The sequence below is a fragment of the Polychytrium aggregatum genome, assembly GCF_025602895.1.
Source record: "Polychytrium aggregatum strain JEL109 chromosome Unknown BJ171scaffold_146, whole genome shotgun sequence".
NCBI lineage: Eukaryota > Fungi > Chytridiomycota > Chytridiomycetes > Polychytriales > Polychytrium > Polychytrium aggregatum.
Window position 1 is genome coordinate 25,575 of NW_026516348.1, and position 66,498 is coordinate 92,072.

Genomic DNA, 66,498 nt, shown 5'->3' on the forward strand with positions numbered 1-66,498 from the left:
AACCTCGCACCACCAACAAACGGATGGACAGTCCGAGCGGACGATCCGCACCCTCGAGCAATACCTGAGGACATACGCCTCGACCAGCCAAGACGACTGGGACATACAGCTGAGTCATGCAGAGTTTGCATACAACACCGCCAAGTCGAGCACAACTGGCTTGAGCCCCTTTGAGGCGCTCTACGGATTCCAGCCTGATGTTCTGTTAGAGTCCAAAGGGGACTCAACGGCAAAAGAAGAAGTGAGCTCGAAGTGAGCTCAGGGAAAGCAAGGGTAGAGTCCGAAGTGGACTCGGAGAGGGAGCGAGGGAAGCAAAGATCCGTTCAAGATAAGACTTGTCTCGAAATGAGACGTGAGGAACACTCAGAGAATAAAGTAGAAGGCACTTTATTTAGTCCTATTTTGAACGCTAAGGTTCGACTACACATCGCGGGGGTCAGGCTATTTATAGACAAGTCCGGACTTGGCAGCGAAGGGCGGCCAAGGGAGGGAAAAGTGGGCGATCGAGCAGGGCGAAGGGGGCGATGCACGAACGAGGGCCGAGAAGGACCACCGAGACAGGCAGAGAACCAAAGCGAGAGAGGCGCAAGCAAAAGCGAAGCACCTGGCAGGAGAAACGTGCAAAGGCGAAGCAATGTGACTCAACGTCCAAGAAGCGGATTGGTCAAGTATAAGGTTGGGGCAAATGCATGCGAGATGAACAAGAGATCGGGGCGGTCAGGCAGGTCATGAGTCACCGGTGGGGGGACACATGACCGGCAGCCGAATTGCAACCAATCGCAGCAAGGCGCGTGCACAAACAAACCGGCGCGTGCGAAGAAGACAAAGGAAGCGGAGCAGCGCGGGAAAACGGAAGTGCGGAAGGAGCGGAAAAGGACAGGCAAAAGGCGGAAAATCGGAGGGGAACTGCAAGGCTACACACAAACAAACAGAAAGGCAAAAGAATAGCCAAGTGTGCAGTCAAAGTGGAGAACAAGCAGGAGCTATCCCTAACATCATCCCCTTCCTTAGCGACGAACTCCGGACGTCGCCTTCGGCTTTGAGGGATAGCGAAGGTGGAAGTCAGCAACAAGATCAGTGGCGTGGGAAACATTGGCAGCGGGCTCCCAAGACCGGTCAGTCTCGGAATAGCCCTTCCACTGAACCAAGTACTGTAAGCGACCACGGAAGAGCCGAGAATCGAGAACAGTCTCGACCTCAAACTCTTCCTGGGAGTTAACAAGAATGGGAGGTGGTTCTGGTTGGGTGAACTCGGGAACAATGTCCTTCGTTCGGGGTTCAAGGAGGGATACATGGAAAACGGGGTGAACTTTAAGTGTGGAAGGGAGTTTAAGCTCAAAGGCAACGGGGTTGATGCGGCGAAGAACTTTAAAGGGGCCAAGCTTTTTCTGGTCAAGCTTGTTGGAGGGACGAAGGGTGCGAATGTGGCGACGATCCAGAAAAACGAGGTCGCCAACGGAGATGTCGGGAGTGGGGAGACGGGATTTGTTGGCCTGCACAGTGTAGGACTCTTGGGCAACCCGGAGGTTGGCCTTGAGATCCTCGAGAACGGTCTGAAGTCGGTCGACACGTTCTTCGGCAGAGGGCACAACAGAGGGATCACGAATGATAGAGGGATCGAAAATGGGGTGATGGCCATGGACTGCAAAGAAGGGAGTCATGCCAGTGGAGGTGTTTTCCGAGTTGTTGTAAGTGAACTCGGCAAGGGGAAGGTGAAGGGTCCAGTCGTCTTGCAGGTAATTGCAATGGATACGCAAATACTGCTCGATGACCTGGTTGAGAACCTCGGTCGAACCGTCGGTCTCGGGGTGGAAGGCAGAAGAAAGGGAAATCTTCGTCTTCAGAAGCTCATTGAAGCGCCTCCAGAAGGCCGAAGTAAACTGAGTTCCTCGGTCCGAAACAATAGACCGGGGACAACCATGCAAGCGGAAGATGTGGGAGAGGAAGAGTTCGGCGGTTTGCTCGCCTGTAACCGTCTTCGTGGTGGGCACAAAGTGTGCTTGTTTGGACAGGCGGTCCTTAACCACGAAGATCGAGTCAAAACCGTTCGAAGGTGGGAGATCCGTGATGAAGTCCATCGACAGGTCCCACCAACGTTCGGAAGGAACGGGGAGAGGATGAAGTAAACCATAAGGGGAGTGACGGGACGGCTTGGCTCGCTGGCACGCTTCACAATTAGCAATGAAGCGACGCACAGACTTACGAAGCCGGGGCCAGTGAAAGTCCCGGGAGACGAGCTCAACGGTCTTGGCAAGACCAAAGTGACCAGCGGCAGCGGAGCAGTGACGTTGCTCAAACACTTTGAGCTGGAGCTCGGGGGAAGGGACAACGATCAGGTCTTTAAAGTAAAGGAGACCGTCACGGAAGGAGTAATCGCCATCAAGACGTTTGGCGTTAAAGTCAGAAAGGAGGGAACAAGAAAGGGTGGCAGCTCGAATCTCGGAAAGAAAGTCGGGATTCGAGCCGATAACAGTGATGCTGTCGAGAGAAATAGACTCGAACAGCTGAAGGAAGTTGGTGGAGTGGAGGGAGTCACCAGGCTTTATCTCAAAGTCAGAACGGCGACTGAGAGCATCGGCTTTGGTGTTGAGACGACCAGGGCGGTGGTAAATGCGAAAAGCAAAGTCAGAAAGGAATTGGGCCCACCGGAACTGGCGGCGAGAAAGTTGAGAAGCGGCAGTGAACCGGGTAAGGTTCTGATGATCAGAGAAAACAAGAGTGGGAATATCAGGGTCGGCAGCCATCAAGTAATGACGCCAGGCGGTAAAGGAATCGACAATGGCGAGGAGCTCTTTGTCGTGAGTGTCATAATTCACCTCGGCGGGACGGAATTGCCGAGAGTGAAAAGCAACGGGGTGAAGAGCGCCGTCAGGGTCAAACTGAGAAAGGACGGCACCCAAAGCAAAGTCAGAAGCATCGGGCTCGATGACAGCGGGTTTAGAGAAATCAAAGTATCGAAGAATAGGTGCGGAAGTGAAGGAAAGTTTAAGAGAATCAAAAGCCTCTTGGGCCTCGGGAGACCAAGAGAAGGTGGAGGATTTGGTAGTGAGGGAAGTCAAAGGACGAGCAAGTGCGGAAAAGTCCTTGACGAAGCGGCGGTAAAAGTTTGCGAAACCAATAAAGACTTGGATATCGCGAGCAGAAGAGGGAACAGGCCAAAGGGAAACGGCCTCGACCTTGGCAGGGTCCATTTTGATGCCATCGGCAGAAATGATCATGCCGAGAAAGTCAACTTCAGAAAGGTCAAAAGAACACTTGGCCGGATTGACCTTAAGGGAGTGTTCACGAAGGCGAGAGAGAACAAGCTTAACATGCTCCTCATGCTCCTGGGGATCTTTTGAGAAGATCAGGATGTCGTCAAGATAAATGACAACACAGACACCAAGGAGGTCCGAGAAGATGTCGTTCATAAAAAACTGAAAAGCAGCGGGGGCATTCGAAAGACCAAAGGGGATAACATTGTACTCAAATGAGCCAGATTTGCAAACAAAAGCAGTCTTCCACTCATCGCCCTTCTTGACACGAACCAAGTGGTAAGCATCAGGAAGGTCGAGGTGTGAGAAGACGCGGGCAGAAGAAAGTTTATCCAGAAGATCCTGGAAGAGGGGAAGTGGGTAACGGTTCTTCTTCGTGATGGCATTGAGGCCTCGGTAGTCGACGCAAAGGCGAAGACCACCATTGGGCTTCTTCACGAAGAAGCAGGGAGCACCAACGGGAGAAGAGGATTTGGAGATCCAACCACGTGCGAGGGCGTTGGTCAGATACTCCGAAAGAGCAGATTCCTCGGCCGGGGACAAAGGATAGACTTTCCCCGGCTTTGGCAAACGAGGTTCCTTTCCATCCTCGGTCCGTACAAACTCAATGGACAAGTCATACGGACGATGAGGAGGCAAGGAAGAAGGAGGGTCAGACTTGAGGCTGAAAACGTCGCCAAACTCATTGTATTTGAGTGGGACGCCTCGAGAGTCAACAGGGGTGCCAGACTCGGCATACACCTTCGTCGTGAGCACGGACCTTATCGACACCGTAGGATACGTCTCCGGCGAAGGAGGACGGATATCCATTTGGGCAGCGAAAATGTCGAGCTTGTCTTCCCGTGCAAGACGGAGAAGACTCGCCGCATTAACGAGCTCAATGTCGGGTGAAGATAAAGCCGTTGGCTCTTCAGAAAGCGAAGCAGAGTCAAGGCGGGAAGAAAGGGAAGGCGAAGTGCCAAAGGAGGGAACCGGTGTAAGGGAAGGACCGGAGGGAGGAGGAGTCAAAGGCGAAGTGCCCGAAGGGGGAGGCGAGGAGCCGGAAGCGGACGGAGTGTCCAAGGAAGAAGCAGAGACATCCGCGAGGATGTGTCCATCAGCAAGGCAAGAGGGATCGGAGAATGAAAGGGAGAGGGACTTCCAATTAACAACTGGATTATGCAAGCGCATCCAGGGAAGACCAAGAGTGATGGGAGTGGTGGAGAGTCGAGTCACAAGAAAAGAAATCGACTCGGTGTGGGAACCAATGGTCAGAGTCAAAGGCGCGGTTTGGAAACGAATGAAACCGGCCGAAGAACCATCAGCAAGGGAAACGGAGTAAGGAGTAGAAAGAGGGATAAGAGAGAGTTTATGGAGATCGGCAAAGGCAGGATCAATGAGGGCAAGAGCGGAACATCCATCATCAATAAAAACAGAAAGGGAGATGGAGACCGGGCCAGAAAGACTCATGACGATAAGAGTGGCCGGAAGAAGAAGCTTATCGTCCGATAGTGACGAGTCAGAGGGGGAAGATGTTCGTATCGCCGAACAGACCACCTCGCTTACTTGCGAGGTGCTGCTCGGCTGTGAGCATTTCCCGAGTTCCGTTTGACCAGAACCGGGCACTGCTGAACATCGCGACTGCCGGGACAAGACTTTTCCCCGCAGTACAAGCAGAGACCCTGCTCACGACGTCGCTTTTTCTCGACGTCGGAGAGCTTAGCAGGGCGGACCGAGACAGAGTCAAGGTCCATGGGAGTGGGTGCAGAAGAGGAGGAAGAAGAAACATGCGCGGGAGAATGGTGGTGATGGGGAGCAGAGCGAGAAGAAGGAGGAGGAGGTTGGGAACGGGAGGAGACCTTGAGACGATGGAGGGCATCGTCGTACTCGACCGCTGCCTTGATCAACTCGGGCAAGGAAGCGGGAGCGGGGCGGAGACCGATGAGGTGGAACTTGACCTCAGACTTCAAACCCTCCTTGAAGAAGTGCATCTTGGTGGGTTCGTCAGTCTGGACGCGGGCGGCGAGCTGGACGAAGCGGGTGGCGAAGGCTTGGCAGGACTTGAGCTGGACCAAGCGTTTGAGGTCGTTCAAGGCCTTATCTTGCGAGGAGGCCGTGTCCTCACCGAAGGTCGACTTGAGGGCAACTTCAAAATCCGCGAAGGAAGCCGGGAAGCGGTTGGCCATATAAAAGGCGGCCTCGTACCATTTGAAAGCTTCGCCGCGGAGGAAGGAGGTGGCATAAAGGACCTTCTGGCGCTCGGGCGCAAAGAAGGCAGGATCGGCGAGGAAGACGAGGTGGCACTGGGCGAGGAAGGCCGTCGTCTCGTCGCGGGAACCTAGGAACTCCTTGGGCTTGTTCACCTGGTAGACCTGGCGGGGAGCGGCGGCGGGAGCTTGCAGATCTTGGATCTGACGATGGAGAGCAGCGTTCTGGGTCATGAGGGCGTTCATACGCTCCTCCATGCGCGCCAGGTACGCATTGAGATCTGCCGGGGGTGCAGCAGGCTCAGCCATCGGATCGACGAGGGAAAGAGAGGCGAAAGAAGAAGAAAGGCCGGGAAGCCAAGAGGGAGCGTTCAAAATGATGTTAGAGTCCAAAGGGGACTCAACGGCAAAAGAAGAAGTGAGCTCGAAGTGAGCTCAGGGAAAGCAAGGGTAGAGTCCGAAGTGGACTCGGAGAGGGAGCGAGGGAAGCAAAGATCCGTTCAAGATAAGACTTGTCTCGAAATGAGACGTGAGGAACACTCAGAGAATAAAGTAGAAGGCACTTTATTTAGTCCTATTTTGAACGCTAAGGTTCGACTACACATCGCGGGGGTCAGGCTATTTATAGACAAGTCCGGACTTGGCAGCGAAGGGCGGCCAAGGGAGGGAAAAGTGGGCGATCGAGCAGGGCGAAGGGGGCGATGCACGAACGAGGGCCGAGAAGGACCACCGAGACAGGCAGAGAACCAAAGCGAGAGAGGCGCAAGCAAAAGCGAAGCACCTGGCAGGAGAAACGTGCAAAGGCGAAGCAATGTGACTCAACGTCCAAGAAGCGGATTGGTCAAGTATAAGGTTGGGGCAAATGCATGCGAGATGAACAAGAGATCGGGGCGGTCAGGCAGGTCATGAGTCACCGGTGGGGGGACACATGACCGGCAGCCGAATTGCAACCAATCGCAGCAAGGCGCGTGCACAAACAAACCGGCGCGTGCGAAGAAGACAAAGGAAGCGGAGCAGCGCGGGAAAACGGAAGTGCGGAAGGAGCGGAAAAGACAGGCAAAAGGCGGAAAATCGGAGGGGAACTGCAAGGCTACACACAAACAAACAGAAAGGCAAAAGAATAGCCAAGTGTGCAGTCAAAGTGGAGAACAAGCAGGAGCTATCCCTAACATGTTCCCACCTCCTTGACACTGACCGAGTCCACGGCTGGATTGCCTCCCAAACCAAGTGCCTTTGTCAAAGATCATCAAGTCCGACACAAGATGATCGCCGACGCGCTCACGGATGCGCAACAAGTGATGGCGAAGTACTACGACCGCCGACACCAGGATGTCTCCTTTGAAGTTGGAGACCTTGTCTACCTGGACGCCGACAACATCAAGGTCCCCGAAGCCCAGTCAAAGAAGTTGTTGCCCAAGTACCGAGGACCGTTCAAGATAGCGGCCCGACCCAGTCCCCTCAACTACCTGTTGGACTTGCCACCTGGAAGCAAGCTCCATCCTGTCCTCCATGTGTCCAAGCTGCGTCGCCACACGACCCGCAGTCCAGCACAGTTCCCCGACGCCGACGAAGGTGTCCCGGACGACGCACCACTGGAAGACGACCTCGGACAATACTATACTCAAGAATATGAAGTCGAAAGGATCGTGAGGCACAAGAAAGTGGCTGATGGGTCACTTCGGTTTTATGTCAAGTGGGTTGGTTACCCACACTCGGGCAACACATGGCAAACACTGGAGGACTTGTCCCATGCACCCGAGGAGCTGAGTAAATACGGTAAACACCTCGAGGAGCCCCAAATAAAGAGCACACGCAGGGCTCCTCGCAGGAAGCCTTCTTAAGTGTGGGAGTGTAGGAGATGGTATCTCCGACGCTGTGCTGCGCGTACTGCGCGTACTGCGCGGCGCAGTGGGTCGTGACCTGTGCTGCGCTTTGCGTTTTCACGCACCGCAGGCAGGCCACCGCAGGGTATACCTGCGGGTTGCCCCCGTTCCCCCCCGTTTGTCTGGAGTTCGGTTTTATCGTGAATAAACGTAAGTGCTCCCCGAGCTCACCCGTCCGCTAGAGTAGCCTAGCACCGCCCTGTTCTGCCCCGTCCTGTCTTGTCTTGTACCCCCTCCCTCCCCGTCTTGCCCCAACGTCCCAGTAGTGGACGTTACACGGGCTGCCCACGCATCATCCACCGAAACACGGGTATCTGGAGAAGGTGCTCGAGCGTATCGAGTCCGCAAAACCCAAAGATGTTCAACCATATCTCTAGTGGTAAAACCAGTACGGTACCAGGATCATTTTGCAACCGCTGCGCGCACATGAGTCAATGATGTCCTCAATTCAGGTGAGACCACAATTTATTGGTGGTTTTTTGTTCATACTCTTGTCAGAGCAAGACATTGGCGCCCAATGCGGTTGCTACGAAAGTCCTCGATCAACTCAATGCAGTGGTAGCTGGAGGAGTACACCTGGCTAGTGCAGATGTACACCGGCTCGCTTTGCTGGTGGTCGAGATACCGCTGCTGGAGCCATTTCAGGGCCATCGAGAGCAAGCGCGGATCCTCGAATCCCAGTGCGTCGATGATGAAGTCGCGGATGAACGCATCCCCGATCCATTCCCGAAGGAAGACGGTCCAGTTGTGGAGGTTCTTGTCACCCTCGTAAGTCCGAAACACCTCTCGGCATGTTTTTGGAAGAACCAGCATTGTGGCGGGATTGGCTGGTATGCCAGCAACGACAGAGTACAGGTCTCGCCAAACCTGCCGTTTGACGACACCGCGACCCGCTTGTGCATTCTTGCTACAGGTGACCATCCAGAGTTCCTTGTGGATCGGATCAAGTGCCCCCGTTGCTCGAAAGATCGGATCGACCGCCTTGAAGAGATCCCAGTGGCATCGAGTCGCGCACATATACGCAAATCCAGGTGAGTCGACAGCCGCCGGGAAGTGCTTTTGCAGCACGCGCATGTAGTCGGCCGATGGTGGGGGGTGCTCCTGCATGAGCTCGATGATATCGGTTTCTTGAAACTTGGCGTATGGCACCAGGCGTTCGTAAGCCTGGATGACTCGGCCGCAGATCGGGACTCGTAGCGCAAAGTGCAGTGACTGGGTCACTTGCTTGGTCGGCTGCGAAGCGAGATGCTCGGCGTAGGCTCTGATCATGCTGTGTCTCGGCTTGTCGTAGGCGATGCAGGACCAGATGATATAGGGTATGTCGATCATACCCTCGAGGCTGGTGCACGACCAGATGAATCCCAGGTCCGACTGGATCAACAGCATCGGCGAAACGGGGCGGTTCTTGATATTGCGCAGAAAGTACGTGCGCAATATCGCTTTCGATCGCTTGCTGGTTTGGGCGAGTGCTTCGATCGATTCGAGATCCATGGCGTCGATCAGCGCGGATCCCACAGGTAAGTAGCGGACGAGCAGATCAAGGAGGTCGACGACAATGGCGGTAGTCATGATGGACGACGGATGGTGTGGGCAGCAGAGATGGGGATGATCGACTCGCTTTATATATTGACGGGTTCAGGCGAATGGGTCAAACGACGACAACTCAACAGGGTTCTCCGCATACTCGTACGTGATCCCCGCCTTCCCTTTGAAGAACCACACAGACTTGATCCGGAGCGAGCACGAGATCGTGGACCCTAGCGAGGCCGACGGTGGGAGACCGAAACCGCCTGATCGCGGCGCACCGGGCTTGACCTTCAGATAACCGTTGTAGATGCTCGGACGGAACACCTTCGGGACGTCTTCCGGCAGGATGATGAGCTTGTGGAAGAACCCGCCAAAGACAACTTCGGGATCTTGCAACGCAGAGAGAACGGCTCGGTCGATCGCTTCAAAGACGTCATGGTGGCTTTGAAGGTAGAGCTGCTCGGTGCCGTGCAAGACGGCCTTCACGTCATTCAACAATATGGTGGGTGGCTCGATGCACCACATGGTGCTGCTGTCGGGTTTGCGCACGACGCGGATGGCTTGGATGTTGTCGCTCATGATGTGCTTCTCATGGAATCGGTATCCTTACTTTGGTTTTTCGATCTAGTCAAACAGCGCGATGCGGACCTGGTCTTCCGGTTTCTTCCGCGGCGCACGGGGGCGACGCACCCCATTCGTTCCCTTGGACCGCACGCTATCGGCGACGCTGTGGTTGTCATCATCGTCGCGGGAACTGGATGTACTCACGACACCGGGAGCCTGAGTGGGTGGCGCTGGTGGCGGTGACACAACGGGCACTGCCGCTGGTGCAGGAGGCACGGCATTCGGCATGGTAATGTTCACCACGGGAATCGAGGGTGGTAGCTCGGTGATATTGGGCTGTTGGTACTGCTGCTGCCGCATTCTCTCGAGCTGCAGTCGGATCTGGTCGTCAACCTGTCTCCGCAGCGCCTCCTCCTTCTCGCGCTGGATGCGTTGCATGCGCTCAATGATTTCCTTCTCACGCTGCTTGTTCAACAGGGCAAAGCCAAAGGACGTACCAAGGCCGAGTGCAAGCGAGATCTCCGGGGACATCTTCATGCGGTCCTTGTACTTTTCAATCAGCTCCTGCAAGACCTGGTCGTACTCGCCCTTGTCTTCGACATCATACTGGATCTTGCGAGCCCAGTCGGTCATGTCAACGCCGGTGAGTTCGAGCGTGTTGTTGAGGTAGACCACACCATCCGCAGCAAACAGGAGCATTTTGCGCCAGAACGCCATCGACGAGCTGAATGTGCGGCGGCTCATGTTCAACGCGCGTGCATTGTGGATGTCTTCGATATCGTCGTCCATGGTGAACTTGCGCGCACCCGGGTCACTCTTACTCTCCTGCTCCCACAGCGAGATCAACCTGGCCTTTTCGGACCGTTTATCTTCCTCGGACGGCTGCTTGGTATGTGGCTGAGATTGCACTGGAGGTGGCGGGGGTGGTGCAGTGAATCGAGGAGAGTCGTTGAAGGTGTCGGCATCAGAGCGGAAGATTGGAGAGCCTGGCTTGGGCGATGGTGGGGCGAGGATGATTGGACTTGGAGGTCGTGGGGGCGGCGAAGGAGGCAGAGCGACTTTGCTTGCATTTGAGATCTCGATACTGGGTCCGTTGGGCCCTGGTGTTTGATGGATCTTGTCCATGTTGGCCATGAGTGAGTCGAGGTGATCGTCCATCGGTTCGGAATCTTATCTGTGGACATATACATTTTCCCTCATTAGTGCAGCGCATCGCCAGTGAGAAAAAAGATCCCCGGGCTGGAAAGAAGACGACGCAATGAACTTTCAGAATTCGCTCGTATACTACCACCAACCCCAAATCCCCTCAGCCAACCCGATCGGCGCAGAGCGGCTAGAATTCCTCATCTCCCAGGTACCCACGCTGAACAACAAGTACAACGAGTCGCTCCAGCGAACATACTTGCACGCACGCTTCTTCTCCAAAGCCAACATCGACACCATCCAATCCATGATCGCCGACAAAATCCTTCTCCTCACCAAGAAGCACATTGGCCGCCAGTCCGACACGAATCTCATGATCCTGATGGAGTCGGTCTATGTCGGTTGGGCTCACAATGTGGATGAGGCATCGCTCTCTGAGGCAGAGCTGGAGCAGCACATCCAGGGTGAGCTGTCGCTGCTGAATGCCAGGGCCACCAACGTAGCCGTCCCAAAGATCCTGTCGCAAATGGAGCAGCTGGTGTGTTTCATCCGCGACACCACACAGCACACAAAGACACTGACCCAGCTCCCTCAGTTCGTTGAAATCACAGGCACCAAGACATACGAGCTGTTCAAGTGAATCGTTTCACGCTTTATTGACCAACACTGTGATGACCAGCATCACAACGGACCAATGAGATTGTCCCGCATGCTCTCGCCCTCCGCACCAATCATGAGTCCCCACGTGTTTGTTTGCCCCCATGCATGAGCACGCGCCGTTGCCACCCGCGTCTACTGGTTTCCTGCCTCCCCCACCGCTCGGCACATGTCCCCGGGCTGTGCCAAGCCTCTCTCGCTTGCACACCAGCCACTCTCGCACCCCCTTCTCGCTTCTCTGTGATGCTCCACCCTTCTCGCCCACTTTTGCCCCTCGACCTTCTCCCGGTCTATAAATAGCCCTGCATGTCTGAGCCTATGTTGAACACCAGTTCGAACAAAACTTGTTCTTTGGTGTTCGGGGCTAAAAGCTAATAAAGCTCATACCAAGCACTTGGTCTTCGTCCTTGCGCTTGTTCACTCCTTACACTTTGTTCGAACTCTCTTCTACTGATACCACCTGCTTGGTATCTTCCGCTCCTAGCCCCGCCCCTTTCCTAGTCCTGTCCGAACCTCAAGCACACTTGTGTCTGAGCCCTCTTCGCTCTCCTGTTCTTGAACCTCCTCGCTTTTTTTTTTTTTCCCAGTCCCAGTCCCAGTCCCGCCATGGATCCTGCCCTCGTGGACCGCCTCCGTGCCTTGGAGGCCGAGCTCGCCGAGCTCCGGACAGCTCGCGATGCTCCTGCCGCTGGGTACAGCGTGCAGATGCCGGACCGTTACGACGGTAACCGGCAAGGGTTCCGGGCATTCGTAAATCAGTGCAAACTGTATATACGAATGCAGCCCCACCGGTTCCCTGCTGACCCGATTAAGGTCGGATTCGTCATTAGTCTGCTCACTGGACCGGCTCTCCAGTGGGCGACTCCGATGCTTGAGATGGGTGATCCCCGACTCAACTCTTTTGGCGATTTCCTAGAACGCTTTTCCAAAGTGTTTGACGACCCTGATCGGGCCAGGACTGCCGAGTCAGTGATCACCACACTGTCTCAGGGCAACCGCCCGTGCGCAGTCTATGCATCCGAGTTCCTTCGTATTGCCGCCGATACGACTTGGAACGACGGTGCAAAGATCTCGTTCTTCCGACTTGGCTTGTCGGATGATGTCAGAGACGAACTTTCGCGAGTTCGCCCTCTGCCACGAGATCTGGAGGAGTACATCGAGCTTTGTAACGAGCTCGATGCACGAATCCGCGAGCGCCGTCAAGAGCGCCGAAGCACGCCTGCCCGCTACCGGTCTTCCCAGTTCGCCTTTGGTTCCGCCTCCGCTGCCGTTCCCGCCATCGCTCCCGCGCCCGTCCTCGCTCCGCCGCACCCCTCCTACATTGTTTCCGAGCCCATGCAAGTGGACTCTGCCGTCTCTGGACCCCTGACCGCCGAGGAGAAACAACGCCGCCGCCGCTTTGGACTCTGCCTGTACTGTGGCAAGAAGGGCCACTTGGTACGAAACTGCCCCGTCAAGTTTGGATCTACCAGAGCTACCGGACCGCCCCCTGGACCTCCCGGCCCGAGGATCATCCGCACCATCGTTTACGAAGATGGAGAAGTGCAAGACTTCAGTTCGGGAAACGACCAGGCCCGGTTCTAAGTGAAGGCCTTGAACCGGAGCCGTGCCCACCGCCTTCCGAAAGTGAAGACATTGGTAAGGTGCCTTTGGTAAGTACTGGGGAAGCAGTGATGTGCGGACAGCTTCGCCTTGCCTCTGGACCGGCGGACACTCTCAGCTCTGGCATAGTACCCGTGGCACCTCTGGTGTCACTGGGAACTGCACCTCATCCACAGGTGCAAATACCTGAGCTGTCCTGCCAACCCTCGGCAAAGTTAACTGTCTGTGCTAGCCGCAACCCTGGTGCCGAAGCTGGTACCGAACCAAAGTCTTGTGTTTCGTCTGTTCGTCGTTGCTCGTTGGTTGTTCCCGTCGCTGTTCGTCTTCCTTCTGGTGATTCTCTGTCGTGCGAAGGACTTGTCGATTCTGGTGCCTCTGGCAACTTTATCGACGAGGACTTTGTTGCTCGACACTCTGTCCCCACCTGCTCCAAGGCTTCGCCCTTGGCAGTGGAAGGCGTGGATGGTAAGCCGCTGTCGTCTGGCCCCATCCTCCGCGAGACTGCTCCACTCGAGGTGATTCTCGGGGACGTCTCGCAACGCCTTCGGTTCGATGTGATCAGGTCTCCACATCAACCACTTATCCTTGGCTTTCCTTGGTTGCGCACCGCCGAGCCCAAGATTGTCTGGTCTCGCGGTCTTCTTTGTCTCCCTCCTTCTGTTGATTCCGACCCCTCTCCATGCACTACTTCTCTTTCGTCTTGCTCCACTTCCTCCAATGTCACTCCCCTTCTTGATGATTCCACTCCTTTGATTGATCTAAGCTCCTCTCCTACGCTCCCACCTTCGTCTTCCCCTTCTTGTCTTGTTCCTCCCGAACCCCTTCGCTCTTCCCAAACCCCTTCTTCTGTTGTCAGTTCTCTTTCCCTCCTTGATGTACCTCCTCCTGTTGTTTGTTCTTCGGACATTGTTCAGAATAAAGTAACCGTCGAACATTATTCTGACCTTGTCCACGCCCCTCCTCTCAGCTCGGACGCTCCTCTCCGCGTCTGCAGCATTGATTACCGCTCGATGCGCGAGTCTTTGGATGCATGCAGGCATGGAACGCAACCCCTGACCATCTTTCAGGTCCATGTCCTGCCCACTGACGAGCCGAGCACTGCGACTGTCGAAGTGCCTGCGGAGTACAAGGACTTCCTGTCTGTTTTCTCTAAACAGGAAGCTGACTCCTTGCCTCCGCATCGCCCTTATGACTGCCCCATTGACTTGGAGCCGGGCAAGTCGCCAAAGTTCGGGCCTCTGTACTCACTGTCCGAGCCCGAACTTCACGCTCTGCGTGACTATCTCATCGATTGGAAAGGCTACCCGGTCACCGATCGAAGTTGGGAGCCCGCCGACATTGTCTTTGCCCCAACGGTGGCCGCGGAGTACCACCGACGCTACCCAGACAAGCCTGGCCCCAGGAGAACTCAAGATGGAACACGCCGTAGTTTAAGGAGGAGATAGTGTGATGACCAGCATCACAACGGACCAATGAGATTGTCCCGCATGCTCTCGCCCTCCGCACCAATCATGAGTCCCCACGTGTTTGTTTGCCCCCATGCATGAGCACGCGCCGTTGCCACCCGCGTCTACTGGTTTCCTGCCTCCCCCACCGCTCGGCACATGTCCCCGGGCTGTGCCAAGCCTCTCTCGCTTGCACACCAGCCACTCTCGCACCCCCTTCTCGCTTCTCTGTGATGCTCCACCCTTCTCGCCCACTTTTGCCCCTCGACCTTCTCCCGGTCTATAAATAGCCCTGCATGTCTGAGCCTATGTTGAACACCAGTTCGAACAAAACTTGTTCTTTGGTGTTCGGGGCTAAAAGCTAATAAAGCTCATACCAAGCACTTGGTCTTCGTCCTTGCGCTTGTTCACTCCTTACAAACACCGATCCAAAGGTATTGTACACGGTCTGCTCCTGGTTCGAGTTGGCGACGGATGGGATCGGGTTGCTCGTCGTGGAGAGCGGAATCTCGTCGATGCTCTGTGCTTTGATGTCAATGTATGGATGGTGCTTGACCCGCACGATAGTGTTGGAGTTGTCAAAGTGACTTCTGAATTGCTCGATGCTCATCGTGCCGCCGAAACAGGTCAGTGCTTCCCGGGGCGGTGCCTTCTTCAGCGACAGAGGTGAGTTGCCCGTGATGGCCCGGTACATGCTGCCGAGGAGCGGGATCGACTGCTTGCATGGCTTGTCGCGCACGTATGCCATGGCACATTCAAAGCTGCAAAAGTACCCGCGGCACTCGTATTTTTCCCCACGCATCTTGGTCGGGTAGCCGACGGGGTTTCCCTCGATGTGGTGGGCGCACCACCAACACAAGAGGTGGTCTTGCTTCGATTCGGTGGATAGCGGCGCTGCGGGCTCCATATCTGTGTCGGTGTAGATATGGTCCATGTAGGAGCAGACCATCGATTTCGGCTGGAAGGCGGGGTTACCGCGATCCACAAGAGACAGCGGTGCCAGGGACAATTCGGATGGACACGGAGCCGGCTGCGGATCCGAGATCGACGGCTGATAACGCAGGAAGCGATCTTCGCCCACGATACCATCACGCTTGAAGGTAACGTCGTGTGGGTTGATGCTGAGATTGATGAAGGTCTCGCCGAATCTGGCGCTGCCGGTGTTCATGCTTGCGTGCGATGGTGAGGGGGGTTATGCTATGTACTGAATGGAAAGGTTTACTGCGGTTTCGTTTTTGCGCAGGCGGCGGAGACCATGTCGATCATGCGCTCGTCGGCCATCAACTGAGCATCGGTTTCACTGATCACCAGAAGTGGGAGCCCACGCTCACGAGCCTCATGTTGAATGACGGCAAGTATGACGGCCCTGGGTTCATGGGTCGATAGCATGTCTGTCTCGATACTGAGTTCGAGAATTTGGTCTTGAACGAGCTTCCTGAAGACACGCTGCTCCTTTTTCCAGTTTTGAGTAATCGTGTAAAGGATGGCCATTGGATTGACTTGTGTCTGGTTTTCAGGGATGACGTTTCCCTCGAGCAACGATAGAATGCGACGCTCCTCGCTGGAGATTTGGCTCCATATCGATTTGTAAAATGCATGTCGCTCCTTGCTGGTACTGATACTTCCCAATGACCAGTTGGATTTCTTTGCATCGCCCCCAGCCAACAGCGACCTGGCCGCCTGAGCGGTGGTGATGATGCGGGTTGTGTCGAGATATTCATAGTCAAGCTCGATCTTGAGTATGAGACAAACTATGGCGATGCACAAGACCGTGTTGTCTTTGCAGGGAAGGTGGTCGCTGTAGTTGATCAGAAGCCGCTGATATAGACCGATGGCACCGGCGGCGATAAAGTCATCAACGGCCAACGAACGGCAGACACGCAGGATGAAGCGCTTGTCGTCAGCGACGGTAGGCATTGGTGTTGACATGGCGATACCCGTTTCTTGCTCAGTCGGCGTGTCAGCAGTGAAACCGTATTTCATTTTCCCTCAACCCAGCACACCAAAATTTCAATGACCATCGCTGCGCACTCATTCATCTTCCTGGTCGTGCAGGAGTCGGCTATGGGCACTCTTCTCAAGGACAAAGTTGAGATCATTGAAGCCAGAAAGGTCGGTGATGACCACCTCGAGCGAGTCCTTTGTGAACTCGACAGGGCTGTTGTTGGTGAACATGAAGTGGTGTCGCTGGCCTCTACCAGGGTTGGGCACATTGCTCTTGTTTGGGGTGGCCTTCTCCAGGTTCTTGTGCAGTGTCGAGACAAAGCTCATGAGAGGGAACTGGACATTGGAAGGGAACAGGAAGTCGTCTCGCTTTGCGTATTGATACGGTGACATGACATCCACGAACGATTCGGTAAGTGCTACCTTATTCAAGGCATCTTTATAAGCGTCCAATCGGGCCCTGAAATCGTTCCCTGGTCTCACGCCGTTAAGAGTCGTCACGGCATCGTTCAGATTGTTCTGAGCTATAAGGAGAGCAGTATATGCCTGGTTGAAGGCACGAACTCGTTTGATACCGACCACTTCCAAGTTCAAACGTCCCTGCTCTACTTGTAATCTGTCATCTGGGGCCCCCCAATTGGTAACTGTATCGACAGGTGGTTGCCCTCTATTCAGCGCTGTACCAATTCGTGGAAAGTTGTAATATTGCTTTGGGACAATGCCACGAGCTATCTTGTAATGCTTGCTTTCGGTGGGCTCCTCGATGTTGAAGAACTGAGTGTCGATGAAGAACGGGACCATGATCAACTCGTCGATATAACTCCAACCCACAAGATATCGACATGTAAGTTTCGTGTCTTGTTTCCATCGGTTTGTACGGTCGGCAGTGTCGTTATATATTGCAGGTGGATTATCAGCGGGTACGGGATGGATTCCACGGCGAATCAAATTATTTTGGAACTGATTGGCATCTGGATATTCCGGCCCAGCAGCTGGAGTCACTGGAACGATTTTATTGGTCGGGACCATTGAAATGATATGTGTGGTGGCATACTTTGTACCGGCGTTGTCTCCGGGATAGATCTTTGTGAAGGCTACATCACCTTCCATGATCGATTTGATCATATCAACGACACGACGGTGGTGATTCTGCGGATAGAGGATGTGCCACAGCTGATCAGGTTGGTCACCCGTCATGATCGTGGAAATGACATATCCCTGGATGGTCTGCTTGTTGATGTAGTCGTTCTGCGTGGCAGGAGTGAACTCCAACTTGACATAACCAAGGATATCCTCGGGCGACACGCTGAAGTCTCGGTTGAACTCCGGATCTTCCTTTCTGTACTGATACTTTTCCATCCATGTGAGGATGGCCAGGACACTGAAGAACTCCACAAATATGAGCTGTAGGATACCGGAGAGGACATCGGTATTGGAGGCTTTGAAGGCGATCTGGAAGAGATCCATCAGATATGCAGGCAGGCCGATGGTGTAGACATTGTCGAACCAGTCGAACGGATCCAGGTTTGACGGAGGCTTGATGACTCGGTTGATGACATAGGATGTGAAAGCGTTACGGAGACCGCAGAACTGGATGCGAGCTGCGGTAAAGTCGAGTGGCTTGCTGGGGTCGATGGATTTGTGGCCGGCGTTTGAATGTGCCTTCATGTACAGGACCTGCATCGGGTCAAGCAGGTATCGCTTGAACACCAACAGAACCTGTATCTCTCGGCGGTTGATGAAGGCAACATCGAAGGGTATAAGCGATTTGTAATATTTGACTTCAGGGAAATTGGCGTTATCTAATCGTGTTCCATCCTGGTCTTTGGCCCGTGTATTGAACGGAATGTACGTCAGAAGCCCCACGGTAAGTTGTTTCCAGACTTCGTTCGAGTATCGCTTCAGATCGAGCTTCTTTTCGATGATGTTCTTGTATTTGGTCACGACAACACACACGGCAAGCACCCGCAAACCCAAGGCGCGCTGCGACGGAAGATTGACTGCAATCTGGGTGTAGAGGTCTTCGATAAAGCCCGAGGTGATCTTGTCTTCGAGATCCCTCAGAAAGTCATCAAAGGTGTTGTACACCCCCTGCATCGTGTCGTACACAAGCATGGTCATGGGCATGCTGAAGATGGAGGCGCTCTGGAAGGTCTTCATGATGGCGTAACGCGAGTTCCAGGTCGGGGCAGTGTCATTACCGCTGTTCTTCTTGGCCACCTGCTTGATGATCTTGAGAACGATGGTCTTGATGCGCTTGAATACATCGCGGAAGGTCATCTTCTCGGCAACCAGCTGACGGGTGAGCTCGGGAGAGAACCCAACACCAGCAAAATAGTGGCGCGGCTCAAAGGAACGCTGGTCGTGGTTGGTATCGGTGAGGACATGCCGGTAATTGTTGCTCAAGGCAGCACTGGGGTTGTCCAGATAGAACTCCACAATGGCTTTCGATTCATCGCTTTCGAGACCGCCACGATGCGTGTCATTCAGGTTGAAAATATCTAGCCTCTGAGCCATGGACTGCAGTCAATAAACTAGTTTGATAACAGTACATATAATTTTTTTCTGGCATCTCAGTAGCAACACTCTGTGATCCACACCCATGTCTTCTCTGTTCCAAAACATCCAATCGTCCACACAGAATGTGAACTCGGTGCTGACTCACGAGCTCGACAACCCCGTCTTCAACTCGCTGTTGACCATCGCCCTGGTTCTCTATGGCGGTCTGGCCGCTCCCGCGCTGCCTCAGTCGATCCAAAACCTCTTCAACAAGGTCTGGTTCAAGCTCCTCATCATGTTCCTCATCGTCTGGACCGCCTCGCACGACAAGGTACTCGCTCTCGCGCTGGCCATCGCCTTCTATGCCTCGCTCAACGTCATCATGAACAAGCAGCCCTTTGAGCTGTTCGAACCTTCGTCCACCCTCGTGGCTTAGGGTGTGTGGGGTGGATAGCTCGCGAAACGCCGCCGTGCAGATGATGGCCTCTGCGGCCAACGGGACCCCCTGCCTCGCCATTTAAGCCGCCCCTCTGCGACCTCCCCCTTTCACCTGCACCAGCGCATGTTCCCTTCAGAGCAACCACCATGTCTTCCAAGCATTCCAACGCCGACGCTCTCGTGGATGCCCTGACTGAGAGGGCCTTTGTCTTCATCGACGAACTGGGCCATGACGACAAGCAGCATTGTTCGTGCCCCAAGGTACGACACCACGCCTCGCACCATACACCCTTCCAGGCGCCCACCTTGCCCCTGACGCTTTGTTTCTTTCTCCCCAGACCGAGAGCCCCGACGCACCCGGCGTCGTTCCCCAGATGTTCGTGGTCTGTCGCTGGGACAACATCACCGATCCTTGGGGTGATCTTCGCGATCACCTCAACAATGGCAATATCATCGTGGATTTGCGTTTCTGCGAGTGCTTCGAAGACACCACCGACATGGGGGATCTGCCTGTCCTCCCCCATGTCGAGAGCTTGAGCACTCCACCCAATCTGACGACCCTCGCACATCTGCCTGCCAAGTGTCCCAACCTGACCCACCTCGATATCTCCGCCACCAAGGCCGTCGGTCCCTCGTTCCTGCAGGATCTCTATCGCTTTGATCGCCTCTGCCAGGTGGCCATTCACGCCAGGCACTTCCTGATGCGCGATCTGATCTTTGCCATCAACCACAGAGTGTATGGAGTGGTGGTGAGCAATTGCGAGGTGATCTTCCGTTGCCAGTACAAAGCTCATCCCATCAACTTGAACAAAATCGCAGTGTATCTTGTTGTTTTGATGGTCCTGTTCAAACTCCACATGCGGCTTGTTCGCATGACAGTGGAGTATGCCATCGCCAATAAAAAGTAGTCTCCCTCCGCCAACTCTGTCTCCGCCTCCGACTCCGATTCCTCACATAAATAGCAGGCCGGGTGTGGGCCGTGAGATGGTCGCTACCTTCCCTCGCCACCATGCCCTTTGACGATTCCAACGCATCTGCCATCATCCTCATCCTCCTGATCGACGGGGGATACCTTGGTATCCGCGACTTTGTGGTCCTCTCGCGTGTCAACCAAGCAACCCACCACTACTTGAACCCGTCCAACCAGGTATGGTGGCCCGAGGTCTACCGCAGCGTCGTCAAGCTCCCCAAGTACACCATCGCAGACGGGGATCACTACTCTGTCCTGCGTGCGATCGGATCGTTCATCCACCGTCGCAGCGACATTCCTGCTCCATTCGAGGCCCGCCTGTGGGAGTACGCCTTGTACCCGATGTCGCCGCTCCTCGATGCCGTTCGAGCCATGGTCGATCGCCCCACTCTGAAGGCAATGATGGAGCGCACCCATCGTCTGCTGGTCATCAACCGAATCGTCAGCAGAGCGGCTCCAGAGGATCAAGACATCGATATCAGTGCCCGCAATACCAGTGCTGGCAGCGCATGCCTTCACTTCTTCAACCGCGGCGTATACAAAATCAACATGCTCGAGTTCACCCCTGAATCGATCGATGTCGCTTTCTTCATATCGAAGGAGCTGATCTGGACCGAGTTCTTGGTGTACCATCAGCGCGACACCACCGAATTCGCCGCATCCCCGGTCTACCTCGCGATGGTCGTTTCCATGGTGAAGAGCCTCGCACCGCGTGCCCACATCAGACTCCCTGCAGATATTGCGACTAGAATCCCAGGCGCAGTTTGCTTTGAAGGCGCCAGTCAAATCGAGTACTATGGCTCCATGAGTCGCTTCGAGCCCACCAAGCTCCCCACGACACCCAATGTCGAGGTGCTCACTCTGAGCAACTTTGTGTTCATGATGAGCACACAGTATGCTTTCGTTGGTACCTCCCTTCGACACATCTCGATTGGCCAGTCCTCGACCATCTTAACCTTCGGTGTGTTTCAAACAGTCGCCGCGACGCTGGATTCGCTTTCATTCAGCGACTGCAACATCCCCTATGGGTTTCACGACTTTCCCATTCACTGGCCGGCGCTGACATCCCTCACCATCAATTGGTGCGATGTTCCTGACCTACAGGGTCTGCCAAAGTCACTCCCTGCCATTCAGTGCTTCATGTTCACGAGTGTACGTGAGATCAAGTCATTCCGCGGAATGCCCCAGGAGATGCCTCGCTTGGAAACGCTTGTCGTATCCCCACGTTGTGCCAATTCACCAGCGTCTCTCAGGCACTTCCCCCCTCGCCTCCCCATGCTCCGGGAACTCAAACTCGACGGCTTCAACAACTTGATCAGTCTGCGTGGCTTCCCCCATGCCCACCAACTAGAGTTTCTCTCGATGTCTGGCACGAGCATCGTATCCTTTGATGGGCTCAGCATGGTGTAACGTCCACTACTGGGACGTTGGGGCAAGACGGGGAGGGAGGGGGTACAAGACAAGACAGGACGGGGCAGAACAGGGCGGTGCTAGGCTACTCTAGCGGACGGGTGAGCTCGGGGAGCACTTACGTTTATTCACGATAAAACCGAACTCCAGACAAACGGGGGGAACGGGGGCAACCCGCAGGTATACCCTGCGGTGGCCTGCCTGCGGTGCGTGAAAACGCAAAGCGCAGCACAGGTCACGACCCACTGCGCCGCGCAGTACGCGCAGTACGCGCAGCACAGCGTCGGAGATACCATCTCCTACACTCCCACACTTAAGAAGGCTTCCTGCGAGGAGCCCTGCGTGTGCTCTTTATTTGGGGCTCCTCGAGGTGTTTACCGTATTTACTCAGCTCCTCGGGTGCATGGGACAAGTCCTCCAGTGTTTGCCATGTGTTGCCCGAGTGTGGGTAACCAACCCACTTGACATAAAACCGAAGTGACCCATCAGCCACTTTCTTGTGCCTCACGATCCTTTCGACTTCATATTCTTGAGTATAGTATTGTCCGAGGTCGTCTTCCAGTGGTGCGTCGTCCGGGACACCTTCGTCGGCGTCGGGGAACTGTGCTGGACTGCGGGTCGTGTGGCGACGCAGCTTGGACACATGGAAGACAGGATGGAGCTTGCTTCCAGGTGGCAAGTCCAACAGGTAGTTGAGGGGACTGGGTCGGGCCGCTATCTTGAACGGTCCTCGGTACTTGGGCAACAACTTCTTTGACTGGGCTTCGGGGACCTTGATGTTGTCGGCGTCCAGGTAGACAAGGTCTCCAACTTCAAAGGAGACATCCTGGTGTCGGCGGTCGTAGTACTTCGCCATCACTTGTTGCGCATCCGTGAGCGCGTCGGCGATCATCTTGTGTCGGACTTGATGATCTTTGACAAAGGCACTTGGTTTGGGAGGCAATCCAGCCGTGGACTCGGTCAGTGTCAAGGAGGTGGGAACATCAGGCTGGAATCCGTAGAGCGCCTCAAAGGGGCTCAAGCCAGTTGTGCTCGACTTGGCGGTGTTGTATGCAAACTCTGCATGACTCAGCTGTATGTCCCAGTCGTCTTGGCTGGTCGAGGCGTATGTCCTCAGGTATTGCTCGAGGGTGCGGATCGTCCGCTCGGACTGTCCATCCGTTTGTTGGTGGTGCGAGGTTGACATGTTCAGCTTGGTGCCGAGATGGTCGAACAGACTTGTCCAAAACAAGGAGGTGAATCGGGGGTCTCGATCACTGACGATGGACTTTGGGAGGCCGTGGTGCTTGAACACATGCTTGAAGAACAGCAGTGCAAGGTCAGGCGCGGAGCATGTCGTCTGGCACGGCACAAAGTGTGCCATCTTGCTGAACCTGTCGACAAAGACAGCGATTGCATCGTGGTCCAACTTGGTCGTCGGTAGATGCGTGATGAGATCCATGGACATGCTGGTCCAGGGGCGGTCGGGAACAGGCAGGGGTTGCAGCAATCCTTGCTCTCGGGTCGTGCGTGACTTGACCATCTTGCAGGTATGGCAGGACTCGATGTACTTCTCGACGGTGCGCTTCATTCCAGGCCAGTATGCGACTTTGGCCAGTCGGTCGTATGTCTTCTCGACTCCAAAGTGTCCAGCGAGGGGCGAGTCGTGGACCTCTTGGAGCAACTTGGTCTTCAACGACGGAATGTCCGGCACACAGACACGGCTGTCCTTCTTCAGGAGGAGCAGGCCATCACGCACTGTGTACTCGGATGATTCGTCGTCCTTGGGGAGCTTAGACACCTTTCGGAACAGTTCTCCGAACTGTTTGTCGTTGGCGATGTTGTCTCGGACAACATCCAGCATCGTGTTGTCGACACTGACAGTCGACTCGTACAGTGACGCCAATTGGTAGTCGGGGCGTCGGGACAGTGCGTCAGGCACCACATTGAGTTTGCCTTTCTGGTATACAACCTCGTAGTTGTACTCGGCGAGGAACTCCATCCATCGCGCTTGGCGTCGGCTCAGGTTCTTCTTGGTGTCGAGGTAACGCAGTGACTGGTGGTCCGTCACAATCTTGAAGGGCTTGGCGGTACCGTGGAGGTACACTCGGAACTTCTGCAGCGCGTAGATGATCGCAAGCTGCTCCTTCTCGTGCACGGGATAGTTGATCTCGTGTTGGGACAGTTTGCGCGACTCGAAGGCAACGGGCCTTCCCTCCTGCATCAAAACAGCTCCCACCGCAAAGTCGGAGGCGTCGGTGTGCACGGAGACATCCGTGTTCGGGTCGAACACAGCGAGGACAGGAGCGTTCGTCAAGGCGTGCTTGAGGGTCTCGAACGCTTGGCGTTGTGGGTGGTCCCACACGAAGGGGCACTCTTTGCGGAGTAGGTCTGTGAGTGGACCGGCAGTGCGCGCCAGATCGGGGATGAATCGGCGGTAGTAGTTGACGAGACCGAGAAACGACTGCACGTCAGAGACGCATGCGAGCGGCGGCCACTCGACCACAGACTTGACCTTGGCGGGGTCGACTTCGATTCCTCTTCCTGAGACAACGTGTCCCAGGAACGGGACTTGATTCTTGAAGAACTCACACTTGGACAGTTTGGCATACAACTTGTGCTCGCGTAGCTTGGCCAGCACGCGGGCGACATGACCTTCATGGGTCGCTTCATCCTTGCTGTACACAAGGATATCATCCAGGTACACGATGACAGAGTTGTCGAGCTCTTGGCGGAACACATCGTTCATCAGCTGCATGAACGTGGCAGGTGCGTTCGTCAATCCGAACGGCAGCACTAGGAACTCGTACAGTCCGTAGCGAGTCCTGAAGGCGGTCTTGTGGACATCATCCTCGTGGATGCGGATCTGATGGTAGCCTGAGCGGAGGTCTATCTTGCTAAAGACCTTTGCTCCACTCAGACGATCCATCAACTCGTCGATCCTGGGCAACGGGTAGGTGTTCTTGATGGTCTGTTTGTTTAGTGCGCGATAGTCGACGCACATCCTGAGATCACCTTCTTTCTTCTTGACAAAGAGCACTGGTGCACCATACGGTGACTGGCTCGGGCGGATGAACCCATGGGCGAGGAGGTCATCCAACTGGCGCTTGAGTTCGTCCATCTCCGTCAGCGACAGTTGGTACGTCGGTCTTGACGGAGGCGACGAGCCTGGTTCGATGTCGATGCGATGATCGACGGTGCGTTGGGGTGGCAGGCATTGTGGCAACTGGTCGGGGAATACGTCCTTGTACTCGTCGAGCAGCTTGGTCACCACAGGCGGGGGACCGGGACCGGCTTGGTCGGTGTCGTCGACCTCACGCACGACACAGAGGAACGACGTGTCCTTCTTGATCAGCCTCTTGAATTGCATGGCTGAGAGGAGAGGTGGCATGTTGGGTGAGGCCATGCCCTGCAGGACAATGTCAGGGCCAACACGGACAGTGCGGCCTTTCCAGTCGACGACTGGAGTCGGCTCGGCACGAGCAAGCCAGCTCATGCCGAGGATGGCATCGAACTTGGTGTCGATCACTTGGAACAACAGGACAGGATGGTACTTGGGATGGAGGGCCACTCGCAGGACCACTTGGTGTGTGCACTGCTGCACACGATCGTCTGCAAGCGCCACACTCATCGGCGACTTCTTCTTGGTTGCATGTATGTTGAGCTCCTGGAGCAAGCGTCTGCTGACAAAGTTGCAGCTTGCTCCAGAGTCCACCATCATTCGGACGGTGTGACCTTGGACGGTGGCAGGGAGGTACAGCAGGGACTCTTCATGGTCCTCCTGCACAGCCTCCTGCACCATGACTTGACTTGGGGGAACGGGCGACACTTGGTCTTGGTTGGCTTCATCACGGCCACTCGGACATTTTGGATAGGGTTCGGCCATTGCGGGGGCCTGCGGCGTCAGCACGCCATTGCACACGACGTCCACGGCTTGCGGACACATGTCGGAAGCATCCGACACACACGACTTGACAGGGGTGAGGGCACAGGCGGTCCTGTCCCTCAAGGGTTCTTGATTTTCTTTTTTGTTTTGGTTTTCAATTTTGGTTTTCTCTTCACGTTCGTGGAGAGGCAGGCGGCTTGCGCCACCATGCACCTCTCGCACGACGCACAACACTTGGTTTGTTTCTCCTTCGGGGGAGGGGGCGAGGTGAACTTCCTCTGGAGACGCGTGGACTGCATTGAGCAATCCACGGCGTTGGTCTCCTACTAGGGCTCCAGAGCCACCTAGTAGGGTCGGCCGTTTCCCGACTTCATGGGGCACTCCTTGGCCTGGTGTCCCGGTCGGTGACAGAAGAAGCAGGAACCATGGCGGAGGTCCTCCTGCTTCTGTCTGTCCTTGGGGGAGACAGTGGCAGCTTGCTGGAACCGGGAGCGGGGAGGGCCACGAGCCTCCATGGCGTTGACGTCAACGTCCATGGGCTCAGGCATGGGTCTTGCGGGCGGGGCCGGGCGAGGCGGACGGGCTGGGACGTGATGAGACCGATGGCCGCCTGCCAGCTGCGGGTAGAACTGGCGGCCATGGTACTGGACGTTGTCGAGGTTCTCGGCAACGTCCATCATCACGTCCAGGGACTTGCGGGCATCAGGGTTGCTGGCGATGTACTCTCTGATCTTGGGCTTGAGGCCCTTCTGGAAGAGGTACATCGCATCAGCAGAGCCCAGCTCCTCAATCTGGGAGGAGAGGTCTTCAAACTCCTCGATGTAGCGGGTCACAGAACCACGCTGCACGAGAGAGTATAGCTTGTCACGGGCAATGAGTTCAGCATTGGGGCTGCCGAAGCGGCGACGGAGGCGGTCCTTGAAGTCGTCAAACACACCTTCGCTCTGCTCGTCGAACCCTTGGCGGCGGTACCAACGGTACGCCTGGTCCTTTAAGCAGAGCTTGGCGGCGACGATGTGGTGGGTGGGGGCGACTTGGGCAGCATCGAGGTAGTCCTCGAGTTGCTGCAGCCAGTCCTCCACCGAGGAGGAGCGGCTCTTCCCAGTAAACACTGGGGCACGGAAGGTCTTGAGGAAGGCTTCCGGAAGTGGGCGGGGGTTGCTCATGGCAGGGGCAGGCTCCAGGGACAGAGAGGAGAGTCGGTCGGCAAGAGAGGCGGGATCCAGCTTGAGGATCTAGAAAGAGGACAAACAGGACGAAAACAAGACGAGGATTTCCGATGCTACCATGTAACGTCCACTACTGGGACGTTGGGGCAAGACGGGGAGGGAGGGGGTACAAGACAAGACAGGACGGGGCAGAACAGGGCGGTGCTAGGCTACTCTAGCGGACGGGTGAGCTCGGGGAGCACTTACGTTTATTCACGATAAAACCGAACTCCAGACAAACGGGGGGAACGGGGGCAACCCGCAGGTATACCCTGCGGTGGCCTGCCTGCGGTGCGTGAAAACGCAAAGCGCAGCACAGGTCACGACCCACTGCGCCGCGCAGTACGCGCAGTACGCGCAGCACAGCGTCGGAGATACCATCTCCTACACATGGTGTCGACCATGAATCTCCATTCGCTCAATCTGGACTTTTGCGAGAACCTGGTGTCCTTCATCACGCTGCCTCCGACCCCTCGTCTGAGCTACCTTTCTGCTCGCAACTCTGGCATCGCCACGCTCATGGGGATGCCAACCATGAATCGACTCACCACTCTGGATATCACGAACACTCGCATCACCAAGCTCGACTGCGGTGGTGCGATGCCAAGGTTGCAATCCTTGTTCATGGGCAACACCCCCGTCTTGACTTTTGAGGACGCCCCCGTCTTTGAGGACCTTCGCGTGTTGACTTTCCAGCCCGATATGCTCAACCCCATGGGTCGTCTGTCCTTTGTGAAGTTCGCCCAGTCCCATCCAGACATGTTCTACTCCTTTGCATCTGACGATCGTCACAACGACTCGGATAGCGATGAGGATTTGTGATTTGTGGTGCAAATATACGCAGTGGAATGGTCTTGCGCTCGTGCAGTCTCTGTAGAGCCATATACTGGCTGGGCGAGGTGATGCGATCGAAAGGTCTTCAGGGCCATAGCAGGTCACGTGGTTGGATGGGAAGGGACAAGAGTCGTGGAAGTGCCTTGTTGAGCAGAAGCGAGTTTAGTCCACTCGATAGCGCGTGCCACCGACATGGTGGGTCCGGGAGTTCGATTCCTCGTACGTGCTCTTTCTGAAAAACACACACACACTCCACTGAACCTTTCGTCATTCAATCGACTTGGTGGTTGCCCTATGGTAACTCTGGTTCGATCCTCTCGAATGGGGATAGGCGGTTTTGCTCCGTGGTGGTTTGTATTTTGGCGTGCCACCCACCCGAAAAATTCGTTTTTGCTCGCGTTTCTGCCCGCGATCCGGCCAGGCCAGCCTCAGCTCGACACGACCACCACCTTTGCACCGCTATTCACAATCATCCATGCCTGCACCTGGTTATCCCACAGGAACTGCGTCGACTCGCCTCTATATTGCAGCTGGATCGCATAGCTCTGCCCGGATGGAACGGTTCCGCCACGAACGACCGGCACGAAGCGCCCCTTGACGACCAGAGGGGATGTGCCGGGCGACGACACCATCAAGATCTTCGTGTGGCCGTCTTGCACACCGTTCGGCAGCACGATGGATGCCGCTTGCGTCCATGAGATGTAAGTGGCCTGGACGAGCACGCTGATCTGTGTCGAGTTGTCGTTTGCCGCACTCAGCCGCTCGACGCTGATGAATACCCGGTTGCTCAGCGCTAGATCTCCTGCCAGATCGACCGTCCCCGTCCCCGGATTGAGCTGCAGATCTCCCTGCGACTCGATTGTGTTGTTTGCGATGGTGATCTCACCCAGCTGTGTGCTCTGATCCACCGTCAGACTCGCCTGCAGCGTCAGGCTCCCTGGGTATGGATTCCCGCCAAAGGTGCCTGGGTTCCATATGAATCCCTGGTGTCCGTAGACATCGAGGAACCACACGCCACCCGTCACCGTGATCGATGTGAACGTTCCCGGGGCCGGCAGCTGGTTGCCGATGATAAAGTTGTCTGCGGTGCCGCCCGAGATGATGATGTTGTTGAAGGTGCCGGTCTGGGCCTGTTGGCTGAGCATCTGCAGCAGCGCGGGGATGTCGATGCTGTCGGTGACGTCCTGGCCGGTGAAGCCCGTCAGGGACTTGCGACTGTAACCGCTCTTGTTCATTCTCTGCTCGCTTGCTCACTTGTTCACTGCTCACCCAGTTTTTTTTGTATGTTTCTGTTCAGCAACACATACACATATCCAGGATATGGCCGCCGTCGACCCCCATCACGATGAAGTCTATCGCTTCTTCCACGACCAGCCGATCAAGGAGTGGGATGAGAACCAGTTGAAGCACATCATCTACCACCTCCCCACCTTCAATCGCATCAAGACTGCCATCGACCTGTTGAAGCAGGACCCTGTCAGCAACAAGACCCATGTCATCAACTCGCTCTCCGAGCTCTTCCCAAAGTTCATTTGGTCCTCGGCCAGTGCCGACAACAATATCGATATCGTCCGATCCGTCGAGAACGATATTGTCGACGCTCTGATCCAAAAGATCAACCCAGCCTTTGTCTCTGCTGACGTGTCCTCGATTTCCGTCTACGATGAGCAGGTCATCGATCCCTATTTCAACCGCAACGAGCTCAAGCGCGACATGAGCATTGGACGCCAGATCGACCCTCATGCCACCTGCCCCGTCTATGCCCTGGCTCATGTGGTTTACTTGCGCACCATCGACCGTCTCCGCGTTGGTCCGCTGACGCAATGCATTCCCGATGCTCTTGCCCGCTTCCCCGACTATGGCTACTTGATTCTCATTCTGGCTGCCCTCGTTCGCATTGACAACAAGACATTTGGCCTGCCTCCCAACGACAAGGCGGTCGTTTGCGAGACCCTGACCAAGGCCTGGAATCTCCACATGAGCAAGACCCCCGAGAAGTTCCTCGAGGACATTCAGAAGGACATTCTGGATCCCAAGATCGCTCACAATCCAATCACTGGCGAGAAGTTTGAAACCCCCAGCAACCCCATCGCACAGATTGTGACTCAGGTGGGCAGCGGAAACTGGAAATTTTTTTAATACAGCACCATTCAAACATCAATGACCCCACTCTATAGCGTGCTGGTCATGTTTATGGCCATTCTTGTTTACGATCTGATGACTAAACCGAACCGCCAGTCCCTCTGGAACCGCATTAAAGATGCAGCATTCCCAAGCTGCATCCTGTGGATCCTCTTGTCTCTTACCACGAGGCAAAGTGACCCTCCCACCAACGACCTCTACGTTCCGATCGGCGCATGATCCAAGACCCTACTGGTTGTCTCCCTCGCGCCACAATCCGAGACTCGAATCGCCCCCTATATATTCTGGAGCATCCGCCGAGTGGCTACCGCATTTTTTTCTCCACGCTCGTAGAGATCCGTTTGTCCCATCCCTACGAACAACGATGCGCAACTCACCCCAAGGCAACCATCCAGGTAATGGCACCCAGTCCCAGTACCACCGTCGCCAGCAACCCCATCATGGCTACCAGCACCAGCAGCAGATCAGTGGGATCAAGGACGATTTCCGCAATTACATCAGCTCCTGCTACGATCACATTGCCCATGCGAAGCGCACCGGTCTCAGCATCAACTACGAGCTCGAATTCCGCTTTGGCGATCCGCTCTGCAGAGCCCACGCCTCTGGGGAAAGCGATCATCGCGTTGAGACCGGTGTGCGTCGGCACATCTTCCTCCGGGCCCAGGAACGTCTGGCCGATTACTTCCATCGGACCGACGTTTTTAACGATCGCTACACCAAGAACCACCTGCGCTATCGGTTCGCCGTCTGCGGCGACGAGTACTTGCCGCTCGTCGTGATCCACAAGCGCCAGGTTTCCTTCAAGTTGATCCACGGGCTCGCCGTCAAGGCAGTACTCTCCGACGAGCAAGTCGTCAACAACGCCCCCTTCCCGATCCAAGCCAACCAGATCGATTTCACCCGCGACAAGGTCGTCCACACCTACCTCCTCGGCGGAAACTGTAGGAGATGGTATCTCCGACGCTGTGCTGCGCGTACTGCGCGTACTGCGCGGCGCAGTGGGTCGTGACCTGTGCTGCGCTTTGCGTTTTCACGCACCGCAGGCAGGCCACCGCAGGGTATACCTGCGGGTTGCCCCCGTTCCCCCCGTTTGTCTGGAGTTCGGTTTTATCGTGAATAAACGTAAGTGCTCCCCGAGCTCACCCGTCCGCTAGAGTAGCCTAGCACCGCCCTGTTCTGCCCCGTCCTGTCTTGTCTTGTACCCCCTCCCTCCCCGTCTTGCCCCAACGTCCCAGTAGTGGACGTTACATGGTAGCATCGGAAATCCTCGTCTTGTTTTCGTCCTGTTTGTCCTCTTTCTAGATCCTCAAGCTGGATCCCGCCTCTCTTGCCGACCGACTCTCCTCTCTGTCCCTGGAGCCTGCCCCTGCCATGAGCAACCCCCGCCCACTTCCGGAAGCCTTCCTCAAGACCTTCCGTGCCCCAGTGTTTACTGGGAAGAGCCGCTCCTCCTCGGTGGAGGACTGGCTGCAGCAACTCGAGGACTACCTCGATGCTGCCCAAGTCGCCCCCACCCACCACATCGTCGCCGCCAAGCTCTGCTTAAAGGACCAGGCGTACCGTTGGTACCGCCGCCAAGGGTTCGACGAGCAGAGCGAAGGTGTGTTTGACGACTTCAAGGACCGCCTCCGTCGCCGCTTCGGCAGCCCCAATGCTGAACTCATTGCCCGTGACAAGCTATACTCTCTCGTGCAGCGTGGTTCTGTGACCCGCTACATCGAGGAGTTTGAAGACCTCTCCTCCCAGATTGAGGAGCTGGGCTCTGCTGATGCGATGTACCTCTTCCAGAAGGGCCTCAAGCCCAAGATCAGAGAGTACATCGCCAGCAACCCTGATGCCCGCAAGTCCCTGGACGTGATGATGGACGTTGCCGAGAACCTCGACAACGTCCAGTACCATGGCCGCCAGTTCTACCCGCAGCTGGCAGGCGGCCATCGGTCTCATCACGTCCCAGCCCGTCCGCCTCGCCCGGCCCCGCCCGCAAGACCCATGCCTGAGCCCATGGACGTTGACGTCAACGCCATGGAGGCTCGTGGCCCTCCCCGCTCCCGGTTCCAGCAAGCTGCCACTGTCTCCCCCAAGGACAGACAGAAGCAGGAGGACCTCCGCCATGGTTCCTGCTTCTTCTGTCACCGACCGGGACACCAGGCCAAGGAGTGCCCCATGAAGTCGGGAAACGGCCGACCCTACTAGGTGGCTCTGGAGCCCTAGTAGGAGACCAACGCCGTGGATTGCTCAATGCAGTCCACGCGTCTCCAGAGGAAGTTCACCTCGCCCCCTCCCCCGAAGGAGAAACAAACCAAGTGTTGTGCGTCGTGCGAGAGGTGCATGGTGGCGCAAGCCGCCTGCCTCTCCACGAACGTGAAGAGAAAACCAAAATTGAAAACCAAAACAAAAAAGAAAATCAAGAACCCTTGAGGGACAGGACCGCCTGTGCCCTCACCCCTGTCAAGTCGTGTGTGTCGGATGCTTCCGACATGTGTCCGCAAGCCGTGGACGTCGTGTGCAATGGCGTGCTGACGCCGCAGGCCCCCGCAATGGCCGAACCCTATCCAAAATGTCCGAGTGGCCGTGATGAAGCCAACCAAGACCAAGTGTCGCCCGTTCCCCCAAGTCAAGTCATGGTGCAGGAGGCTGTGCAGGAGGACCATGAAGAGTCCCTGCTGTACCTCCCTGCCACCGTCCAAGGTCACACCGTCCGAATGATGGTGGACTCTGGAGCAAGCTGCAACTTTGTCAGCAGACGCTTGCTCCAGGAGCTCAACATACATGCAACCAAGAAGAAGTCGCCGATGAGTGTGGCGCTTGCAGACGATCGTGTGCAGCAGTGCACACACCAAGTGGTCCTGCGAGTGGCCCTCCATCCCAAGTACCATCCTGTCCTGTTGTTCCAAGTGATCGACACCAAGTTCGATGCCATCCTCGGCATGAGCTGGCTTGCTCGTGCCGAGCCGACTCCAGTCGTCGACTGGAAAGGCCGCACTGTCCGTGTTGGCCCTGACATTGTCCTGCAGGGCATGGCCTCACCCAACATGCCACCTCTCCTCTCAGCCATGCAATTCAAGAGGCTGATCAAGAAGGACACGTCGTTCCTCTGTGTCGTGCGTGAGGTCGACGACACCGACCAAGCCGGTCCCGGTCCCCCGCCTGTGGTGACCAAGCTGCTCGACGAGTACAAGGACGTATTCCCCGACCAGTTGCCACAATGCCTGCCACCCCAACGCACCGTCGATCATCGCATCGACATCGAACCAGGCTCGTCGCCTCCGTCAAGACCGACGTACCAACTGTCGCTGACGGAGATGGACGAACTCAAGCGCCAGTTGGATGACCTCCTCGCCCATGGGTTCATCCGCCCGAGCCAGTCACCGTATGGTGCACCAGTGCTCTTTGTCAAGAAGAAAGAAGGTGATCTCAGGATGTGCGTCGACTATCGCGCACTAAACAAACAGACCATCAAGAACACCTACCCGTTGCCCAGGATCGACGAGTTGATGGATCGTCTGAGTGGAGCAAAGGTCTTTAGCAAGATAGACCTCCGCTCAGGCTACCATCAGATCCGCATCCACGAGGATGATGTCCACAAGACCGCCTTCAGGACTCGCTACGGACTGTACGAGTTCCTAGTGCTGCCGTTCGGATTGACGAACGCACCTGCCACGTTCATGCAGCTGATGAACGATGTGTTCCGCCAAGAGCTCGACAACTCTGTCATCGTGTACCTGGATGATATCCTTGTGTACAGCAAGGATGAAGCGACCCATGAAGGTCATGTCGCCCGCGTGCTGGCCAAGCTACGCGAGCACAAGTTGTATGCCAAACTGTCCAAGTGTGAGTTCTTCAAGAATCAAGTCCCGTTCCTGGGACACGTTGTCTCAGGAAGAGGAATCGAAGTCGACCCCGCCAAGGTCAAGTCTGTGGTCGAGTGGCCGCCGCTCGCATGCGTCTCTGACGTGCAGTCGTTTCTCGGTCTCGTCAACTACTACCGCCGATTCATCCCCGATCTGGCGCGCACTGCCGGTCCACTCACAGACCTACTCCGCAAAGAGTGCCCCTTCGTGTGGGACCACCCACAACGCCAAGCGTTCGAGACCCTCAAGCACGCCTTGACGAACGCTCCTGTCCTCGCTGTGTTCGACCCGAACACGGATGTCTCCGTGCACACCGACGCCTCCGACTTTGCGGTGGGAGCTGTTTTGATGCAGGAGGGAAGGCCCGTTGCCTTCGAGTCGCGCAAACTGTCCCAACACGAGATCAACTATCCCGTGCACGAGAAGGAGCAGCTTGCGATCATCTACGCGCTGCAGAAGTTCCGAGTGTACCTCCACGGTACCGCCAAGCCCTTCAAGATTGTGACGGACCACCAGTCACTGCGTTACCTCGACACCAAGAAGAACCTGAGCCGACGCCAAGCGCGATGGATGGAGTTCCTCGCCGAGTACAACTACGAGGTTGTATACCAGAAAGGCAAACTCAATGTGGTGCCTGACGCACTGTCCCGACGCCCCGACTACCAATTGGCGTCACTGTACGAGTCGACTGTCAGTGTCGACAACACGATGCTGGATGTTGTCCGAGACAACATCGCCAACGACAAACAGTTCGGAGAACTGTTCCGAAAGGTGTCTAAGCTCCCCAAGGACGACGAATCATCCGAGTACACAGTGCGTGATGGCCTGCTCCTCCTGAAGAAGGACAGCCGTGTCTGTGTGCCGGACATTCCGTCGTTGAAGACCAAGTTGCTCCAAGAGGTCCACGACTCGCCCCTCGCTGGACACTTTGGAGTCGAGAAGACATACGACCGACTGGCCAAAGTCGCATACTGGCCTGGAATGAAGCGCACCGTCGAGAAGTACATCGAGTCCTGCCATACCTGCAAGATGGTCAAGTCACGCACGACCCGAGAGCAAGGATTGCTGCAACCCCTGCCTGTTCCCGACCGCCCCTGGACCAGCATGTCCATGGATCTCATCACGCATCTACCGACGACCAAGTTGGACCACGATGCAATCGCTGTCTTTGTCGACAGGTTCAGCAAGATGGCACACTTTGTGCCGTGCCAGACGACATGCTCCGCGCCTGACCTTGCACTGCTGTTCTTCAAGCATGTGTTCAAGCACCACGGCCTCCCAAAGTCCATCGTCAGTGATCGAGACCCCCGATTCACCTCCTTGTTTTGGACAAGTCTGTTCGACCATCTCGGCACCAAGCTGAACATGTCAACCTCGCACCACCAACAAACGGATGGACAGTCCGAGCGGACGATCCGCACCCTCGAGCAATACCTGAGGACATACGCCTCGACCAGCCAAGACGACTGGGACATACAGCTGAGTAAATACGGTAAACACCTCGAGGAGCCCCAAATAAAGAGCACACGCAGGGCTCCTCGCAGGAAGCCTTCTTAAGTGTGGGAGTGTAGGAGATGGTATCTCCGACGCTGTGCTGCGCGTACTGCGCGTACTGCGCGGCGCAGTGGGTCGTGACCTGTGCTGCGCTTTGCGTTTTCACGCACCGCAGGCAGGCCACCGCAGGGTATACCTGCGGGTTGCCCCCGTTCCCCCCGTTTGTCTGGAGTTCGGTTTTATCGTGAATAAACGTAAGTGCTCCCCGAGCTCACCCGTCCGCTAGAGTAGCCTAGCACCGCCCTGTTCTGCCCCGTCCTGTCTTGTCTTGTACCCCCTCCCTCCCCGTCTTGCCCCAACGTCCCAGTAGTGGACGTTACAGAAACTGGTGCAAAGTCGAGCTCTCCGTCGTCAACGAGCAATCCTTCGAGATCGAGCTCGAAGTCGACCCTCATCTGATCAACCAGATGCGCTCCAAGGCCGACTTTGTCAGCGAGGTCCTCGGCCGTGTCTGGTATATCTTTGAGATCATCCAGAACACGGCGGCCGTCTGCTGCTACGGTGAGATCCGTCGAGGCATCGCCAGCTACAACCAGCTGGTCCATGCGCTTCCCGACACCGAAGTCGATCGCCGCTCCACCACCTTCATCGGCAACCAGGCTTACTCGCTCCACCGTGAGTACTTGGAGGCCCTTCTGGCTCGCCGTGGCTCCGAGATCGTCATCACCGACAAGCTCGACGGTGTGCGTGTACTCCTCTTCTTTACCGATCGCGACGTCTGGATGATCGGTAGAGACTTGAGCTTCACCCGCCTCCTCAACTTGAACGATGTGCCTCGTTCCGCCGCCCTCCCCGACCTCCGCGGCACTCTCTTGGATTGCGAGCTCATGACGACCACAAAGCCCTGGCCCGCCTCGATCGAACACCGGGTCCATGTCTTTGACGTCCTCTTCTTCAAGCGCGATGACCTGCGAGACTCGAAACAACACGGACTCTTCCAGCGGCTCTCGACCGCCGCCCATGCCTTGCGCCAGTTCCAACACCTCGGTATCATCATGAAAGAGTACTACCGCGGCAAGGCCCAGATCTACCACCGGCTCCAGCGCGGACTCCACGGCTCCCAGGACTGGCTACATCATCCTCGATGCCAACCAACCCTATCCGCCCGACACCTCATCCAAGCACACCTACAAGTACAAACCCCGCCCTACCATCGACTTTCTCTTTGGCAACTGGCGTCCTCTACGTCAACGGCAACGACACGCTCCTTGACCTGGAACGAGCCGGTCGAATACCGCTGTCCCCGTCGTCAACGGCTGATATCGTGGAGGCGTACTTTGACACCACCGTCTCCAGGTGGATCGTCTACAAGGTGCGCAAGGACAAGATCAAGCCCAATTACATCGACGTGGCCATCGACTGTCAAGCGCTGCCTGCAGGAGAAGATCGATCTCGTCGAGGAGCTCTGTTCCGATGCGGGTCCGGGCAAACCACACGCCAGCAACGAGCCGACGTATCTCGACTGCATCATCCGCGACCATATCGCCACTGGACATGCATCCGAGCCCGGCAAAGGTTACCGATGCCCCGACCAAGTCACTCCGTCCGACTCGTACGTCAGACTCATGGTTTTGACGGATGCCCAGCGCACCCTTGATCTGTGCAAGCGCTTCCCGACCAAGTACAAGCTCGTCAACGGCGGCCACGGCGACGATGAGGATTACGATGTCCTCAGGGAGGCCCGTGTGTCCCTCCAGTGCACCGGGCCATACGGCACATTTCCCTTGATCTACCAGGACGTGGCCGTCACCGCCATGCTCGACAAGGGCTTCCAGCTCGAGCATGCCCACAGCATCATCGACCATGATCGCTGGCTCGTCAAGTACCGCAAGCAATACGAATGCATGGGCGACGACGAGCGCGAGTTTGCCCGTGCCTGTCTCGTCTATGTCTTTCGCCGCAGAAGCACCGCCGAGGATGCCGCCTGGGTCCCTGTTCCAGCCAAGGCCGTCGCTTTGCTCTCGGTACACCTGGTCTTTGGCAAGCAACCCAAGATGCGCAAGATCGTCGCCGACTTTAACGACACGCTCTCGGGAATCTTGCTCACAGAGTCCCCGATGGTGATCGACGGGCCCAACACCAACTGGGCCGATGTCGCCAAGAAGGTCGCCCTGGATATCTACATTTACAACGATGCGACCGGTGGTCTGAGTGTCCACCGATCCACACACTCGACCGTATCCAGTCTGGGCGTGGCACTCTACCAGCCCGCCGCGGATCAGGTTTATGTCGTCGGCGAAACCAACACCACCCCCAGCCTCGGTCTCTTCAGGATCCTGCGGTCGGCCGTCAAGAATGCGCCGCCCATCGTCTCTGTTGCGCCAGCCATCGAGCCTCCGATTCAGATTCAGGTGCAGCAGGATGAGCCCAGGGACATGGACATGGAAATGGACATGGAAGTGGACAAGCCCGAGGAGCCGCAGCAACCCCAGCAAGAAGCCGAGCCTGAAATGGCGGTCGTTATCGCCGATGAAGAGATGGCCAAATGGACACTGGTCAAGTTGCGTGACTTTGCCCGCACCCACAAGATCAACCTCAAGGGCTCCAAGTCCAAGAGTGAGCTGCTGGAGCACATTGGGGCTCACATGAAAAAGCAGTAAGGAAAACGATTCTGAATAAAGATATAGCTGCCTACCATGTTCGTCGAGCCAGAGTTTAGCAAGCGTGAGGTCAAGGCGGCCCAGAAGAGCGAGGAGTGGCTGAATGCCCGCAAGGAGTGCATCACTGCCTCGGATATTGCCACGGTGCTTGTGCTTGACGACGATACGCTGCACGAGTACCGCAGTCAGTTCCCCAGTGCCGATATCGAGTCGACCGGCAAGTGTGCCAACGCATACAGCAGCTACGACAAGCTCCTCAATGAAAAGTCGGGCCAGATCGAGCGAACGTTCTTTGGCAATGTCGCCACACAGTACGGCGAGCGCTACGAGCCCGAGTCCCAGCGCATCTTTGGGCAGATGGCCGGCAGCCCCGTCCACGAGTACGGCCTCATCAAGCATGCCTCCATCCCGTTCCTGGCCGCCAGCCCCGACGGTTTCACCGAGGACGGGAGGCTCGTCGAGATCAAGAACCCGTACCGCCGCGAGGTCTCGGCGATCCCGCCGTTCCACTACTGGATCCAGATGCAGATCCAGATGGAGGTCTGCGATGTCGACGAGTGTGTCTTTTTCGACTGCGACTTTCACGAATACTACAGCCCGGTCCACTGGCAGCGCGATGCGGCCGCACAAGACCCTGCCGGCCCCAACCGATTCGGCATCCTGATCGACAAGGGCGAAGGAGCGACGCTCAATGCACCGCCCCGGGTTGTCACCGTGGATGACTTTAACGTCTGGGCCAGCGACTTCCCAGTCCACACCAGAGTCTACTTTTGCCTCCACAAGCACGAGGCCACCCTGATCAAGCGGGAGAGAGCGTGGTTTGAGCGAGTGCGCCCGAGGCTGGAGATGTTCTGGAGCACTGTCAAGGGGCTGGCGGTGGGCGTGTGATGGATGGGTTGAACTGAAGTTTTTTATTCAATATACGTCACTCAAAATACAAAATGAAAAGGCCCTGAGTCTACAAGAGCAACAAACGTAATCAGGGCTGATATTCTGGTGGAGCTCCGACAAGACCAGCAACCACACGTTGCATGATCATCTCCCAAGCCTCTGCACCATACAATGCTCTCATCTCAGACAACATCACATCTGCTGTGGAATGGCACCCGTTCTGGACGTTCTTGATGTAATCCTTGAAAAACCCAGCGAGCCTGTCTTCATCTGGAAGGGCAACCTGCCTCACGGCGACCGGAGCAACCCTGGGAACTTCGACTCGTCTGAAGTAGTCGGCAACGCTTGGTGTGCGAGAACCTCGAGTCCTGGATTGTACCCTTCGAGATGCACTGGATCGATCGCGTGGGTTCTCTTCTTGTGGCTGCGATGGACCCGAAGTCCTAGCGTCGGCATTCGGGGTTTGGGCGCCAGAGCTGCTGCCGATCGTTAGGTCGAGGCGAAATTTTCTCGCCATTTCAGCAAGACGCCTCGATTCTGCAATGATGGGCTTACTTCTCTCGATATCGGCATAATATCGATTGAGCAAGTGATCTTTCGACCTTGTGTGAATATGGATCAACCTATCGTCGCGTTCGATAGCCACCAAATCCTCTCGGATGAATAATTCTTGGGTTTCGACTCGGTATTTGTAATCGTCTTCGATTATTCCAAGTACGGTGACAATCGGCTGGTTCCCGCGAAGAGCTGCTATGTTCCTTACAGCGGCCAATCTTTGCAAAAAGGAAACTGGGTCGATCTCAATGAAGGAATCGGGAGGTTGGCTCATATTTGCAAGTAAGAAGATGCTGGGGTTGGAGGCGTACACCAACACGGCCAACGGAGACATCTGCTCAACTTATAGGGCCACCCCAGCAGGTCCTGGCAGCGGCTGACAAATGGGATTTGGTCGGACTCGTTCCTTGGGGGGTCAATCTCGGGCGGAGTTGCTGGCCTCAATGTGTGCAGTCGAATATTTAGACTTTATTCAGTGCAAACCATGAATACATCGCGCTAACAGCCACAATCAGTATTCGGGAGGATCGCGAGCGGTTACGTTATTCATGCGCTGCATGATCAAGGCCCATGCGTCTTTTCCAAACAACTTCTGCATTCCGTCGACCATGCACAAGGCCGTGTGCGCGCTGCCGGTCTCTACTTTTGAATTGTACACCCTGAAGAACTCTGGTAGATTCTCCTCTATTGCTGCGATACTGCTTTGGATATTGGCATCATCAATGGCCGATTGAGTACCGGGAGTGGTAGAACCACTGGCGACGCTGGTGTGGCGATCTTGGGTGTCCCCGAAGCGGATATTGTGGGTCATTTTGTTTTGAATGCGGCGTGTTGGGGGAGGGGCGATCTGCTGCTGGTGGAGGGAAAGTATGCTCCCTCGAGGAAGCGAAGACTCGGTGTCAAGACCACCCCCCCCCCGAAATCGCCGCCGGAGTGGCGCAGCCGTGGTGATCAGCGGAGCATGCCGTCGCCCTCGTCCTGGCAGGCACCCTGCAGCGCCCATGGTGGAGATACGAGTTTTTGCTTGGTCAGACAAGCGTCTGGCGAGACACTTGCCATTCAACCGTCGCCCTTGGGGACGCTGACCAAAGTCGGGAGACACTGAGTTGTCACGGTCGCTTCCCCGCTCTGGCTGGGGATCCTGCTCTTTGCCCTTCGCACTCACCCCGCGCTATCGGGGAGCCCACGCCCCGTCAGCATCATGCTGCCTGCCAGGCCATCTTCGACCGACCATCCCTATATATTCATCGACTAGATCGACTGCCTTAGCTCGTTAGCCGTCTTTGATCTCCATCGCAATGCCTCGTGCAGCCAAGAAGCAGTCCTCGCCCACTGAAGCCACTGACAAGCAGCCCCGCAAGCGTGCTCCCAGGCGCCGTCAGCAGCTGCCAGGTGAGGGTATCATGGTATTCGACGATACACCCCCCTCTCAGAATCCTGGGCAGGTCGAAGAGGATCAGTCGGTCCCGAATCCCGTACCCGAAGCCGCTCGCACCAAGGAATCGAATCCTTATTTTACCGTCGAGCCATTCCCAGATGTACCATATGTGTCTCGAACGGGTCCTCGTCAACCGACTACTCCCTACCGGGATGAATTTGTTCGTGATGGACACCGGTACAATCGTCTCGTCCTCGACCCAAATGATCGCATCCGGATCAACCATCTGCTTGGGTTTCTGACCGCCGTCCAGCTCGAAGATGGTCGCATCCTTGTCGACGCACAATACGCGATTTTGAAGCTCTACAAATTGGATATTGTTGGATTCACTGCATCCGATGATCATCTTATCGCCGCAAGACGCAATTGGGCTCGGACCAAGCTCCGAGGACTTTTCCGATCCATCCCTCGAATTTACATCAAATTCATAGGAGCTCATGCAAACTCTGTTTATTTCGATCGCGATGGACTTGGTGAAATGATCAAGCGTGGAAAATCGGACTTTACGGATTTCGTGTATCGAGTCCAGACGATCGCATACAATAGCCTTATGTCTGCTGACCAGACTTTGCTTGGGATCGTAAATGCGATTGCCCGACGTCATGCGCGCGCAGAGGGTATGGATTCGCCTTATCTCATTCATTTCCAGCAAATGCACTTTGAAGCAGAGCGCGGTGTGAATGGCGAAACCAACTATACTGAGGCCTTGGATGAATTTAAAGATAAGCAATAAACATGAACCCAAACAGACTCTGTTTGAGTCCATATTTGGCATCCATCCCTCTACTCAGACGGTCTCTGTTTGAGTCCATATATGGCATACACCCCTCTACTCAGACGGTCTCTGTTTGAGTCCATATATGGCATACACCCCTCTACTCAGACGGTCTCTGTTTGAGTCCATATATGGCATACATCCCTCTACTCAGACGGTCTCTGTTTGAGTCCATATATGGCATACATCCCCTCTACTCAGACGGTCTCTGTTTGAGTCCATATATGGCATACACCCCTCTACTCAGACGGTCTCTGTTTGAGTCCATATATGGCATACACCCCTCTACTCAGACGGTCTCTGTTTGAGTCCATATATGGCATACACCCCTCTACTCAGACGGTCTCTGTTTGAGTCCATATATGGCATACACCCCTCTACTCAGACGGTCTCTGTTTGAGTCCATATATGGCATACATCCCTCTACTCAGACGGTCTCTGTTTGAGTCCATATATGGCATACATCCCTCTACTCGCATGGACCATGTCGATCAGCGATCGACGTGGCTATGTATGAATATTGCTCTTTATTGAATGTACTCTCTCGAGCTGACTTACATCAGCTATCGGCTACTCACTGGCATATGCAAAATTTAATTCGAAATCGACGATATGCTCTTTGATGAACTTGGAGTGATCCATCTCAAAGCCACCGTCAGCATAGCGAGCTAGGATAAAGAGGATGTAGGGTCTCAGCTCAGTATAGAATCCAAGGCAGTTGTACCAACGCTTGGACACACCGAGTTTCGAGGTGTACTCCCTGGTGAGATTCGTTGCCATCCATGCATTTGGAAAGCGAATTCGGTGGCGGATTCTATGGTCGGCGTGGTTGCTGAACCAGTGCTTGAGAATGCGCTCGGCTCTCTTGTATGGATCAAGGTCAGTGCTTTTCTTAGATGACTCGTCGATATTGCGCTTATCGTATTTACCCTTCAAGACGTAGTCGGAGCTGAGGAACTCGCGAATGGTCCTGAGGTCGGTCTCCTTGGGAAGGGTGGCACTGAGAGCCCTCAATTCATCCGAACTCTTGTCGGATGCTTTGAGCTCATCTTCAACGCGACATTGGCTATTAGCCAAATCAGCAAATGGCTCAATCGCTCTGACCGAGTTGATGTCATGGCGCATGGCGATGACGGCTGGAGGGCTGGATGAGGATGAGGCCACTGGAGCACCCTCGATGGCTGCGATAGCGGCGGGATGCTTGTGTTGCTGCTGATAGACCGCAAAATCGGCCAAGCATCTGTCCAACTGTGGACGGAGGAAGGGTGGGACGATATATTGCTTGGCGTTGATCATGTGTCGCCCTTGATCCATGATATGCCTGTTCTGCGTGAAGACGACCCTGAGTGCATTTTTGTCACTGGCGTTCATGGTATGGTTCGTGCGAATGGTGTTCTCGGCGTCCTCGAGGAGATTGATACAGGTCCCAAATTTCTCTTGCAGGAGTTGGAAGTTGTCGACGAGGCTCATCTCACACTCGAACATCTTCTGGCGTATTTGCTGATCCTCAGCCCTTGTGGAGGCCTCTTCTTGCTCCTCCCTGTCGAGCATGCGCTGTCTGACACGCTGGCGATATTGCTCCTCGCCGGCATCGACCTGAGCCTTGATATGCTCCATTTGGAGCATGGTGTTCATCATGTTTCCGACATGATTTCTGACATCAGGCGGGAGGACAGAGGCCATCGCCATGTAGGTATTGATCACCTGTGCGTTGCTAACAGGTTTGCTGCTGTGTTCATTGACCACCTTGAATGCGTTCGTCATCGCGGCAATGTCGAAAGCCGGAGCGACGGCCAAAGCGGTTTGCTCGACATTGGAGACCTGAGCCGTTGGTTGGTTTGCGGGGGTTGGATCGGCCTGGGGGACGCTACCGGGATCGATACGGCGGCGCTTACGTGACTCGGGAGTCAGACGGATGCGATTTTGCTTGGTGTTCTTCAGATCCAAGAGATGCGCCATCATGGCATCCTTGATCTCGTCGGCGGCGTCGCTCTGGAGATCATTGTGGATGCACCAGGCGTGGCAGAAGGCTCGCAGCCCAGAAAGACCAATAGTGTAGTCGTAGATGATCGGGGCTCCTCCGGGGCGATCCAAGAGCTTCGGGCTGACCGTTGCGCTGAACAAGGTTGCTGCATGGGGGCAATTTGGATGGGTGGTGTACTCACGTACAAACTCCATCAATTTGCTGCGAATGCGATCAGCAGCGCCGTTGTGGCGAATATCATCCTCGTGGAAGTGGCTGAGGTGAGGATGGGGAGCATTGACGCCAAGAACGAGGGAATAGCACCTCTTAGGATTGTCGTGACCGGTGGTGGGTCGGAGGATATCCGGGTCATACGCAGCGGGAGCCATTTTCGCAGGGAAAGGGACGTGCGAGGTGGTGGTGGGATGAGAGGAATCACCCCCGGCGCTGAATTTATAGGGGGGTGTGGGAATCGACTTCCACCGCATCCGTCGACCAGACCACGCCCCGAAGTCGCCGCCGGAGTGGCGCAGCCATGGCGACCAGCGGAGACATGCCAGCACCCCAAGCCCATGCGACACCCACGGCGGAGATACGAGTTTTTGCTTGGTCATGCCAGCGTCTGGCGAGCCACTTGCCATTCAGTTGTCGCCCTTGGGGATGCGGAGTCAAGGTCGGGAGATACCGTGTGATCGCAGCCGCTCCACCCCGCCCTGGTTGGGGTCCTGCTCTTTGCCCTTCGCACTCACCTCCGCGCTATCGGGGAACTCACGTCCCGTCTGCTGCATGCCAGACCATCAGCGACCAGCTCGACCCGCCCATAAATTCGCGGACACGATCGATCTGCTTCGCCCGATAACCTTTTCGGTCTCGATCACCATGCCTCGCGCCACCAGCACCAAGAAGCGATCCTTGCCTACCGATCCCGCTGGGAAACAGCCCCGCCAGCGAGCTCCCAAGCGCCGCCAGCCGCTGCCCGGTGAGGGTGTCATGGTGTTTGACAACTCTGCAGGTCCCACGATTACCATGCCAGCCGACGTTCCAGCGGTGTCTGTCGAGAAAAGTGCTGAAGATACCGAATCCGTCGCAGCCGCCGTCCCGACCAGTCCCCACGGCCACTCTGGTGTGTCAGAGCCGTTGAATACCGATGTTCACGGTGATGATCCCATTATCGCCTCAGAGGATATGCCTGAGAACGCCGATGCAATCCCCACAGGCCTTCCGGACCCGGTAACGACACCAGCATCGGACAACTACCGATACAACATGATCGTGCCGTTCCCCGATGTTCCTCATGTTGATACACTTCACCCAAAGCAACGCGTGTATCCCTATCGCGAGGAATTCAAGCACAGCAACAGCACGATCATCTATCCCAGGCTGGTCATGAAGAATACGGCCATTGTCCGAGTGAACACCCCCATCGGCTTCGTTCCTGCCGTCCATCTACCCGATCATCGTGTGCTCCTCCAGGCTCAGGGTATCATTGCGTGTCTCTATGATAAGTTTGTGTGGTCATGGGATGATAGCAAAACCAAGACCACCAAGTTGACATTCGCGCGCAACAAATTGAAGACGATCTTCAAGGAAACTCCCCGCATATACATCAAGTTCACCTCAGGGGTGAAGAAGCCTCAGCCATTTGTCGATGCCATGGGCTATGTGGATATCGTCAGAAAAAGCAAGACTGACGATTCCTGCTATTTGAAAGATGCTCAGGACATCTTTTATATCGGGATTCTATCGTCCGACTTGTCCTTGGAGGAAATTTCACGTAGTTATCACGCTGCTCACCACCGGGCTCGTGATTTTGATTCTCCCTATTTGATTTTCCACCAACACAAGAAGTTTTTGGCATCCTTAGGAGGAAACGCAGCAGCGAGCCTCCGAGAGGCATATGCCCGCGAACTCTCCAGTCAATAACACAACGTACATTCTGTCTATTGTATTGATGGGTCGAATAAAGGGACAGTATACTGTATTCTGGTCTGGATACAAATTAGGAAGTCGATTTGGGTTCAAAGGAAACCTATAACGGAGTGGATGATCTGGGTATAAATTAGGAAGTCGATTTGGGTTCAAAACAAACCTATAACCGAGGGGATGGTCTGGGTACAAATTAGGAAAATGATTTGGGTTCGAAACAAACCTATATGCAGAGTGATCGTTCAAGTCTCTTGGTGGGCCTTTCACATCTTGGCGAAGGCGATATGAGATAGCTGATGGCTTCACAATTCCTGTGCGAATTCACACGATCCTGCTAGACCCGTCACTCTCAGAGTCCATCTCCGGACCCACAACACAAGCGAACCATGAATGAAGTGAAATACGAAACTTCGCTGTTTATTTGGGCTTCTTGCCATCACAAAAAGTAAGAGTGAAGTCAGAATGATTGTCAAGAATGAATCGCTTAACATCAGGTCCAGTCGGGAACTCTTTGTACTCGAAGCAATCACACAAGCTGATGCAGATTCCTTCAAGAGGCTTTGCAAATTTGTAAACCATGACAGGACTACCGTCTGGTTTTTTCATGACATCACTCTCTTCGAACTTTTGCCAGGTATGAGGAAGCTGTATCTTGTTGCCACAGGCATCCTTGTGCTGAGCCAGCCAGAGGATAATCGCCTTAGAAACGCGCATCCATGGGGTATCCTCGTAGGTTCGACGATTCGGAGGGATAAACTCGTTAACTTGGTCTTGCTTGAGTTCCTCCTGTTCCCACCGGGCTTTGAATGCCTCGTGCAAACGCCCGTACTTCTTATGTTCCTTGTGTCTGGACAGGATTTGAGAAATGGTGAAGAACTGACAATCCTTGAGCAGGCTTTCGTTTCTGATGTGGTCGGCGGCGGCCTTCTTGAGCTGAGCCAGGATGATGTGGGAACGCTGGCTGAGGTTGAAGTTGGGGGGCTGACGGGGCGCCTTGTTCACCTCGACGGCGGCGGTTGCGGTCGATGGGCCGGGTTGGGGGTCGTGCTGCTGGGTCTCCATGAACGCCTCGACATCGGCGACACAGTCAGCGGCTTGCTCCATCAGATCCGGAGGAGCGAAGGTCCCACCCTGTAACTGGTTGCAAGCCAGCTGGACAACAAAGTTTCGATGCTTCATGGCGATGTCGCCGAGAATGGGGGGTTCGGTCCCGTCGGTGATCGCGCTGATGGCTTCAGTGCACACCCTGGCGCTGCGGAAGGTTTTGTCCTGGAAGTCCATGGCGGATTTGATCGAGACGACAGCCTTGGCGCTCAGCTCGGTTTGGGTGCTGATCCTGAGCTGGCTCATGGAGCGACGCTCCTCGATTTCGATCGCATCGAGCTTCTCCTGGCGAATATTGGCCTTTTCACGTTGCTCGATTTCGATAGCATTGAGCTTCTCCTGGCGAATATTGGCCTTTTCACGTTGCTCGATTTCGATAGCATTGAGCTTCTCCTGGCGATCGTTAGAAAGTTTGAGTTCGCGAATGCGCTGGGCTTGGTTGTCGTTGGCGAGATCGCTCTGGCGGTTATTGAGAGCTCGCGATTCAATATACGTATCGGCAATGGCCTCGACCTTCCCCATAATGCGGAGAACAGCTTCGTTTTTGATCAAGTCCATGGCATGAACGGATTTGAACAGATCGCTCATGATCCTGGTGGGATCGATTGGGCTATCGACCAAGGCAGGAGCAGGAACCGATGCGATCGGGGCAGCTGGGGTAGCATCCTGAGCTGAAGTCGTGGCTGCAGAAGCCGGGTCAGAGTCGATGCGGCGACGCTTGCGGCTTCCGGCGTCCAAACGAACACTGCGTCGGCTCGTTGCGACGGTCGTGATGTAGTCGTCCATCTCAGCTCTGAGTCTGAGACTTTCGTCGGTGCCCATGTTGTTGAAAACCACCCAGGCATCGAAGAAAGTGCGGATGCCGGTTGCGGTGACGTTGAAGTCGTAGATGATCTTCTCACCGTCGGCACGTTCGAGGAGAGGGTGCTTCGGTTCGTCAAGCCAGTTATTCATCGTAGCCGATCGGGAGCATTCGGGATGGGCTGCACGATACTGCTTGACGAAAGCCTCGATATCGCGGCGGATGCGATCAGCACCATCGCGAGTCAACTGAACGTCAAGGGGCTCACCGAGAGAGGGGTTGAGGAGATGGTTGAAGGCCAGGACGAGAGAGTAGGACTTGCTGTTGCCAGGGCCAGCAGCAGGCTTAAGGACATCGGGATTGAAGGCAACGGGAGCCATTTTCGCAGGGAAAGAGACGTGCGAGGTGGTGGTGGGATGAGAGGAATCACCCCCGGCGCTGAATTTATAGGGGGTGGGCGTGGGAATCGACTTCCACAGCATCAGTCGACCAGACCACGCCCCGAAGTCGCCGCCGGAGTGGCGCAGCCATGGCGACCAGCGGAGACATGCCAGCACCCCAGGACCCGGCGGCGACCACGGCGGAGATACGAGTTTTTGCTTGGTCATGCTAGCGTCTGGCGAGCCACTTGTCATTCAGCTGTCGCCCTTGGGGATGCTGGCCAGAGTCGGGAGACACCAAGTGGTCGCATCCACCTCCCCCGCCCTGGTTGGGGATCCTGCTCTTTGCCCTTCGCCCTCGCTTCCGCTGACGTTGCTCCTTGTCAGGCGATCCGGGCCGAATACCATACCAACACTAGCTGGTCAAGTGTTGCCCTCTCCTTCCTTTCCGGGCCGAATACCATACCAACACTAGCTGGTCAAGTGTTGCCCAAATGCTCATTGTCCAGGGACGGGCTGCCTGGACAATATGACCATATTCGTCGCCGATACTCATTGCACAGGGACGAGCTGGATCGACCTTGGTGCATTCCAGGCGACCCATGGTGGAGATGCGCTGGTTCCAAGTGAATATTTCGCACTGTGCATCGTCAGATCACAGACGACGCTCGCCATGTCGGCCGTCGTGCGCTTCATGGGTCATACGATCCGCTACCGCCACTGCCAGCTCATCACTGGCCCTGAATTCCAAGTCTGTGTGCAAGATTGCTTCAAGGCGCTCTATCCATGCGACTCGGTCTTCCTGCGCAATATCTCCAAAAAGTACGATACCATGCTGGGTGGCAGCAAGGCTCGCTACCACCACGCCAAGGGGGAGCTCGTTTTCGCTCCCATCCATCTGCTCGAGTCGCTGTTGAAGCGATTCGCACCGCGAAACTCGGGCAAGAGCGTGCACATCGACGCTCTCATGAACTCGCTCACCCCGTCGCATTCGGTCGACGACACCGAGAGCACCGCTGTTTCGTGTGAAGAGGTCATCGACACGCAAAAGCCGGCAGTGTCGCTCCATGACGAACGCAGCCACCAGCGCCTCGTTCCGTGGTCCAACACGACCACTTCGGAATGCAGAAGCGATCCGTTCACACCTCTCAGTCCTGACGAAGCCAGCAAGCCCTTCAAGAACGTCAATCCCAGCGGCGGCCGAGATCAGTCCCTCTTTGGGGGAAGCTGCGTCTACGTCGTGCTCGTGGGAACGCTTGGTGACTGGATCGTCATCAAATTTGGCTGCACTGACAATCTCGAGAGGCGAATGCAGGAGCACACCCAGTCGATGGGTCCTGTCAGAATCATCGGCGCCATCCCCACACCTCACTACAGGCACGTCGAGCGATATTTCAGCCAGCATTTCAGGGGCGGCATGCGCATCAGTGCGAGCTTCAAGGGTGCCTCTGGTCGCAGCAAAATGCAGACAGAGCTCTTTCGAATGCCACCAGAGTTGTTCGATCCCAAGGCCATCGCAGAATTCCTGCTCCACTCGGCTGTGAGCGTCGAGCAGGAGCTGGGGATGACGTCTGAGCAGCTGCGAATCGAGGAGTTCAAGTACAAGCAGCGCATCGCAGAGGCAGAGATCGAGAAGGAAAAGACCAAGCACAAGCTGATCGACCTCTACGCCCGGGGCGACATCAGCGCCCCCATCTCTCGTCTCATCGCTGATCGCTGAGCAAGCCCAGTGGTTCAGCTGCTCGAGGACGCCTTACACCACCTGTCAGGCGCTTTTGATTGGCCAATGTACGAGATGGATCAGCATGTGCTGATCCGTGGGTGTATTGAATGCAGTCGCTCGCTCCAGTGTTACAAATCAATGATGGGTGCAGCGAGTGGGCTCTTGGGTGTGAGGCGCACCGTGTCCGGCAGCGACTGGAGGTGGGCCAGCATTGCCGTCTTCAGCTTGTCCTGCTGGGCTGCGTCCATGTTGCGCTGCGATCCCCAGGCCTCGCAGAACGCCTTGATACCAGCCTTGGTGGGGAGGTAGTCGTGGACGATGGAGCCACCATCGCTGCGATCAATGGTGTGCGCGTACGAGACGACTACCTCAATCGTGTCGACAGCGTTTCTCATGCGCACGTCGTTCTCGCGGACACTGAGGAAGTCGTGAAGGAAGCGAGTGAGCTTGTCCCGGATGCGATCGCAGGCGCTCTCGTTCAACACGGGCTCGTGGAAGTAGCTGAGGCAATCGACTCTGGGCGCATTCACTGCCAGCACAAGGCTCCACTTGGTGAGGCGATCGGGGTGCTTGATCACCGGCTTGAGAATGAGGGGGTCGACTCTGGGTGCTGGCATCGGATGGGAGGGCAGTGAAGTGAGAGCAGGTCGAGAAAAAAAAATCACAGCGGAAATGGTCAGATTGCAGAAATCGAGCATGTCCATTGAAGACTACGCCTGGGTCATTGGCCTCTTGACGGCAGTAACGATCTATTTGGTCTACTTCAAGTCCATCGCCATCGCAGAGCATCTGACGCCCCCCACGGTGAAGATGCTGAGCGTTGCAGCTCCCCAGGGCCAGCAGATGCTGCAGACGCTCGCCATCGACGTCACTGGCATCCCCATATCCATCTTCCAGATCAGAGCCCATGTATACTCCGTCTCCGTCGTTAACACCGAGACTGGACAGAGCTTCCAGCCTGGTTACATGGATCCGACCATGACTCGGCGTCTCTACAGCCTGCCAGCGACCGGCGTCCTCTACGGCACCGGCAAATTCCAAGTGCACATCACGACGAGGGCCGTGCAGCTACCCAACGGTACCAAGGTGATGCTCTATACCCAGGCATCCACCCAGACGCCAGCACAGTCAGTCAGCATCCCCGGATACAACGGCCTCAGCAGGAGCACACAGGCGTCGACCACAGGCAATCCCAACGATACACTATACAACTACGTCTTCTCGATCTGAGGCGAGGAAGGGAGGGTCTCAGTCCTAGAGCGGAGTTTAACTCCACCACACGACCGATGCGTGTTTGTATCGCGTTTAGGTAGTTCAAACGCGTTATGGTGTAACATCTCGGTGCAGTTTGCTGCCCTTACAGACGTCGTAAGAACCCTCGAGCTCGTCGCCGTTTCCCAAAGCTTCCTAGAAATCGAGATGCTGTTTCCCTGGGGGGGTCCTCACGTGGAAGGCTTCCTATTGGCGCCTCTAATAGAAAACACACACACACCTCAACGATCATTGGCTGGGGAGGGCTATTATGTCCATATTCTGCATCCTCATTGGCTCGCCTAATGTGCTACCATTGCACGACCATACTCCTATTGGTCGATCTATCTCCTATCCGGTTCTCTATACCCCCATCATCAACATGATGGTCTATGTGCCTTCATGATCCCATCTATCCATCCTCTTCATGGTCCTATCTGTCCTATTCATGATCTCATAAGACTTTGATCAAAGACAATGGATAAGTGTTGGCACCATCGGGAGACTCGGAATGGATATGTCCACACACACCCGGAACAGTCCGATGCTCATAAGCCACACTACGCATACAAGCCACACTGCGCTCCTAAGCCGCACTGCGCTCATAAGCCACACTGCGCTCATAAGCCACACTGCGCTCATAAGCCACACTGCGCTTATAAGCCATACCCATATATGAAGTGCTTCATATATTTAAAATGAAATAATATGTCAGTCTCAGAGGTGGCAGTGTTGGGTCGCATACGTGTTTGTGTCGCGTCTAGGTAGTTCAAAACGCGTTTTGGTGTAACGACATATGGTGCAGTTTACTGCCCCTACAGACGTCGTAAGAACCCTCGACATCGAACTCGTTCCCACAAGCTTCCTAGAAATAGAGGTGCTGCTCCCCAGGGGGGGGTCCTTCACGTGGAATGCTTCCTATTGGCGCCTCTAATAGAAAACACACACACCTCAACGATCATTGGCTGGAGAGGGCTATGCCTCCATCACCAACACGATGCTCTATGTGCCTTCATGATCCCATCTATCTATCCTCTTCATGATCCTATCTATCTTCTTCATGACTAAATAGGACTTTGATCAAAGAGAATGGATAAGCGTTGGCACCATCGGGAGACTCGGAATGGATATGTCCACACACCCGGAACAGTCCGATGCTCATAAGCCACACTACGCATACAAGCCACACTGCGCTCCTAAGCCACACTGCGCTCCTAAGCCACACTGCGCTCCTAAGCCGCACTGCGCTCATAAGCCACACTGCGCTCATAAGCCACACTGCGCTTATAAGCCATACCCATATATGAAGTGCTTCATATATTTAAAATGAAATAATATGTCAGTCTCAGAGGTGGCAGTGTTGGGTCGCATACGTGTTTGTGTCGCGTCTAGGTAGTTCAAAACGCGTTTTGGTGTAACGACATATGGTGCAGTTTACTGCCCCTACAGACGTCGTAAGAACCCTCGACATCGAACTCGTTCCCACAAGCTTCCTAGAAATAGAGGTGCTGCTCCCCAGGGGGGGGTCCTTCACGTGGAATGCTTCCTATTGGCGCCTCTAATAGAAAACACACACACACCTCAACGATCATTGGCTGGAGAGGGCTATGCCTCCATCACCAACCCGATGCCCTATGTGCCTTCATGATCCCATCTATCCATCCTCTTCATGGTCCTATCTGTCCTATTCATGATCTCATAAGACTTTGATCAAAGACAATGGATAAGCGTTGGCACCATCGGGAGACTCGGAATGGATATGTCCACACACACCCGGAACAGTCCGATGCTCATAAGCCACACTACGCATACAAGCCACACTGCGCTCCTAAGCCACACTGCGCTCCTAAGCCGCACTGCGCTCATAAGCCACACTGCGCTCATAAGCCACACTGCGCTTATAAGCCATACCCATATATGAAGTGCTTCATATATTTAAAATGAAATAATATGTCAGTCTCAGAGGTGGCAGTGTTGGGTCGCATACGTGTTTGTGTCGCGTCTAGGTAGTTCAAAACGCGTTTTGGTGTAACGACATATGGTGCAGTTTGCTGCCCCTACAGACGTCGTAAGAACCCTCGACATCGAACTCGTTCCCACAAGCTTCCTAGAAATCGAGATGCTGTTTCCCTGGGGGGGACCTTCACGTGGAATGCTTCCTATTGGCGCCTCTAATAGAAAACACACACACCTCAACGATCATTGGCTGGAGAGGGCTATACCTCCATCACCAACACGATGCTCTATGTGCCTTCATGATCCCATCTATCTATCCTCTTCATGATCCTATCTATCTTCTTCATGACTAAATAGGACTTTGATCAAAGAGAATGGATAAGCGTTGGCACCATCGGGAGACTCGGAATGGATATGTCCACACACCCGGAACAGTCCGATGCTCATAAGCCACACTACTCATTTCACCCATATATGAATTATTTCATTTAGAATGGGTATAGGAGTCGGTCCGAACCGGTATGTGACCACACCATCCATTCCGAGTCTCCCGATGGTGCCAACGCTTATCCATTGTCTTTGATCAAAGTCTTATGAGATCATGAATAGGACAGATAGGACCATGAAGAGGATGGATAGATGGGATCATGAAGGCACATAGAGTATCGTGTTGGTGATGGAGGCATAGCCCTCTCCAGCCAATGATCGTTGAGGTGTGTGTGTGTTTTCTATTAGAGGCGCCAATAGGAAGCATTCCACGTGAAGGTCCCCCCCAGGGAAACAGCATCTCGATTTCTAGGAAGCTTGTGGGAACGAGTTCGATGTCGAGGGTTCTTACGACGTCTGTAGGGGCAGCAAACTGCACCATATGTCGTTACACCAAAACGCGTTTGAACTACCTCGACACGCCACAAACGCGCATTGGTATACCGGTGGCGATGCACCCCTCACTTGGCAGCAAACTTGCCCTTCTTTCTGAGGTGCGAGCTCACCACATGTTAGAGTCCAAAGGGGACTCAGCGGCAAAAGAAGAAGTGAGCTCGAAGTGAGCTCAGGGAAAGCAAGGGTAAAGTCCGAAGTGGACTCGGAGAGGGAGCGAGGGAAGCAAAGATCCGTTCAAGATAAGACTAGTCTCGAAATGAGACGTGAGGAACACTCAGAGAATAAAGTAGAAGGCACTTTATTTAGTCCTATTTTGAACGCTGAGGTTCGACTACACATCGCGGGGGTCAGGCTATTTATAGACAAGTCCGGACTTGGCAGCGAAGGGCGGCCAAGGGAGGGAAAAGTGGGCGATCGAGCGGGGCGAAGGGGGCGATGCACGAACGAGGGCCGAGAAGGACCACCGAGATAGGCAGAGAACCAAAGCGAGAGAGGCGCAAGCAAAAGCGAAGCACCTGGCAGGAGAAACGTGCAAAGGCGAAGCAATGTGACTCAACGTCCAAGAAGCGGATTGGTCAAGTATAAGGTTGGGGCAAATGCATGCGAGATGAACAAGAGATCGGGGCGGTCAGGCAGGTCATGAGTCACCGGTGGGGGGACACATGACCGGCAGCCGAATTGCAACCAATCGCAGCAAGGCGCGTGCACAAACAAAACCGGCGCGTGCGAAGAAGACAAAGGAAGCGGAGCAGCGCGGGGAAACGGAAGTGCGGAAGGAGCGGAAAAGACAGGCAAAAGGCGGAAAATCGGAGGGGAACTGCAAAGCTACACACAAACAAACAGAAAGGCAAAAGAACAGCCAAGTGTGCAGTCAAGGTGGAAAACAAGCAGGAGCTATCCCTAACATCATCCCCTTCCTTAGCGACGAACTCCGGGCGTCGCCTTCGGCTTTGAGGGATAGCGAAGGTGGAAGTCAGCAACAAGATCAGTGGCGTGGGAAACATTGGCAGCGGGCTCCCAAGACCGGTCAGTCTCGGAATAGCCCTTCCACTGAACCAAGTACTGTAAGCGACCACGGAAAAGCCGAGAATCGAGAACAGACTTGACCTCAAACTCTTCCTGGGAGTCAACAAGAATGGGAGGTGGTTCGGGTTGGGTGAACTCGGGAACAATGTCCTTCGTTCGGGGTTCAAGGAGGGATACATGAAAGACGGGGTGGACTTTGAGTGTGGAAGGGAGTTTAAGTTCAAAGGCAACGGGGTTGATGCGGCGAAGAACTTTAAAGGGGCCAAGCTTTTTCTGATCAAGCTTGTTGGAGGGACGAAGGGTGCGGATGTGGCGACGATCAAGAAAAACGAGGTCGCCAACGGAGATGTCGGGAGTGGGGAGACGGGATTTGTTGGCCTGCACAGTGTAGGACTCTTGGGCAACCCGGAGGTTGGCCTTGAGATCCTCGAGAACGGTCTGAAGTCGGTCGACACGTTCTTCGGCAGAGGGCACAACAGAGGGATCACGGATGATGGAGGGATCGAAAATGGGGTGATGGCCATGGACTGCAAAGAAGGGAGTCATGCCAGTGGAAGTGTTTTCCGAGTTGTTGTAAGTGAACTCGGCAAGGGGAAGGTGAAGGGTCCAGTCGTCTTGCAGGTAATTGCAATGGATACGCAAATACTGCTCGATGACCTGGTTGAGAACCTCGGTCGAACCGTCGGTCTCGGGGTGGAAGGCAGAAGAAAGGGAAATCTTCGTCTTCAGAAGCTCATTGAAGCGCCTCCAGAAGGCCGAAGTAAACTGAGTTCCTCGGTCCGAAACAATAGACCGGGGACAACCATGCAAGCGGAAGATGTGGGAGAGGAAGAGTTCGGCGGTTTGCTCGCCTGTAACCGTCTTCGTGGTGGGCACAAAGTGTGCTTGTTTGGACAGGCGGTCCTTAACCACGAAGATGGAGTCAAAGCCGTTCGAAGGTGGGAGATCCGTGATGAAGTCCATCGACAGGTCCCACCAACGTTCGGAAGGAACGGGGAGAGGGTGAAGTAAACCATAAGGGGAGTGACGGGACGGCTTGGCTCGCTGGCACGCTTCACAATTAGCAATGAAGCGACGCACAGACTTACGAAGCCGGGGCCAGTGAAAGTCCCGGGAGATGAGCTCAACGGTCTTGGCAAGACCAAAGTGACCAGCGGCAGCGGAGCAGTGACGTTGCTCAAACACTTTGAGCTGGAGCTCGGGGGAAGGGACAACGATCAGGTCTTTAAAGTAAAGGAGACCGTCACGGAAGGAGTAATCGCCATCAAGACGTTTGGCGTTAAAATCAGAAAGAGGGGAACAAGAAAGGGTGGCAGCTCGAATCTCGGAAAGAAAATCGGGGTTCGAGCCGATAACAGTGATGCTGTCGAGAGAAATAGACTCGAACAGCTGAAGGAAGTTGGTGGAGTGGAGGGAGTCACCAGGCTTTATCTCAAAGTCAGAACGGCGACTGAGAGCATCGGCTTTGGTGTTGAGGCGACCAGGGCGGTGGTAAATGCGAAAAGCAAAGTCAGAAAGGAATTGGGCCCACCGGAACTGGCGGCGAGAAAGTTGGGAAGCGGAAGTGAACCGGGTAAGGTTCTGGTGATCGGAGAAGACAAGAGTGGGATGATCGGGGTCGGCAGCCATCAAGTAATGACGCCAGGCAGTGAAGGAATCGACAATAGCAAGGAGCTCTTTGTCGTGAGTGTCATAATTCACCTCGGCGGGACGGAATTGCCGAGAGTGAAAAGCAACGGGGTGAAGAGCGCCGTCAGGGTCAAACTGGGAAAGGACGGCACCCAAAGCAAAATCAGAAGCATCGGGCTCGATAACAGCGGGTTTGGAGAAATCAAAGTAACGAAGAATAGGTGCGGAAGTGAAGGAAAGTTTAAGAGAATCAAAAGCCTCTTGGGCCTCGGGAGACCAAGAGAAGGTGGAGGATTTGGTGGTGAGGGAAGTCAAAGGACGAGCAAGTGCAGAAAAGTCCTTGACGAAGCGGCGATAAAAGTTTGCGAAACCAATAAAGACTTGGATATCGCGAGCAGAAGAGGGAACAGGCCAAAGAGAAACGGCCTCGACCTTGGCAGGGTCCATTTTGATGCCATCGGCAGAAATGATCATGCCGAGAAAATCAACTTCAGAAAGGTCAAAAGAACACTTGGCCGGATTGACCTTAAGGGAGTGTTCACGAAGGCGAGAAAGAACAAGCTTAACATGCTCCTCATGCTCCTGGGGATCTTTTGAGAAGATCAGGATGTCGTCAAGATAAATGACAACACAGACACCAAGGAGGTCCGAGAAGATGTCGTTCATAAAAAACTGGAAAGCAGCGGGGGCATTCGAAAGACCAAAGGGGATAACATTGTACTCAAATGAGCCAGATTTGCAAACAAAAGCAGTCTTCCACTCATCGCCCTTCTTGACACGAACCAAGTGGTAAGCATCAGGGAGGTCAAGGTGTGAGAAGACGCGGGCAGAAGAAAGTTTATCCAGAAGATCCTGGAAGAGGGGAAGAGGGTAACGATTCTTCTTCGTGATGGCATTGAGGCCCCGGTAGTCGACGCAAAGGCGAAGACCACCATTGGGCTTCTTCACGAAGAAGCCGGGAGCACCAACGGGAGAAGAGGATTTGGAGATCCAACCACGTGCGAGGGCGTTGGTCAGATACTCCGAAAGAGCAGATTCCTCGGCCGGGGACAAAGGATAGACTTTCCCCGGCTTTGGCAAACGAGGTTCCTTTCCATCCTCGGTCCGTACAAACTCAATGGACAAGTCATACGGACGATGAGGAGGCAAGGAAGAAGGAGGGTCAGACTTGAGGCTGAAAACGTCGCCAAACTCATTGTATTTGAGTGGGACACCTCGAGAGTCAACAGGGGTGCCAGACTCGGCATACACCTTCGTCGTGAGCACGGACCTTATCGACACCGTAGGATACGTCTCCGGCGAAGGAGGACGGATATCCATTTGGGCAGCGAAAATGTCGAGCTTGTCTTCCCGTGCAAGACGGAGAAGACTCGCCGCATTAACAAGCTCAATGTCGGGTGAAGATAAAGCCGTTGGCTCTTCAGAAAGCGAAGCAGAGTCAAGGCGGGAAGAAAGGGAAGGCGAAGCGCCAAAGGTGGAAACCGGTGTAAGGGAAGGACCGGAGGGAGGAAGAGTCAAAGGCGAAGTGCCCGAAGGGGGAGGCGAAGAGCCGGAAGCGGACGGAGTGTCCAAGGAAGAAGCAGAGACATCCGCGAGGATGTGTCCATCAGCAAGGCAAGAGGGATCGGAGAAAGAAAGGGAGAGGGACTTCCAATTGACAACTGGATTGTGCAAGCGCATCCAGGGAAGACCAAGAGTGATGGGAGTGGTGGAGAGTCGAGTCACAAGAAACGAAATCGACTCGGTGTGGGAACCAATGGTCAAAGTCAAAGGCACGGTTTGAAAACGAATGAAACCGGCCGAGGAACCATCCGCAAGGGAAACGGAGTAAGGAGTAGAAAGAGGGATAAGAGATAGTTTATGAAGATCCGCAAAGGCAGGATCAATGAGGGCAAGAGCGGTACATCCATCATCAATGAAAACAGAAAGGGAGATGGAGACCGGGCCAGAAAGACTCATGACGATAAGAGTGGCCGGAAGAAGAAGCTTATCGTCCGATAGTGACGAGTCAGAGGGGGAAGATGTTCGTATCGCCGAACAGACCACCTCGCTTACTTGCGAGGTGCTGCTCGGCTGTGAGCATTTCCCGAGTTCCGTTTGACCAGAACCGGGCACTGCTGAACATCGCGACTGCCGGGACAAGACTTTTCCCCGCAGTACAAGCAGAGACCCTGCTCACGACGTCTGTAACGTCCACTACTGGGACGTTGGGGCAAGACGGGGAGGGAGGGGGTACAAGACAAGACAGGACGGGGCAGAACAGGGCGGTGCTAGGCTACTCTAGCGGACGGGTGAGCTCGGGGAGCACTTACGTTTATTCACGATAAAACCGAACTCCAGACAAACGGGGGGAACGGGGGCAACCCGCAGGTATACCCTGCGGTGGCCTGCCTGCGGTGCGTGAAAACGCAAAGCGCAGCACAGGTCACGACCCACTGCGCCGCGCAGTACGCGCAGTACGCGCAGCACAGCGTCGGAGATACCATCTCCTACACTCCCACACTTAAGAAGGCTTCCTGCGAGGAGCCCTGCGTGTGCTCTTTATTTGGGGCTCCTCGAGGTGTTTACCGTATTTACTCAGCTCCTCGGGTGCATGGGACAAGTCCTCCAGTGTTTGCCATGTGTTGCCCGAGTGTGGGTAACCAACCCACTTGACATAAAACCGAAGTGACCCATCAGCCACTTTCTTGTGCCTCACGATCCTTTCGACTTCATATTCTTGAGTATAGTATTGTCCGAGGTCGTCTTCCAGTGGTGCGTCGTCCGGGACACCTTCGTCGGCGTCGGGGAACTGTGCTGGACTGCGGGTCGTGTGGCGACGCAGCTTGGACACATGGAAGACAGGATGGAGCTTGCTTCCAGGTGGCAAGTCCAACAGGTAGTTGAGGGGACTGGGTCGGGCCGCTATCTTGAACGGTCCTCGGTACTTGGGCAACAACTTCTTTGACTGGGCTTCGGGGACCTTGATGTTGTCGGCGTCCAGGTAGACAAGGTCTCCAACTTCAAAGGAGACATCCTGGTGTCGGCGGTCGTAGTACTTCGCCATCACTTGTTGCGCATCCGTGAGCGCGTCGGCGATCATCTTGTGTCGGACTTGATGATCTTTGACAAAGGCACTTGGTTTGGGAGGCAATCCAGCCGTGGACTCGGTCAGTGTCAAGGAGGTGGGAACATCAGGCTGGAATCCGTAGAGCGCCTCAAAGGGGCTCAAGCCAGTTGTGCTCGACTTGGCGGTGTTGTATGCAAACTCTGCATGACTCAGCTGTATGTCCCAGTCGTCTTGGCTGGTCGAGGCGTATGTCCTCAGGTATTGCTCGAGGGTGCGGATCGTCCGCTCGGACTGTCCATCCGTTTGTTGGTGGTGCGAGGTTGACATGTTCAGCTTGGTGCCGAGATGGTCGAACAGACTTGTCCAAAACAAGGAGGTGAATCGGGGGTCTCGATCACTGACGATGGACTTTGGGAGGCCGTGGTGCTTGAACACATGCTTGAAGAACAGCAGTGCAAGGTCAGGCGCGGAGCATGTCGTCTGGCACGGCACAAAGTGTGCCATCTTGCTGAACCTGTCGACAAAGACAGCGATTGCATCGTGGTCCAACTTGGTCGTCGGTAGATGCGTGATGAGATCCATGGACATGCTGGTCCAGGGGCGGTCGGGAACAGGCAGGGGTTGCAGCAATCCTTGCTCTCGGGTCGTGCGTGACTTGACCATCTTGCAGGTATGGCAGGACTCGATGTACTTCTCGACGGTGCGCTTCATTCCAGGCCAGTATGCGACTTTGGCCAGTCGGTCGTATGTCTTCTCGACTCCAAAGTGTCCAGCGAGGGGCGAGTCGTGGACCTCTTGGAGCAACTTGGTCTTCAACGACGGAATGTCCGGCACACAGACACGGCTGTCCTTCTTCAGGAGGAGCAGGCCATCACGCACTGTGTACTCGGATGATTCGTCGTCCTTGGGGAGCTTAGACACCTTTCGGAACAGTTCTCCGAACTGTTTGTCGTTGGCGATGTTGTCTCGGACAACATCCAGCATCGTGTTGTCGACACTGACAGTCGACTCGTACAGTGACGCCAATTGGTAGTCGGGGCGTCGGGACAGTGCGTCAGGCACCACATTGAGTTTGCCTTTCTGGTATACAACCTCGTAGTTGTACTCGGCGAGGAACTCCATCCATCGCGCTTGGCGTCGGCTCAGGTTCTTCTTGGTGTCGAGGTAACGCAGTGACTGGTGGTCCGTCACAATCTTGAAGGGCTTGGCGGTACCGTGGAGGTACACTCGGAACTTCTGCAGCGCGTAGATGATCGCAAGCTGCTCCTTCTCGTGCACGGGATAGTTGATCTCGTGTTGGGACAGTTTGCGCGACTCGAAGGCAACGGGCCTTCCCTCCTGCATCAAAACAGCTCCCACCGCAAAGTCGGAGGCGTCGGTGTGCACGGAGACATCCGTGTTCGGGTCGAACACAGCGAGGACAGGAGCGTTCGTCAAGGCGTGCTTGAGGGTCTCGAACGCTTGGCGTTGTGGGTGGTCCCACACGAAGGGGCACTCTTTGCGGAGTAGGTCTGTGAGTGGACCGGCAGTGCGCGCCAGATCGGGGATGAATCGGCGGTAGTAGTTGACGAGACCGAGAAACGACTGCACGTCAGAGACGCATGCGAGCGGCGGCCACTCGACCACAGACTTGACCTTGGCGGGGTCGACTTCGATTCCTCTTCCTGAGACAACGTGTCCCAGGAACGGGACTTGATTCTTGAAGAACTCACACTTGGACAGTTTGGCATACAACTTGTGCTCGCGTAGCTTGGCCAGCACGCGGGCGACATGACCTTCATGGGTCGCTTCATCCTTGCTGTACACAAGGATATCATCCAGGTACACGATGACAGAGTTGTCGAGCTCTTGGCGGAACACATCGTTCATCAGCTGCATGAACGTGGCAGGTGCGTTCGTCAATCCGAACGGCAGCACTAGGAACTCGTACAGTCCGTAGCGAGTCCTGAAGGCGGTCTTGTGGACATCATCCTCGTGGATGCGGATCTGATGGTAGCCTGAGCGGAGGTCTATCTTGCTAAAGACCTTTGCTCCACTCAGACGATCCATCAACTCGTCGATCCTGGGCAACGGGTAGGTGTTCTTGATGGTCTGTTTGTTTAGTGCGCGATAGTCGACGCACATCCTGAGATCACCTTCTTTCTTCTTGACAAAGAGCACTGGTGCACCATACGGTGACTGGCTCGGGCGGATGAACCCATGGGCGAGGAGGTCATCCAACTGGCGCTTGAGTTCGTCCATCTCCGTCAGCGACAGTTGGTACGTCGGTCTTGACGGAGGCGACGAGCCTGGTTCGATGTCGATGCGATGATCGACGGTGCGTTGGGGTGGCAGGCATTGTGGCAACTGGTCGGGGAATACGTCCTTGTACTCGTCGAGCAGCTTGGTCACCACAGGCGGGGGACCGGGACCGGCTTGGTCGGTGTCGTCGACCTCACGCACGACACAGAGGAACGACGTGTCCTTCTTGATCAGCCTCTTGAATTGCATGGCTGAGAGGAGAGGTGGCATGTTGGGTGAGGCCATGCCCTGCAGGACAATGTCAGGGCCAACACGGACAGTGCGGCCTTTCCAGTCGACGACTGGAGTCGGCTCGGCACGAGCAAGCCAGCTCATGCCGAGGATGGCATCGAACTTGGTGTCGATCACTTGGAACAACAGGACAGGATGGTACTTGGGATGGAGGGCCACTCGCAGGACCACTTGGTGTGTGCACTGCTGCACACGATCGTCTGCAAGCGCCACACTCATCGGCGACTTCTTCTTGGTTGCATGTATGTTGAGCTCCTGGAGCAAGCGTCTGCTGACAAAGTTGCAGCTTGCTCCAGAGTCCACCATCATTCGGACGGTGTGACCTTGGACGGTGGCAGGGAGGTACAGCAGGGACTCTTCATGGTCCTCCTGCACAGCCTCCTGCACCATGACTTGACTTGGGGGAACGGGCGACACTTGGTCTTGGTTGGCTTCATCACGGCCACTCGGACATTTTGGATAGGGTTCGGCCATTGCGGGGGCCTGCGGCGTCAGCACGCCATTGCACACGACGTCCACGGCTTGCGGACACATGTCGGAAGCATCCGACACACACGACTTGACAGGGGTGAGGGCACAGGCGGTCCTGTCCCTCAAGGGTTCTTGATTTTCTTTTTTGTTTTGGTTTTCAATTTTGGTTTTCTCTTCACGTTCGTGGAGAGGCAGGCGGCTTGCGCCACCATGCACCTCTCGCACGACGCACAACACTTGGTTTGTTTCTCCTTCGGGGGAGGGGGCGAGGTGAACTTCCTCTGGAGACGCGTGGACTGCATTGAGCAATCCACGGCGTTGGTCTCCTACTAGGGCTCCAGAGCCACCTAGTAGGGTCGGCCGTTTCCCGACTTCATGGGGCACTCCTTGGCCTGGTGTCCCGGTCGGTGACAGAAGAAGCAGGAACCATGGCGGAGGTCCTCCTGCTTCTGTCTGTCCTTGGGGGAGACAGTGGCAGCTTGCTGGAACCGGGAGCGGGGAGGGCCACGAGCCTCCATGGCGTTGACGTCAACGTCCATGGGCTCAGGCATGGGTCTTGCGGGCGGGGCCGGGCGAGGCGGACGGGCTGGGACGTGATGAGACCGATGGCCGCCTGCCAGCTGCGGGTAGAACTGGCGGCCATGGTACTGGACGTTGTCGAGGTTCTCGGCAACGTCCATCATCACGTCCAGGGACTTGCGGGCATCAGGGTTGCTGGCGATGTACTCTCTGATCTTGGGCTTGAGGCCCTTCTGGAAGAGGTACATCGCATCAGCAGAGCCCAGCTCCTCAATCTGGGAGGAGAGGTCTTCAAACTCCTCGATGTAGCGGGTCACAGAACCACGCTGCACGAGAGAGTATAGCTTGTCACGGGCAATGAGTTCAGCATTGGGGCTGCCGAAGCGGCGACGGAGGCGGTCCTTGAAGTCGTCAAACACACCTTCGCTCTGCTCGTCGAACCCTTGGCGGCGGTACCAACGGTACGCCTGGTCCTTTAAGCAGAGCTTGGCGGCGACGATGTGGTGGGTGGGGGCGACTTGGGCAGCATCGAGGTAGTCCTCGAGTTGCTGCAGCCAGTCCTCCACCGAGGAGGAGCGGCTCTTCCCAGTAAACACTGGGGCACGGAAGGTCTTGAGGAAGGCTTCCGGAAGTGGGCGGGGGTTGCTCATGGCAGGGGCAGGCTCCAGGGACAGAGAGGAGAGTCGGTCGGCAAGAGAGGCGGGATCCAGCTTGAGGATCTAGAAAGAGGACAAACAGGACGAAAACAAGACGAGGATTTCCGATGCTACCATGCAACGTCCACTACTGGGACGTTGGGGCAAGACGGGGAGGGAGGGGGTACAAGACAAGACAGGACGGGGCAGAACAGGGCGGTGCTAGGCTACTCTAGCGGACGGGTGAGCTCGGGGAGCACTTACGTTTATTCACGATAAAACCGAACTCCAGACAAACGGGGGGAACGGGGGCAACCCGCAGGTATACCCTGCGGTGGCCTGCCTGCGGTGCGTGAAAACGCAAAGCGCAGCACAGGTCACGACCCACTGCGCCGCGCAGTACGCGCAGTACGCGCAGCACAGCGTCGGAGATACCATCTCCTACAACGTCGCTTTTTCTCGACGTCGGAGAGCTTAGCAGGGCGGACCGAGACAGAGTCAAGGTCCATGGGAGTGGGTGCAGAAGAGGAGGAAGAAGAAACATGCGCGGGAGAATGGTGGTGATGGGGAGCAGAGCGAGAAGAAGGAGGAGGAGGTTGGGAACGGGAGGAGACCTTGAGACGATGAAGGGCATCGTCGTACTCGACCGCTGCCTTGATCAACTCAGGCAAGGAAGCGGGAGCGGGGCGGAGACCGATGAGGTGGAACTTGACCTCAGACTTCAGACCCTCCTTGAAGAAGTGCATCTTGGTGGGTTCATCGGTCTGGACGCGGGCGGCAAGCTGGACGAAGCGGGTGGCAAAGGCTTGGCAGGACTTGAGCTGGACCAAGCGCTTGAGGTCGTTCAAGGCCTTATCTTGCGAGGAGGCCGTGTCCTCACCGAAGGTCGACTTGAGGGCAACTTCGAAATCGGCGAAGGAAGCGGGGAAACGGTTGGCCATGTAGAATGCGGCCTCGTACCACTTGAAGGCCTCGCCGCGGAGGAAGGAGGTGGCGTAGAGGACCTTCTGGCGCTCGGGCGCAAAGAAGGCAGGATCGGCGAGGAAGACCAGGTGGCACTGGGCGAGGAAGGCCGTCGTCTCGTCCCGGGAACCTAGGAACTCCTTGGGCTTGTTCACCTGGTAGACCTGGCGGGGAGCGGCGGCGGGAGCTTGCAGATCTTGGATCTGACGATGGAGAGCAGCGTTCTGGGTCATGAGGGCGTTCATACGCTCCTCCATGCGCGCCAGATACGCATTCAAGTCTGCAGGGGGTGCAGCAGGCTCAGCCATCGGATCGGTAAGGGAAAGAGAGGCGAAAGAAGAAGAAAGGCCGGGAAGCCAAGAGGGAGCGTTCAAAATGATGTTAGAGTCCAAAGGGGACTCAGCGGCAAAAGAAGAAGTGAGCTCGAAGTGAGCTCAGGGAAAGCAAGGGTAAAGTCCGAAGTGGACTCGGAGAGGGAGCGAGGGAAGCAAAGATCCGTTCAAGATAAGACTAGTCTCGAAATGAGACGTGAGGAACACTCAGAGAATAAAGTAGAAGGCACTTTATTTAGTCCTATTTTGAACGCTGAGGTTCGACTACACATCGCGGGGGTCAGGCTATTTATAGACAAGTCCGGACTTGGCAGCGAAGGGCGGCCAAGGGAGGGAAAAGTGGGCGATCGAGCGGGGCGAAGGGGGCGATGCACGAACGAGGGCCGAGAAGGACCACCGAGATAGGCAGAGAACCAAAGCGAGAGAGGCGCAAGCAAAAGCGAAGCACCTGGCAGGAGAAACGTGCAAAGGCGAAGCAATGTGACTCAACGTCCAAGAAGCGGATTGGTCAAGTATAAGGTTGGGGCAAATGCATGCGAGATGAACAAGAGATCGGGGCGGTCAGGCAGGTCATGAGTCACCGGTGGGGGACACATGACCGGCAGCCGAATTGCAACCAATCGCAGCAAGGCGCGTGCACAAACAAACCGGCGCGTGCGAAGAAGACAAAGGAAGCGGAGCAGCGCGGGGAAACGGAAGTGCGGAAGGAGCGGAAAAGACAGGCAAAAGGCGGAAAATCGGAGGGGAACTGCAAAGCTACACACAAACAAACAGAAAGGCAAAAGAACAGCCAAGTGTGCAGTCAAGGTGGAAAACAAGCAGGAGCTATCCCTAACACCACACCCGTCCGGGCCGATGCAGAGACCGGCATCCTCGCCCGTATCCGTGTGGCAGGCGCTGACGAGCTCTGGAGTGGATCGTCGTTCAGGATGCGGTGTGAGTTCAGCACGGCCCTCTGCATATCCAGGCGGATGCCCTTGATCCTCTGGCGGAAATGCTCGACCTGGATGTCCTTTGCGCCCGAGTTGGGATGCAGGGCCATATAGCGATCCATCTCGACAAGGGCGTCGTTCAGCTCGCCTTGGAGCACACGTATGAATGGGGACTGGCTCATTTTCGTTTTGTATGAGTGTGCTGCTGCATTTTCTTCAATATATTTTCACTGTGCAAACCAGCAGGACCCGACCGATTCCCACCATGACATACCACCGGCCCGGTACGCCTTATGCGTTGCTTGAAGCAAAGCTGATCGACCATATGACCCCAAAGGTGTATGAGGGTATTATGGAGCTCTGGAAATACTCGATCAAGCACTCGACGACACCTCTGCAGCGCTTCCAGAATGCAATGACGCTGATCCCGCAGTGGACGAACGAGGCGATCGATAAGGAAACGCACCGCATCTCCAGCACCGCCCGCTTTTCCCTGGGTGGTATGCTGGACCACATCCTCTCTGGGTATCTGACGGATCTGACGTTAACGTCGACTTCTTCCCCGCATGAAAAGGTCAAGTCGAACAAGGATCTGCTGAAGGACTTTGTGCACCACGCATACATCGAGTGTGGCAGGCATTTCCACGGCTGCCCGACGGCAGTCGACCACCTGGCATCTGCCCCGCATTCGCTGGACGACAAGATCCGCAGGTACAACAGCTGCGAGGAGATCATCCGGAAGGCACTGCGATCGACCTTGATTAACATGATCCCATTCGAGGACGTCCTTATCGAGCTGAACAATATGCCCCCGCAGCCGCTCTTTGCCGCACCGCCTGCACCCGCCCAGCCAGCACACTCGGCATCCGAGATGTCATCGGTCGACAGCGCATCGATCAAGACGCTGACGGATCGCTTAGAGAGACTCGAGCTGCTGCTGATGAAGCAAGCATTGCAGCAGCAACCGCATTCGCCGCGCATCCAGTTCCCAGCGACCAAGTCGCCGCCCACGGAAACGGAGGACGATGCGTCGGTCGCCCGCATTGAAGTCGAGCATGAGGATGAGGGTGAACCCGAACCCGAGCATGAGCCTGCGCCTGCGCCGGTGCCAAATGTCGAAGACGCGCCACCCGCTTGTGACGACCAGGTACCAGAGCTGCCGGTGGCCGACGATCTCGTTCAACCCCT

At 55.5% G+C, this 66,498-nt stretch overlaps 19 protein-coding genes across 19 annotated transcripts in view; 11 read left to right on the forward strand and 8 right to left on the reverse strand.

The window, feature by feature from the left end:
- Window positions 1-9,329: 9,329 nt before the first annotated feature.
- On the reverse strand, window positions 9,330-10,224 carry BJ171DRAFT_542370 (uncharacterized protein). The gene is made up of 3 exons (XM_053112966.1): window positions 9,892-10,224; window positions 9,479-9,703; window positions 9,330-9,352 (listed from the first exon to the last, which is right to left on the reverse strand). The coding sequence occupies exons 1-2, from the start codon at window positions 10,201-10,203 to the stop codon at window positions 9,590-9,592; spliced, it is 426 nt and encodes a 141-aa protein (XP_052961648.1). The 5' UTR covers window positions 10,204-10,224; the 3' UTR covers window positions 9,330-9,352; window positions 9,479-9,589.
- Window positions 10,225-14,622: 4,398 nt separating this feature from the next.
- BJ171DRAFT_591342 (uncharacterized protein) lies at window positions 14,623-15,429 on the reverse strand (the record flags this gene model as incomplete). The annotated part of the gene is made up of 1 exon (XM_053114488.1): window positions 14,623-15,429. One exon carries the CDS (start codon window positions 15,427-15,429, stop codon window positions 14,623-14,625), a length of 807 nt encoding a protein of 268 aa, XP_052961649.1.
- A 50-nt stretch (window positions 15,430-15,479) lies between these two features.
- BJ171DRAFT_606688 (uncharacterized protein) lies at window positions 15,480-16,617 on the reverse strand (the record flags this gene model as incomplete). The annotated part of the gene is made up of 1 exon (XM_053115222.1): window positions 15,480-16,617. Exon 1 carries the CDS (start codon window positions 16,242-16,244, stop codon window positions 15,480-15,482), a length of 765 nt encoding a protein of 254 aa, XP_052961650.1. The 5' UTR covers window positions 16,245-16,617.
- Window positions 15,851-16,617, forward strand: BJ171DRAFT_542395 (uncharacterized protein). Its single transcript, XM_053112967.1, has one exon. It carries the CDS (start codon window positions 16,275-16,277, stop codon window positions 16,593-16,595), a length of 321 nt encoding a protein of 106 aa, XP_052961651.1. The 5' UTR covers window positions 15,851-16,274; the 3' UTR covers window positions 16,596-16,617.
- Window positions 16,618-18,807: 2,190 nt separating this feature from the next.
- On the forward strand, window positions 18,808-19,140 carry BJ171DRAFT_591345 (uncharacterized protein; the record flags this gene model as incomplete). The annotated part of the gene is made up of 1 exon (XM_053114489.1): window positions 18,808-19,140. The coding sequence occupies one exon, from the start codon at window positions 18,808-18,810 to the stop codon at window positions 19,138-19,140; it is 333 nt and encodes a 110-aa protein (XP_052961652.1).
- A 1,011-nt stretch (window positions 19,141-20,151) lies between these two features.
- On the forward strand, window positions 20,152-21,522 carry BJ171DRAFT_591347 (uncharacterized protein; the record flags this gene model as incomplete). Its single annotated transcript, XM_053114490.1, has 1 exon — window positions 20,152-21,522. One exon carries the CDS (start codon window positions 20,152-20,154, stop codon window positions 21,520-21,522), a length of 1,371 nt encoding a protein of 456 aa, XP_052961653.1.
- A 5,319-nt stretch (window positions 21,523-26,841) lies between these two features.
- Window positions 26,842-27,448, forward strand: BJ171DRAFT_68462 (uncharacterized protein; the record flags this gene model as incomplete). The annotated part of the gene is made up of 1 exon (XM_053115814.1): window positions 26,842-27,448. A coding segment is annotated over one exon (576 nt), but the record flags the coding sequence as incomplete, so codon positions are not given.
- Window positions 27,449-27,830: 382 nt separating this feature from the next.
- BJ171DRAFT_542407 (uncharacterized protein) lies at window positions 27,831-29,653 on the reverse strand. Its single transcript, XM_053112968.1, has 3 exons — window positions 28,727-29,653; window positions 28,221-28,545; window positions 27,831-28,130 (listed from the first exon to the last, which is right to left on the reverse strand). Exons 1-3 carry the CDS (start codon window positions 29,200-29,202, stop codon window positions 27,858-27,860), a joined length of 1,074 nt encoding a protein of 357 aa, XP_052961655.1. The 5' UTR covers window positions 29,203-29,653; the 3' UTR covers window positions 27,831-27,857.
- BJ171DRAFT_68519 (uncharacterized protein) lies at window positions 29,636-30,656 on the forward strand. The gene has a single exon (XM_053115815.1). The coding sequence runs from the start codon at window positions 29,690-29,692 to the stop codon at window positions 30,578-30,580; it is 891 nt and encodes a 296-aa protein (XP_052961656.1). The 5' UTR covers window positions 29,636-29,689; the 3' UTR covers window positions 30,581-30,656.
- Window positions 30,657-35,216: 4,560 nt separating this feature from the next.
- Window positions 35,217-37,613, forward strand: BJ171DRAFT_542417 (uncharacterized protein). The gene has a single exon (XM_053112969.1). The coding sequence runs from the start codon at window positions 35,384-35,386 to the stop codon at window positions 37,574-37,576; it is 2,193 nt and encodes a 730-aa protein (XP_052961657.1). The 5' UTR covers window positions 35,217-35,383; the 3' UTR covers window positions 37,577-37,613.
- On the forward strand, window positions 37,614-38,434 carry BJ171DRAFT_542419 (uncharacterized protein). The gene has a single exon (XM_053112970.1). It carries the CDS (start codon window positions 37,680-37,682, stop codon window positions 38,238-38,240), a length of 561 nt encoding a protein of 186 aa, XP_052961658.1. The 5' UTR covers window positions 37,614-37,679; the 3' UTR covers window positions 38,241-38,434.
- Window positions 38,435-38,755: 321 nt separating this feature from the next.
- BJ171DRAFT_574713 (uncharacterized protein) lies at window positions 38,756-39,833 on the reverse strand (the record flags this gene model as incomplete). Its single annotated transcript, XM_053113722.1, has 3 exons — window positions 38,756-38,946; window positions 39,023-39,356; window positions 39,564-39,833. 3 exons carry the CDS (start codon window positions 39,831-39,833, stop codon window positions 38,756-38,758), a joined length of 795 nt encoding a protein of 264 aa, XP_052961659.1.
- Window positions 39,834-39,929: 96 nt separating this feature from the next.
- BJ171DRAFT_68549 (uncharacterized protein) lies at window positions 39,930-41,268 on the reverse strand. The gene has a single exon (XM_053115816.1). It carries the CDS (start codon window positions 41,233-41,235, stop codon window positions 40,288-40,290), a length of 948 nt encoding a protein of 315 aa, XP_052961660.1. The 5' UTR covers window positions 41,236-41,268; the 3' UTR covers window positions 39,930-40,287.
- Window positions 41,269-41,743: 475 nt separating this feature from the next.
- On the reverse strand, window positions 41,744-43,835 carry BJ171DRAFT_542423 (uncharacterized protein; the record flags this gene model as incomplete). The annotated part of the gene is made up of 1 exon (XM_053112971.1): window positions 41,744-43,835. A coding segment is annotated over exon 1 (2,003 nt), but the record flags the coding sequence as incomplete, so codon positions are not given.
- A 242-nt stretch (window positions 43,836-44,077) lies between these two features.
- Window positions 44,078-45,121, forward strand: BJ171DRAFT_482299 (uncharacterized protein; the record flags this gene model as incomplete). The annotated part of the gene is made up of 1 exon (XM_053108949.1): window positions 44,078-45,121. One exon carries the CDS (start codon window positions 44,078-44,080, stop codon window positions 45,119-45,121), a length of 1,044 nt encoding a protein of 347 aa, XP_052961662.1.
- Window positions 45,122-45,637: 516 nt separating this feature from the next.
- Window positions 45,638-47,628, reverse strand: BJ171DRAFT_542428 (uncharacterized protein; the record flags this gene model as incomplete). Its single annotated transcript, XM_053112972.1, has 2 exons — window positions 46,547-47,628; window positions 45,638-46,492 (listed from the first exon to the last, which is right to left on the reverse strand). Coding segments are annotated over exons 1-2 (1,821 nt in total), but the record flags the coding sequence as incomplete, so codon positions are not given.
- A 173-nt stretch (window positions 47,629-47,801) lies between these two features.
- BJ171DRAFT_542431 (uncharacterized protein) lies at window positions 47,802-49,216 on the forward strand. Its single transcript, XM_053112973.1, has one exon. The coding sequence runs from the start codon at window positions 47,940-47,942 to the stop codon at window positions 49,128-49,130; it is 1,191 nt and encodes a 396-aa protein (XP_052961664.1). The 5' UTR covers window positions 47,802-47,939; the 3' UTR covers window positions 49,131-49,216.
- A 209-nt stretch (window positions 49,217-49,425) lies between these two features.
- Window positions 49,426-50,426, forward strand: BJ171DRAFT_68568 (uncharacterized protein). The gene has a single exon (XM_053115817.1). The coding sequence runs from the start codon at window positions 49,722-49,724 to the stop codon at window positions 50,361-50,363; it is 642 nt and encodes a 213-aa protein (XP_052961665.1). The 5' UTR covers window positions 49,426-49,721; the 3' UTR covers window positions 50,364-50,426.
- A 15,149-nt stretch (window positions 50,427-65,575) lies between these two features.
- The window catches only part of BJ171DRAFT_482302 (uncharacterized protein), a gene marked incomplete at both ends in the record, with an annotated part of 1,972 nt that continues 1,049 nt past the window's right edge, over window positions 65,576-66,498 (forward strand). The window contains one exon of the mRNA XM_053108950.1: window positions 65,576-66,498. This exon is cut by the window's right edge and continues 123 nt beyond it. Coding sequence (XP_052961666.1) covers window positions 65,576-66,498 — 923 coding nt within the window.

Excerpts from the sequence above, each read along its gene's own strand:
- BJ171DRAFT_68519 (XM_053115815.1), top strand. The coding sequence starts at position 29,690 with ATGCAGCATTCCCAAGCTGCATCCTGTGGATCCTCTTGTCTCTTACCA.
- BJ171DRAFT_68549 (XM_053115816.1), bottom strand. The coding sequence starts at position 41,235 with ATGCCAAATATGGACTCAAACAGAGTCTGTTTGGGTTCATGTTTATTG.
- BJ171DRAFT_542431 (XM_053112973.1), top strand. The coding sequence starts at position 47,940 with ATGACCATATTCGTCGCCGATACTCATTGCACAGGGACGAGCTGGATC.
- BJ171DRAFT_68568 (XM_053115817.1), top strand. The coding sequence starts at position 49,722 with ATGAGGGGGTCGACTCTGGGTGCTGGCATCGGATGGGAGGGCAGTGAA.
- BJ171DRAFT_542419 (XM_053112970.1), top strand. The coding sequence starts at position 37,680 with ATGCCCGCAAGGAGTGCATCACTGCCTCGGATATTGCCACGGTGCTTG.
- BJ171DRAFT_542395 (XM_053112967.1), top strand. The coding sequence starts at position 16,275 with ATGACCATCGCTGCGCACTCATTCATCTTCCTGGTCGTGCAGGAGTCG.
- BJ171DRAFT_542417 (XM_053112969.1), top strand. The coding sequence starts at position 35,384 with ATGCGCTCCAAGGCCGACTTTGTCAGCGAGGTCCTCGGCCGTGTCTGG.
- BJ171DRAFT_542370 (XM_053112966.1), bottom strand. The coding sequence starts at position 10,203 with ATGGACGACGATATCGAAGACATCCACAATGCACGCGCGTTGAACATG. Across the intron at positions 9,704-9,891 it reads GTACGTCCTTTGGCTTTGCC|CATGCCGAATGCCGTGCCTC; the intron begins CTGTTGAACAAG and ends GGTGAACATTAC.
- BJ171DRAFT_542407 (XM_053112968.1), bottom strand. The coding sequence starts at position 29,202 with ATGAGCCAGGGCATAGACGGGGCAGGTGGCATGAGGGTCGATCTGGCG. Across the intron at positions 28,546-28,726 it reads CTGGATATGTGTATGTGTTG|CTTCAACAACATCATCATCT; the intron begins CTGAACAGAAAC and ends CCAGACCGGCAC. Across the intron at positions 28,131-28,220 it reads ATCTGGCAGGAGATCTAGCG|ATCTCATGGACGCAAGCGGC; the intron begins CTGAGCAACCGG and ends CAGGCCACTTAC.